General features: G+C 43.6%; 1 long non-coding RNA gene across 1 annotated transcript; it reads right to left on the reverse strand.

The window, feature by feature from the left end:
- Nucleotides 1-9,861: 9,861 nt before the first annotated feature.
- LOC148508622 (uncharacterized) lies at nt 9,862-43,993 on the reverse strand. Its single transcript, XR_015869557.1, has 4 exons — nt 43,859-43,993; nt 13,271-13,353; nt 12,951-13,174; nt 9,862-10,367 (listed from the first exon to the last, which is right to left on the reverse strand). It is a non-coding gene; the product is annotated as an uncharacterized LOC148508622 (long non-coding RNA).
- Between the last annotated feature and the right edge of the window lie 28,096 nt (nt 43,994-72,089).

Genomic DNA, 72,089 nt, shown 5'->3' on the forward strand with positions numbered 1-72,089 from the left:
TTTTTTCAGCTCCAGAACTTAGGCCCAGAGCACAGATTGATGACGACTGGAGTTGGGCAGCACTAGCTTGTGTTGCTGACTTGTTAGATCTTGTGTGGCTAAGCCTAACATGCACAGACACACAGACAATTAGTAGACAAAAAAAGACAATTTTTTTTTCATCTCCAGAACTTGGGCCCAGAGCACAGATAGATGACAACTGGAGGTGGGCAGCGCTAGGTTGTGTTGCCAACTTGCTAGATCTTGTGCGGCTAAGACTAACATGCACAGACAATTATTAGACAAAAAAAGACAATTTAAAAAAAAAAAAATTCAGCTCCACAAGTTGGGCCCGGAGCGTCGACTGATGATGACTGGAGTCGGGCAGCACTAGGTTGCAACTTACTGTATATTGTGCGGCTAAGCCTAACACGCACATACGCGCAGAAAATAAATTGACTATATATATATATATATATATATATATATAGATATATAGATATTTTGGATCCAGAACTTGGGCCCAGATGGACACAGCAGACAGCACAGCACCAGCCCAGATGGATCAGCAACAGCCCAGATGGACACAGCACAGCAAGAGCCCATAATGGATCAGCACCAGCCTAGGACACAGCACACAGCACAGCACCAGACAGCACCGCACCAGCCCAGATGGATCAACACCAGCCCAGATGGATGCAGCAGACAGCACAGCACTTATATATAGAGATGAAAGCTTGCGAGCTTCGAGATTTCGTCTCTATGGTTTTGCCTAGATCTGAGAGATCCGAGTCAGGCGGAAACCTCCGAGCCGACTTGGACCCGACTCAGATCTACAAAATTCGGGTGGGTTCGGATCTCTTAGATCCGTACACGCTCATCTCTATATTTAACTATGAATTAGGGATACGAAGGTCAGCTGATATCATGTTTGGGAGAAAATAGTCCCCTTTACTTACCTCATAATAAGACTTCAGCATACCAATAGTATGCCTAATAACAGAAAATATAATGTAATGGCAGCTGCAAAATTATTATAAAGGAGAGTGAGACAGAGACTGTATCATCCACACTGTCTAACCCACTGGATTTGTAGCCCCTGGAGATCAGGATAACCAATTTGTGAGGATAAATAGCCATCAGGAGAGCAAAACAATCATACATTCCCCTAATTCACTTCATTCCACTGAATATTTGGAATATTTGTCTTAAAGAGTTTGAAACTGCAGGTTAGGACAGTGAAATTGTGGATTTATGACCGGGGTCCCACTTAAGAGATTACAGTATAAATAACAATATATAGTCCATACATCACATATATAGTAAACTTGGTGTACTTTAGTAGTTGTGTCTATAGTATGTTTGTAGATTTAGTAAATTTAAGCTAAGGTATTATAAATGTCTAATTTCTTATATCGATTATTTAATGGTAAAAGAAGTACCAGATTAGTTAATTCAAGGGAGATTATTCCACTATAGTAGGAATTTAAATTATCACAAATTAAAGCAAATTAGCCCGATGTTGATAGTAAATAAATTAAGCTAGATAATACATTTAGTAAAAATTATACTTAATATATGTTACTATAAATTATAGGTGAATAATGAACTGTTATAATTAAACACCTGAATACCCCCCGCACACCTGCGAATCGCGTAGTTCCTTAAGGGCGGGGCCTAATAATGCAAGTTACCCGACACCCATCAGCAACCAGCTGGTGTGCAGAAGTGTAAGTAATAAGTATGTTTGTGTTTGTATGTGTTAGTGTGTATACAGTATATGTTTATGTATGTCTATGTGTTAGTGTGTATATATGTGTATGTACTGTATATGTCCGTGTTAGTGCGTATATACAGTATGTGTATGTACTGTATATGTCTGTGTTAGTGTGTATATATGGGTATGTATGTCTAGTGTGTTTTTATGCGTATGTATAAGTCTGTATGTTTTAGTGTGTATACATGTGTATGCATATATCTGTATGTGTTAGAGTGTTTATATGTGTATGTCTGTTAGTGTGTATATATGTGTATGTATGCAGGGCCGAAACTAGGATTTTTGTCACCAGGGGCAAGACAGTAATTTGGCGCCCCCCCCCCCCTGGTAATTCCCCCTGCAGCAGTGCCCCTATAGTAATGTCCCCTGAGGTAATGCCCCTGTAGTAGTGCCCATATGATAATGCCCCCATAGTAATGCCCCATAGCAATGCCCCTGTAGTAGTACCCATATTGTAATGCCCCCATAGTAATGCCCATATGTTAATACCCCATAGTAATGCCCCTATAGAGCCCATGCTCCCATATTAATGCCCCTGTGATAAAGCCCATGCTCCCATTATAATGCCCCTGTGATAAAGCCCATGCCCCATAATGCCCCTGTGGTAATGCCTCTGTAGTGCCCATGCCCCAATAGTAATGCCCCTGTAGTGCTCATGCTCCTGTAGTGCTCATGCCCCAATAGTAATGCTCCAGTAGTGCTCCTGTCCCTGTACTGCCCATGCCCCCATAGTAATGCCACTGTGGTAATGCCCATGCCCCCATAGTAATGCCCCTGTGGTAATTCCCATGCCCCCATAATAATGCCCCTGTAGTGCTCATGCCCCATTATTAATGCCCCTTATTGCCCATGCCCCCATAATGCCCCTGTGGTAATGCCCATGCCCCCATAATAATGCCCCTGTGGTAATGCACATGCCCCATAGTAATGCCCCTGTGGTAATACCCATGCCCCCATAGTAATGCCCCTGTGGTAATGCCCATCCCCCATAGTAATGCCCCTGTGATAATGCCCATGCCCCTGTAGTGCAGCTTATTAAAAAAAAATACTTACCTTGAACCCTGCTCCTGCATCCAGCGTCGCATCCGGTCCTCCGGCTGCTCCTTGGAACTATGGGGGAGACGTCATGACATCTCCCCCATAGTGCCCGTGGGGAGAGCCGGAAGCTGGAGTTCGGGAGAGAACTCCAGCCTCCGGCTACACCGCGTCGCTGCAGAGAAGCCGGGCGCGCGCTGGTAATAAATATTGCCAGCAGACGTCTGGCTTGGAGACCTCTGCAGCGTCGGGCTGGAGGTCACTGGCACCGGGTACAGTGGCACACCCAGTGCATGTGCACCTCCAGCACCCCCTAGTTGCGGCCCTGAAGTATTTTTAAGTGTGGATGTATGTGTATGTACGTATGTTAGCGTGGACATATGTGTAATATATAACATATACATGTGTGTTATATGCTGTATATATTATGTGTATGTGTGTGTTTAACAGAAAAAGGGGCGGATTGGGCCCGCCCAGTGGCGTGACTGCATCCCAGGTGCCCAGGGGGCAAACTAAAGTGTACCACCCCCCCAGCGTCTATGCCAGCCCCAGCTGCCGCCGCCCCCTTATGCAGTTCCTTTTATATAATGCACCCAGTAGTGGCCCCCCTATGCAGTGCCCGCCTATGTAGTGCTCCCCAGTAATGGTCCCCCTATGCAGTACCTCCCTGTAGTTGCCCCCAGTAGTGATCCCCTGTAGTTGCCCCCAGTAGTGAGGCCCCTGTAGTTGCCCCCAGTAGTGAGCCCCCTCCCGCACGCGTGCACACACACAACAAAAAAAACCACTTACCTTTATCCCCGCTCCAGTGCTGCTGCCGTCCGTCCCCGGCGTCCACTCCTCGGCACTATGGGAGTGACGTCATTACGTCACTCCCATAGTGCACTGTGGGACCCGGAAGACGGAGCTCACTCCTGAGCTCCGTCCCTGGCGTCCGCTCCTCGGCACTATGGGAGTGATGTTATGACGTCACTCCCATAGTACACTGCGGGACCTGGAAGACGGAGGGAGCTCAGTCCTCTGGCTGCCGCCGGGGGTATGAATAGGAGCCGGGCACCCGCTGGCAACATACTCAGCGGGTGCCTGGCAAATGGAGGGTGCAGGGGGTGCGACTGCACCCCCTGTAGTTACGCCAATGGAGGTGGAGCGCCGATCAGCAGCGCTCCTTCTCCATGCAGCTCCCGGGGACAATGGAGACAGGTTCCCCCTTCAGGGCTGTAGCCCGGCGGCAAATGACTCCTTTGTCTCCGGGAGTTCCACCACTGGGCCCGCCGGGAAACCAGGGTACCTGCTGGACCAGACATCTCTCTCATTAATAGCCCCTTCAGAGCCTTCACTGCTGTGGCCACGCATGTGAGAAGCGGCGGTGGAGAAAGCCGGAGGTGTCAGACGGCCTGGCCGTGCAGAGACAGCAAGGCTGGCAGTAACACGGCTGCCAGTAACACTGCCTTGCAGTTACCTCTCCCCACCACCAGGTGTCTCACTCCAGTGTGGCCTCCTCATTAGACAGCACAGCTTGAGCGTCGTCACTGGCTGAACTCCTGCTCTTCGATCGGAACGCGGTAGCAGAGACACGGAGGAGTGTCTCACTGGTGGTTCCTGAAAGTTCAAAAGGAAGCAGCCACCACTCCTCTTTCACCAAGGCCACGATGTGACTGTTGGAGCAGTGAGACCAGCATTGGAAAAAGACTGAGCCTCTGGGGGGGCTGAACACAGCTGCCAGCACACACTGATATGTGACATTGTTATTATATAGGGGAGAGGAAACACTAGTGATATATGAGGGTGAATTACACAGCTCCCAGAACACTGCTATGTGACATTGTTATTATATAGGGGAGAGGTAACAGTACAGTGATAAATGAGGAGAAATAACACAGCTCCCAGCACACAGATATGTGGTATTATATAGGGGAGAGCGGACCATAAAGTTATATATGATGAGATAACACAGCCCCCAGCACACACTGATATGTGGTATTATTATATAGGGGAGAGAGAACAGTACAGTGATATATGAGGGGAAATAACACAGCTCCCAGCACACTGCTATGTGACATTGTTATTATATAGGGGAGAGAGAACAGTACAGCAGGCTTGCCTACCCTCCCAATTTGGCCGGGAGCCCCCCGATTTTCGGGTGCCGCTCCCGGCCCCCCGGAAAGGCAGGCAAGCCTCCCGGAAGCTTGCGATCCTCCCGACCTACACCCGAAAAAAATGGAAACCCCCGCAGCAGGGGGCCCGGTGACGCGATTTGCGCAGAATCGCGTCATTGTGGCCCCGCCCCCTGCTTCACAATGCTGAAAATAACAGCATTGTGAAGAGGGGGCGGAGTCACGATGACGCGATCGTGTCCCTGCCCCCGTCCCCAGTGTGCCACCAAGTGGCCGCCCCCAACCCCGCCCCCTGCTATTAGCCGACAATCAGCTCCCTCCCGGAAGGCTGGAGCAGATTGTCGGCAAGTATGCAGTACAGTGATATATGAGGGGGAATAACACAGCTACCAGCACACTGCTATGTGACATTGTTATTATATAGGGGACAGGGAACAGTACAGTGACATATGAGGGGGAATAACACAGCTACCAGCACACTGCTATGTGACATTGCTATTATATAGGGGAGAGGGAACAGTACAGTGACATTAGGGGGAATAACACAGCCACAGCACACTGCTATGTGACATTGCTATTATATAGGGGAGAGGGAACAGTACAGTGACAGTTGAGGGGGAATAACACAGCCCCCAGCACACACTATGTGACATTGTTATTATATAGAGGAGAGGGAACAGTACAGTGACATATGAGGGCGAATAACACAGCCCCAGCACACTGCTATGTGACATTGCTATTATATAGGGGAGAGGGAACAGTACAGTGACAGATGAGGGGAAATAACAGCCTCCAGCACACACTGATATGAGGTATTATTATATAAAGGGGAGAGGACAGTACAGTGATATATGAGGGGGGAAAACACAGCTCCCAGCACACTATGTGGTGGTATTATATAGGGGGAAGGAGACTGTAAAGTTATATATTAGGAGGAATAATACAGCTCCTAGCACACTGATATAGGGCATTATTATTCTATAGATGAGATGGGACAGTACAGTGATATAGAAGGGGGAATAACACAGCCACTAGCACACACTGATATGTGGTACCTGTATTATTATTCTATTGGTGAGATGGGGCAGTACAGTGATATAGAAGGGGGAATAACACAGCTGCCAGCACACACTGATATGTGGTATTATTCTATAGGGGGGAGAGGACAGTACAGTGATATATGAGGGGGAATAGCACAGCTTCCAGCACACTGATATGTGTTAGTGTTATTATATAGAGATCATACAATGATATATGAGGAGGATTAACAAAGCTTCCAGCACACACTTATATATGTTATTATTCTTATATCTAGATGAAGACACTATACAGTGATATGAGGGGGAATAAAACAGCCCCCAGCACACACTGATATATGGCATCATTATTATTATATAGAGATGGGATTGTACATTGAGAAATGATGAAGAAAAAAACAGTTTTCATCTCTCTCTATCTCTCTCGTTTGTTTCTCTCCCTCCCCAATCTCTCTCTGACATTTCTTGCTGTCTCTCCTCCAATTGCCCCCTATATACCATTAGATCCTTTTAGATATGTCATCAGATCCTGCCCCCTTCACAGACTCCACCTCCTCCGATTTAGGGCTGCTGCAGAAATTTCCTTGGCTGGGTTTCCATCCCAATCTGCCCCTGAACAGAGGACACACACACATATATATATATTTTTTTTCTTTTTCTTTTTTATTATTAGAAACCCCCCCTCCCCCTCAGAAAATCCTGTGTATGCCCCTGCACTTTGTTTAATACATTTTTTTTCCTTTGCAGTCGGGGTGCATCACTTCACGCCACTGGAAGGGAGTGGTCAGATGAGCCGCGGTGCTTGAAGAGCAGTGCCAGCCAGCCAGCCCTGGAGGAGAAGAAGCCAAAAGGAAGAAGCACAAGGCAATAGGGTAAGTCATAATTAATTAGACTTAGCAGTAGCGGGAGGGGAGGCCCAGGGGCCCTGCCTATTTTGTCAGACCTGGGCCCCACAATTTCTGATGGCAGCTCTGGGTTTATGTATCAAGCAGTGAAAAGTGTAGACCAGTGGAGAAGTTGTCCATAACAACCAATCAGCTATGAAGTATCATTTATCAAGTACAGTCTATAAAATAATAGGTAGAAGCTGATTGGTTGCTATGGACAACTTCTCCACTGGTCCATTTCTATACGCTTTTCACTGTTTGTTACATAAACCCCTGTATTCCAATTGCTCAAGAAGGCTAACACACAAACACACTAAGGGCTCTATTTATTAACATTATTTTTGCTAAAATAAAGTGAAAAAGGGTGTTTTCAAACCCTTTTCACATTATTTTAGTTTCACCTACAGTTACTAAAGGGCAATTGGAGTAGAATTCGTAAAATTCTACTCCAACCCCTAATTATCACTTATTTTTAGTAAGCAGATCGCATTTCCCATAAATGTGATCCAACCAGAGTTACTAAGAATAAATTGCAAAAAAATACCGGGGAAAGCCCTGTGATAATAACGCCACCTTGAGGTGGCGTTATCCAGGGTCTCCCCCGGTTACTGGACTCCTGCGCTGCTCTAATGGGGAGAGCAGAGCCGGGAGTCGGCTCCAGTAATCAGCTGTGTGGTCTAAACAGACCATATGCTGATTCACTGTAAAAAAAAGAAAAAAAAAAAGTGGTCGGGGCTCTGGGTGATGTCCTCCCTCCGGTCAGCTGGTCTCCCATGCTGCACTGTGGCCCGGTCATCAGGTGATTGGGTCCCAGTGCAGTATGGGATATCACCTGACCGGAGGACATGGAAGACGTCACCGGAGCCCGGATCATGCAAGTAAGTGTAATTAATGGAGAGGGGTTGTCGCAGGGGGGTCTTCAATCGTGGGGGCGGGGCTTAATGAAGGGGGCGGGGCTTAGCACCAGGGGGGTAGCAGCGATGGTCAGTTGGTGCATTCGGTATTTTTTTGTGAAAATACCGTGACTAGTGTGCGGAGGGGATTCGCAGGGACAGAGCTTTCATGTGTATATTATGATGATTTGAAAAATTACTACTGTGTTAGCTGAGGAGGCTGAATGGTAAGGACAATCACATAGTAGCAGAAATGAAGCCAGACAGGAATGAGCTGAATGACACAACAGAAACAGGACAAAGGTAAGTGCATGTGCTATAGAGGTTGCAATATGAGCAGAACAGGCACTTGTACTGTATGCTGCTGAACGTCCCACCAGACTCAGAATTGCAGATTAGGGGATAAAAGCAAATCAGTTTCAAATGAATGAATGATTCATTTTTCAAGCCCCACTTCTGCAGATAAAAAGAGAGATAGAAAATAATAAATATAACCATATAAAGTCTTATGTTAAGTAGGAGTGGATAATTCATTTTATATAGGGCTTGTGAGTGGGTATTAGTTGTATTTAAGCTTTGAGGAGTTTAATAATAGAAATTTATTTTTAGGCATGCTGCCAGTAAATGTTTAGTGCATAGAATTTTGGCAAGTTTCCTGCTTATTTTAAAGTGAGAATCCATTATATGGCCGAAAGGATCCCTCTTCGCAAACTGGGACTCCTTCCCATAGGGAAAGAGCAGGTAATGGGAGCAAACGCCATCTGAAGAACTTGAACTTGCACCACAACCCCAAATTTGCATGTGAAATTGAAGCAAATCGGATTCACACGTGCTACAGTGGTATCACTATGGTGGTATATATATATATATATATATATAGGCCCACAAACCATCGACAACATGCGCATTTGTGGCATTAGCGTTAGTTGGAGTGTGCTCAGTGGTTGGAGAGGAGAGTTTTGGCCAGAGAGCTGTAAATCAATCACCATATTGGGCAGCCCGTATACACTGGACGATTCGGTGCCCGACCTCCCGATATGTCAGCTGCGCCGTATACCGCTGTATGAGGTTGTCAGCCATATCATCTGATTGGACTGTATGTATAAAAGATCAGACGATGCGACTGACGACCGGACAGGTGTGCACAATGCACAATATAGTGCATACACACGAACAGCCAAATCGTTAACAAAATCATCTAGTGTGTAGGGGCCTTAAGTTGTCTTGTGTTAGTTTTTAAAGTCTGTTTTTTTTGTCCTTTGTCATATTTGATTTTTTGTCTTGTCATTATTTCTGAGTGTCTGTGGTGTGTGTGTTTCAGAGGTGGTGTTTCTTTTATTTATCAGTGTTCAGTGTTTTATGTTGTGGGAGGAGGAGAGTGGTAGTAGGAGGGCAGGGAAGATAGAGTCTGACGTGGAGGAGGTTTCTGTGCAGCACCCTTTGCTGGGGTCAGACTTGGAGGAAGAGGATGAAGGTTAAGTGGTCAAGGGCAAAACCAAGAGTGACCAATGTGTGGTTTGCATATGAAGAGGATGTGGCTCTGGACAAAGGGGTCATAAGCATTATGACCACCTGTTTCAGTGATACTCCTCCCAAACAAGTGGTCGCAAGAAATCCCTGATGTGGCAGAATATATTGGAGGAGGTCAGCTGCTCCAGGATGCTGAAGCACACTGTAGATGTGTATTAAAAAGTGCTTTAGCTATATAAAGTGGCACGTGAAAAGCAAAATGGCCAGAGAGGCCAAACACCAGAGGCAGACTGGTGACGGCTCCCCCTTCCAGCAGGAGTGCCTTGTATATGAAGAACCATTGCGCTCCATCATCCTGCCAGAGGTGGTTCAGGCTGTGCATATCCATGACACAGATACCCAGCCCAAACAGAGTGAGTATTATCCTAATGATTACCTTTGTCATGTCATTTTAATGTGTTTACGGTGACATTTCTGTTCTTATCAATGAAATTTAAACCCATTCACCACAGTACTTAGCAAACATTGTCCATTGTTTTGTGCATACCTGTTTTTTTGAATTATTGATGCTAACTAATATATGTGACCACACAGCCATTTTATTTTGCTTACACATATTGTATGTTCTTTGGTAAAAAAACTCAATATATGAACTTCAGTAGTGAGTGACAAAGCAAAAGGCAGATTTATTTGTTTGGACATTTGTAAATTCATTACAACTATGTAGACGTGCAAAAGGTAAAACATTAGGCCAATGCTAAGCACAGTTGCTTGTCTGCTCTGCTAATGTTTTGTACAATGGTTTTCTTTTGTTGTTTGGTACAAATTTCCTTGCACATGTTATTTTTTTAAATGTTTTTCCATGAATGCAATTTGCTTTAATATCTCAATATTGCTTTACAGGAAAAACTGGCATTGTCAAGAAAAAAGTGTCCGACCACCCTTAAGGCAGGATTGCGAAAGGGCAGGTAAATACATTTTTCATATTGTGCCTTGGTAAATAATGAACACATTCTTGGCTTGAAATTTACACATGCTTCATTTCTTTAAGGTCCATCTTCAGCAGGACAATCTGCCAGACAGCCACGGTTGTAGTGAGAGTGGTTCCAGTGGTGCATGAGCTCTGGTGCCAAAATGGACAGAGGGCACCCATCCAGGGTTCCGGAATTCATGGGGCACTGCACAGTATGACAGCCACCTGTTAGTTTTATCTCGGTTTGTTTGCTCTATATCCTAAATAAGTTATGTATCTGAGATCTGTTTCTACATTTTATGCTCCTGAAGCTGCCCAGATTGTCTCCTCTCTGGCCCTCCCTCCTCTGTGATCATCTTCTGTCAGCTCCCCTTTCCTGTCAGATTGGTTATATTCACTTCTCACCTCTTTAATTCCCTCCACTCTCTACCCTGTGATCAGTTCTTTGCCCCTGTGCACTTCTTTTTTATTGGCTTCTGTCACCATGCCTCTCTGATCGACTCTTTGCCCCTCCCCTCTCCTTTCTTATTGAAATATGTCTCTACCTCTCTCTTCTCCTTTTCTTATTGGCTTCTGTCCCCACCCCTCTCTGATTGGCTCTTTGTCCCTTCCCTCTCCTTTTTTATTGGCTTCTGTCACTACCTCTCTCTGATTGGCTCTTTGTCCCTCCCCTCGCCTTTTCTTATTGGCTTCTGTCACTGGCCTTCTCTGATTGGCTTTGCCCTTCCCTTCTCCTTTCTTATTGGCCTCTGTCACCTCCCCTCTCTGATCAGTACTTTCCTCTCCTCTTTGAACCCCTCCCTCCTTCTCTCCTCATCAGGCCTGCCAAGAGCCACCCAGGTAACAGGGAGGCGTGGCCTAATTGCAGGAGGTGTTGTCACGCCCCCTTCCCAGGGGAAAAAAAAAGTTTGCAGTGCCGCATGCTGGGGAGGGGGGGGGCGCTCTGAGCCCCCTCAGCCCGGCGCAAAGCCAGGGTGGGCACAATCAGTGTGATCGCTCCCCCCCACAGGCATAGGAGACTGCTGTGGGTGCTGCTCAGCAGCCACGAGCAGTCTCTTGCTGCAGCTCGGCACATGCTGTGTGCTGGGCTGCTGTGAGGGAGGGGGGGTGGCGCTGGACCCGGGCCCCCGCCGGGCCCATCTGTACCCGCCCCGTCCCCCGTCCCCCCCCTCTCGGCACCCCTGCTCCTCATTCATTCATTCATTGTGCTTCAATGGACTTAATAGTTACACATCTGGGATAAAATCCTTAACTACAGTTATAAGGTATGAGTTTTAAAAGAGTCACTGCTTTGCTATTTAAAGTAATGGAGGTGTTCCCAGGCTTGACCATACAAAAGGTCTATTTGAAAAGAAAATATTAGGAGACCTGAAATAATAATAATGGTGGTAGACAGCACATGGTTAGTACTGTAGTACTCACATTAATATAGGTACAATGTAAATTTGCACATTAGGAGCAAACTTAAGAAGGGAGCTTCCCATAGGTGTTCGCACTCTGTGAAAGCTGCTTGGGGTTGTAACTGCAGTCATAAGCTATCACCCTGTGGAATTTCACTCTAGAACATGTACACTGTCAATTTATGTAAAGTGATCAGAATATATAATACAATCTTCTCTATTGACTAATAACAATGATTCAAAGGAGATAAAAGCTAGATCCTAGGTGCTATACATAAATAAAGCAGTGCCAAAGCCGCTACCACTTAATGCATCACCAAAGCATTCTATTCCCCCAAAATGACCTTAACGCCCAGCATGATACTGCCACTGTTTGCTGTTTTTGTCTTCACTTCAATAGTCCCCCACTGGCTGGCCATACCCCACTGGCACAGTTCAGTACAGGGAGAAAGGGGGGGAGGGCCCTATGACATGTTTCCATGCTACTCCACTGCAGACAGCCACCACCGCCACCGCTTTCTGTTGGCAGTGGGGAGACCCAACATTCCCAAAGTCCATCCACACCACAGATCCCTTCCTGTGCTCAGTCATTTGGTGAGTATCTATAATGAAAAAAGCCATGCATTATCATTGTGAATTTCAGGCTTATGACTTTGCAAACTGCGATCATTGCTGCGATTACGCATGCAGTCTCTCTGCAATGATATGCTAATCCTTAACGATCACTAGGCTGTCACAGCACTACATAGGGACGCCCACCTTACCTTACACACATCCGTAATGATTAGCAAGACTATGAAACCATCAGAAATATTGAGTGCCATTGCAGCCTCATGCACACTTGCACTAGCTCTGACCTTACTCAGGAATTGCTAACCTCATCGCATGTACTGAGCACTCGAGCTGCATAGGGTATCACAGTGGATAATTTATATATGCCCCTGCAACAGCGTTTGAATGCACTGGCACGTCTGCGTTTCACCAACCACCCCCCGTCACCACCCACAAACGGCACTTCCTGTCAATCACTCTGCGATGGGTCTGCGTAGTCACTGCAATCGCAGTCCTGATCGCAGTGGCTAGTTCGCACATGCGCACAGCGATGCATATACATTTGCAGAACGCAATCATCAGCCGATTGCGTGTGTAATCATAGTTGTGATCCGTAATGAATCAGGTCCTTAGGGTTTCATGTCAGGAATTGCTCTATAAAGTGGCGAAGCACCATAGTGGAGAACTTTTAACATAAGAAAATTTCTCCATGTACTGCAAAAAGTACAAATGTTTCATGAAAAAAGCTTGTGTACAGCTACATGTTCATTATGCTGTATTCCACAATAGATCATATTTTCGACTTTGTAAAAAGCATCATACAACAAACTCTTCACCTTTCAACCACTGTACGAAACATCTGCATATTGGAAAGACAAGCTTCTTTTTTTTAGGGTGCCCTTTCCTGTTTGGAAATCTTTTCTTTTTGGAGCCAAAGTCCACACTTAGTTATTCTATTTTGACTTGTTTGTCATCTATGCACTCATACTTGCATATTATTTTCCTTTAGATCCACACACTGAAGGTCCTTGGTCACCAACCTTACAGCCACTTGGTCATCCTGAGGAAACACAACCAGAAGAAATGGTTATGTTACATATATGTCCGGTGACACAGTAACAGACCCAAACACTAAGCCCACCCAGCCCTGACTTACAAAATCCAGCAACAAATACAGCTGCTGATGCTGCCTGCACATTCTTATCCTCTATGGCAGCATTCCATGACTGTCATGTGGCACTAATAAACAGAAAAATGGAAAACCTGTCACAAATTACCAGGCATTTGCATAAGCGTGACAAATGGCCTTCTACTACTGTATAAATGCAATTTTGTTGAGCCTAAATGAAAATGTCAGTAGGCATAACAAAAATGTAACTGGGATTTTAGAATTGTTGACCAGAATACTTGAGACACATACTAGTGCTTAACACTTGTTTTAATGAGATTTTTTTAACGCATGTTCCAAAGTCAAACTAATGGTCTAAGGGACATGAATCAAAACATTATAACTTTCCCTGAGGCTACAAGTAGCACCATTAACAATTAAAACCCCTCACCTGCACCAACACCACCTAGGCATGGTGGGGCCCACACCAGAGGTGGAGCGGCAGATGCAAGCCAATCATCACCCTCCCCTAGAAGGAGACATTCACAATAATGTCGTATTTGTATGCTGAAAAAATCCAAATATGTTGCACTTCTATTTCTATGCTGAAAACTAAAAGGTTTGTTATATTTGTATGTTAAAAAACAGCTCTTTATATTTATATTTGTTCCCTTATTGAGGCATTTTTATTTTTCTAACTAGCTGACTGTCACAAAAAGCCAGTAACATTATATGCAGGTGCTGACACTTGTTAAAACTTATTAATTAAAAACAGTTCATTGTTTTATTACTTTTTCTATTAGACTATAAAACCTATTATCATATACAGTACTAATTTGTATTGTGGATCTAACACACCTTAAAATGGAATGGGTATGAATCCTGGCAACTGAAAATCCCAACACCGGCAGCCTGAAGAGAGAAGATCCCGACAGGGAAGGTAAGTACCCTATCCCTACCCCTCTCCCCCCCTAATTCTCCCTTAGTGGTGACTAACCCTAACATCCTCCCCTAGTGCCTAACACTAACCTCCACCCGGGGGTGCCAAACTCTAACCACCCTTACCGCACCCTAAACCTAACCCTCCCGGAGGGGGGGTGCCTAACCTTAACCTCCCCCCAAAAAACCTAACCCTATTCATGCTACACTCCTAAAACCGAACCGCCCCCCCTCCCCGCGCTGCTTACGCTAATGCTGTGTTCCGGCATCGGGATTACGATAGGCGTCGGTATTTCAATGGCTATCTTAAGTACCCTGTTAGGATTCAGATGATGGTATTGAGACTGCAGGTCTCATAACTACATCCCCTTAAAATAATGGCTAAATGACTAGGAATACTTTTTATGAGTAAAATGTGTAAACACACATATATCTTAGTGAAAAAGTGTGTGAGCCAAATACAGTCACATACAGTACTTTATTGCAAAGTGACATTTTTAAAAATATCACTAATTAGCATGCCAATTATATGCTGCTGAAACAGAGACACCCTAATAGTGTGTTTTTCAGATGTTGATGTATGTTGATGTTTTATTGATATGTAAAGTGACAGACAGTAGTACCTTTTTATTTATCAAGGGACATTGACCCTACTTCATAATTGCTTTCCGTTTACAACTGTTAAAAATGCAGATGTTAATCACTCATTAAAAACTGGCAACATGATACATTACAGGAGTTGCTACAAGCTTTACACATGTACTTCCAAATTTCAATTTACAAGATATCACCTGATTTGAAACACCTTAGATAAGTAGTTTACCACAGGTGAGGTAATACATCAATTTAGAGGAAAAGCAAGACACATAATTTAACATTTGCTGCAATGGGTAAATTGTGTCTGATGTACATTAATTTATTGGATTTCTTAAAACACATTTGTTTTTAAGTTAAAAATAACAATGTTGTGTAATATACTTACACTGAAATAGTTGGCAATCAACGAAGCCCTAACTTGCATCTCACTTTTTGTGGTCATAGAGTAGCCAGATGAAACCAGTAGCCCTGACTGCTGACAGTGCATTGCATTATGTGGTGGGGGATGTTAATTAAGGCAAATATTATGCAACACACAGCAGCAGAGCACAATGTCAGAGATTTTATCAATGGAATACAACATAGCCTTTCAAATTTATCAAGAGTGCGGAACCTAGATTTTAATAGCCCAAATGTATGTTCTATCACAGATCTAGTGGATTTATGTGCTTTATTAAACATCCGTACCCCAAATCCCATGTGAAGCAGATAAATGTCATTGAACCTTTAACATGCCAAAATTTATAGGTGTATAGTGAGTAAGTAACCAGAGGAATGTGTACTTACCAATCAACCATCCATCTGGCATTTGGTCCGCCTCAAACTTAACACACAGGGATTAATGACTGAGAATAAAGGAATCATGATATGAGCCAGGATGGCAAACCACAACACCCATGATTCTTAGGTTTGCATCACAAACCACCATAATGTTGGTAGAATGGCTGTGGTGCCTGTTCAGATAAAAATGTGCATGCGCTTTAGATGGTCTCAGCTTAATGTGTGTGCAGCCTATAGCACTCAGGACATTGGGCATACCTATGAGCCTATAAAAAGTTAACCTGATATCTTGCCACTGTGACTTCTGGCTAGGGAAGCAGATATAGGTGTAGGGGAGGGTCTTGAATGTAGTAAGGACTTGGCCTGGGTAGCAGGAGAGGGTTGCTTGCGATATGTCTCCCTCCCTCCCCATCACTGACTGAAAGTAACCAGTAGCAAAGAAGTGCAGAACAGCCAGCAGTTTTTTTAGGCCTGATAAAGCTCATGACCATGCACTGTCCGAATCAGCTTTGACAAGGTCACACAGGTTCATTACATTATAGCGGTTGAGGCAAAACATCTGTATAACTTGCATTGAGGTTATAGACACTGCATTGAGGTTCAATTGCCCAGGGAAGAACCTAGGCCTATGTGCTCTGTGGCACCCTACCTGCTGGTTTCTCTGTTTTGTTTCTTGCCCTTTTAGTCAGCTGGTACAGAGTATATGAAATAAGCACCTGTGCAGACAGAACACAATATCCTGCCTCAGCTATGCTTGTGAGCAGAAAGAGAGTGCTGCAGCTGAAATTGTGAGCTTTTATAAGCATCCTGATTGTGTTGGGGCTAATTAAAATGATTTTCACATGTCAACACGATTTGTAAAACAAGTGCATTGATTTCTTGCATTGAGGTGTGATTTGGGTGTGAGTTTCATCGATATGGTAAACACGATTCTTAGTGAATTTGTGATTTACATTGGTACTGTACCAATGTTTCAGCATTTGACAATGTTTGCTTTGATGTTGAAATGACATGATTTTATTTGCGAAGTCATGTTTGACATGCGATATCCATGCGAACTGACCATTTGTAAATACCTGATTTGCAAAAATCTTGATTCTTAGTAAATTTCCCCCTATGTGTATGTTTATTATGATTTTTTAGCCACTATACTGTATTACATTTGGATCAAAAATGAAAGAATACGATTATGAGGGAGATTTATCAAAGTTTGAAAAGAGATAATTTGGAGAAAGATAAAGTACCAACCAAACAGCTTCTAACTGTCATTTTTTAAACACAGCATATAACATGACATTTACAGTAGGTGTTGAATGGGTGATACTTTATCTCTCCCCTCTTTATCTCTCTCCAGGCTTTAAATCCGAACCCCACATATTTTAAAATAGTGAAGGTGAGATTTGGGATATGTTTTATTCAATTAAACATTATTTTGCAACTGTGTCTGTGTCTTCTATTTACATATTTTATACTTTTGCCATAATAGGATCTTAGGGACTGTGGACCATTTTATTTGCAACTCCTATACACTCAACAGGCCTCCACTTACCAGGTTGGGTCTGGTTTTAATGATGACATGGAAATATCGTACTCTGGTTGGGTATGGATTGCCGGTGGTCAGGATGCCGCTGGTCAGAATCCCGACAGTGGCATCCCGACAGAATCCCGTCACCCATAGGTAAGTTTGCTAGCACTAACCCTCCCTCTCCTACCCTAACCCTCCCTCCCCAGTGCTTAAACCTAACCTCCCCCCTAGTGCCTAAACCTAAGCATCCCCTCTCCGCCCCCTAAACCTAACCCTCCCTCCCCGATGCCTAATCCTAACCCTCCCCCTATTGCCTAACCCTAACCCGCACCCTAACCCTTCCCTAACTGACAATACTTCCCTTCAAGATGCCGGAGGTCGGAATATGGGTACCGGGATGCCAATGCTGTCAGGATTTTGGCACAAGGTATTTAGACCGTCGGCATCCCGCACACTGGGATGCCGACTACATCCCATCGTACCCATCGTACTCATAGGTGTCCCTGTTTTGTGGAAATTAACACCCTACAGTCTAGCCAGAGACTTGTTTCCATAATAGTATTGGAATCCAACAATTGTGGTCTCCCTGTTTTAGTGGAAAAGAGTCGCAGACTGTATATTTCCGGGGCTGGTGTTATGGCACTCGCAAGAGCAGTTAGTCCATGTGACATCTAACCATACTAAAACTAAATGTTTCAGTAATAGTCTTCCATTTGGATTGTATTATTATTATTAACAGAACGTAAGCAACCAAGTGATAGGTGCCCTAGTGGGAGTGAGCAGATGAAATTAGAAGTAAGGAGAAGAACAAGAGGGTAGAGGGCCCTGCTCTTGAAAGCTTACATTCTAATGGGACACGTAGCTTGGGCTTACAAATTGGAGGTTCAGACTAACTGCAATTAGAGCTTTAAAATCATATCTTATGTACAGTAAGATTATTTAAAATACACATACAAAACAAAAATGCAGTAGATCCATTAATATTAGTGAGGGTTACTGTTATCTTACCCAACATGAATTATTTATATATGCATCAATATGAGTAATTGCAGATGAATTTCCATGAAAACATGCTTTTCTATTGGAGATTTTGCATGTGTGGAAAAGGTTTTAATGTGTATTTTTATCTAGTACCTTTTACAAGATGATTGCTATATTTCTAATGGACTACAATTGCAAATTTCTGGTTTATCACATATTAAAACACTGCATGTTTTATAGTTAGTACACTTTCAGTTATTTTCCTACTTGGGTTTTAAATGATGACACTTAATACAGCTGCCACAAAATGGATTTAATACTAACAGAATTGCTTAATCAGCAGCTTTGATCTTAAGATCAAGAAATAACTAATGCTGGGCATACACTATACAATTATCTGTCAGAGATCTGTCCAATCTGGCTGGTTGGAATGAAAATGTGGCTGTGTATGGGAGCAAACAGAAAACAGAAAAATGGAAAACCTGTCACAAATTACCAGGCATTTGCATAAGCGTGACAGCAGGCATTCTACTATAAATGCAATTTTGTTGAGCCTAAATGAAAATGTCAGTAGGCATAATAACAATTTAACCGGGATTTTAGAATTGTTGACCAGAATACTTGAGACACATACTAGTGCTTAACAATTGTTTTAATGAGAGTTTTTTAACGCATGTTCCAAAGTCAAACTAATGGTCTAAGGGACATGACTCAAAACATTATATTCAATATGAAACGTTAACTTCACTGTCGAAGTTAACGTTTCATATCGGAGTTTTTACCTGCGTTAAAGTATCGGGCGCGCTCCCGCTTATACCCGTATTCAATATAAAATTAACGAAAACGGGAAACTCCGAAGTTGGATTTGCGTAAAGTTACAAATTTTTCCTTAAAATAATTGTAAGACCCCCCTAAAGTAGTAAAAACATGGGGGAACACTATGGATACCTCCTTTTTAGCCTTTAATTGAAAGTCGGGGATTTAAATAGCCGCAGCAGGTGTTTTTTTCCCGACATTGAAGAAGTGATGCAGAAGAGCACATAGGTTATTTTTTTCGTTTTTTTAAAGTGGTCCCATCAAATTTGGGGTACATGAAAATGGGTACTAGCATATTTTTATGTCCCTAAAGTAAGTTTTTAAAAATTCTGCATTTGTGCACCTGCCGCTATAATTCTATTCTAGAAAACATCTGCCGCATACTTGCAGAATAGCCCTGAACCTATTTCCCTATTGTTAAACAATTTTTTCCCATTTTTGTTTTTCACCCCAATTTTTAAATTCATTTCTTGGGGTGTCCCTATTTTTTTTTTAAACTTTTTTTTACACAGTTCTTTTTTAAATGTCATTCCTTGGGTGCAGGCTATTTTTTTTAAGCCTGCACCCCTAAACCCCAATTCTGCACTTTTTTTTCGACACCTATTCAATGGTGAAAACTTATCCCCGTTTTTTATCAAAGACTTTTCAAAACTGCGATAAGTCTATGAAATTGAATACGGTGTAAAAGTAAAACCTGCGATAATGACGTCATACCTCCGATATTAACGCAAAAACGATGTTATCGCACCCATATTGAATATATAACTTTCCATGAGGCTACAAGTAGCACCATTAACAATTTAAACCCCTCACCTGCACCAACACCACCTAGGCATGGTGGGCTCACACCAGAGGTGGAGCGGCAGATCCAAGCCAATCATCACCCTCCCCAAGAAGGAGACATTCACAATAATGTCGTATTTGTATGCTGAAAAAATCCAAATATGTTGCACTTCTATTTCTATGCTGAAAACTACAAAGGTTTGTTATATTTGTATGTTCAAAAACAGCTCATTATATTTATATTTGTTCCCTTATTGAGGCATTTTTATTTTTCTAACTAGCTGACTGTCACAAAAAGCCAGTAACATTATATGCAGGTGCTGACACTTGTTAAAAATTAATTAAAAACAGTTAATTGTTTTATTACTTTTTCTATTATACTGTAAAACCTGTTATCATGTACAGTATTAATTTGTATTTTGGATCTAACACACCTTAAAATGGAATGGGTATGAAGTCCTGGTGACTGAAAATCCCAACACCGGCAGCCCGAAGAGAGAAGATCCCGACAGAGAAGGTAAGTACCCTATCTCTACCCATCTCCCCCCTATTTCTTCCTTAGTGATGACTAACCCTAACATCCTCCCCTAGTGCCTAACACTAACCTCCACCCAGGGCTGCCTAACCCTAACCACCCTTACTGCACCCTAAACCTAACCCTCCCGGAGGGGGGGTGCCTAACCCTAATCTCCCCCCCAGGGGTGCTTAACCCTAAACCTCCCCCCAAGGGGTTCCTAACCCTAACCTTCCCCCAAAAAACCTAACCCTAACCCCGCTACGCTCCCAAAACCTAACCCTCCCCCCCCCTGCTGCTAACGCTAACGGTGCCTCGGACTTACCTTATTTGGGCTGGTGTCCTTCGGTGTTTCGGCATTGGGATTATGATTGGCGTCAGTATTTCAATGGCTATCTTAAGTCCCCTGTTAGGATTCAAATGACGACATTGAGACCGCAGGTCTCATAACTACATCCCCTTAAAATAATGGCTAAATGACTAGGAATACTTTTGAGTACGAGTAAAATGTGTAAACACACAGACATCTGATTGAAAAAGTGTGTGAGCCAAATACAGTGACATACAGTACTTTATTGCAAAGTTACATTTTTAAAAATATAAGATATAGGTGTAGGGGAGGGTCTTGAATGTAGTAAGGACTTGGCTGAGTTAGCAGGAGAGGGTTGCTTGTGATATGCCTCCCTCCCCATCACTGACGGAAAGTAAGCCAGCAGTTTGTTTAGGCCTGATAAAGCTCATGACCATGCATTGTCCAACTCCGCTTTGACAAGGTTACACAGGTTCATTACATTGTTGCGGTTGAGGCAAAATATTGAGTGTATTAGTGTTCTGATATTGACAACACAATTAGAACATTTCTTCCCCCTCGCCAAATAAATAGCACATCATCTATGTAACACCAAAGTTTTAACCCCATCTCCGAAATTCATCTATAGAAAGGCTGCCAATGTTAGAAATAATTTAGTTGCGAGTGCCCTTCCTATGAATGGGACTAGACTATTACCCAAAAATAAAGGGCTCTATAGATGTGGAGAATGAAAAATGTGTAAGTCGTGTCCAGGTGAACGAAAAATTACAGAATTCCACATCAATGGACACACTATAAAGATTGCAGATTTTATTACCTGTCATACCAAGTACATCATTTATGCAATTGAATGTAACTGTTAGCTTGTTTATATTGGTAAAACCATTAGAGCAGCTAAAATTAGATGGCGGAACATGTAAGAAATGCTGTGAGGAGATTGGAGACGCATCCCTTCTCACAGCATTTCAAAGACAAACATAACTGTTCGATTACAGGCTTTAAGAGCTTTGTAGCCATATCATTAGTAAAGATTAATTGGAGACATAATGATAGAGATAAAAGATTGGCCCAAACAGAAATGAGGTATATCTACAATTTGAACACTAACAGACTTAAAGGCCTGAATGTTGACTTTTTAAGTTAAAAGGTATATTGATTAGTCCTTTATCTATGTATAAAATTTGTCCGGTTTATGTAGAGGTTTTTGATGTATTTTTATGCATTTCTCTGTGTAGAGTTTATATGTACTCTCCTCGTCTTTTTTATTTCTTTATTTTTGTTTATATGTATACTTACTCATTGTATAGAATTCATATGTTCGGCACCTGTTTAGATATAAAATCCGGGTGCTCTGTGCTATATGGTCATAATATCATAGGGTCACGTGATGGGAAGACGGACCATCTTTAACTATTTATTTGGATTTGTATTATCATAAAGTTTTGTTACCGAGAGGTAGCGGGCTATTTTAATTACTAACCTGGTTTAAATAACTGGGAAGTAATAGTATTTATTAATCCATTTTAAACTTAGGTTATCTTTAAATTTAACTTTTTTCTTTTAATGAAACTTTATTATATTCGAACATCTAGTCACATGAGTGCTGACTCCATTACTATATTTCTTTATGTAATACGGACAATATGGCGCTGCGGATACCAGTGCCGTTTGATCCTGTAACAGGGGTAAGTCAGCGTTACGATGTAGGTATGCTACTAAGATTTTCATAGGAGACATATTGTATTTATACTCATAGTCACTCCACTTGATAAAGACGCAAGCGAGCATTGAAACGCATTGTGAGTGACAATGAACATACATCCTGTGCCTGCAAAGCCTATTTCTTACCATTTCAATAGACCACCCGGGTTCTATACCATCTGGAAAAGTGTATAGATTAGGCTTGTTACAATCTGGTACGGATGTATTATTGCTTACATATACGTTTTAAACATTAAAAGCTGATTTTTATCTACATCCTGAGTTTTTCTTCGCTTTCATATATGTGACCAATGGGAAGCTGAGGAAAAATATATATGGAGAAAAGAAACCTTTATGAGTCTGCAATAGATCTTGTTGATGTAAGCTTATAGTAAAAATCATTTTATGCATCTTCAGCTATGTGCACTAAGGGTGTATACTACTATTGAGCACATCCTTGGGAATCGGTGGATTAACCCTTCAATAACTGTGTGCATCTTTAACAGTTATGTAATCTATTTTACTGTATTTTGTCTCTCATATTACGAAATCCCATGTTGGAGTTATGAGAAAATAAGACAGCTTTGTTGGAATATTACAGCTGCACATTTGGGATTTGTGTTTCCCTTTGGACTATTACCTTTATTTATGTATGTATATGAAGTGGTGTTTCATTATAAAACCAGAGCTGCTGTGAGGTGTTGCGCCCTATATTTTAGTGTGTTTTCCGTCAAATCGCTTTTTTCTGTTTTCCAGTGTTTTGTGAGCAAATGATGTATGTCATTTGCTACCATACATTACTAGATTTTCATTCCAACCAGCCAGATTGGACAGATATCTGACAGATAATTGTATAGTGTATGCCCAGCATAAGTGAGTGTTCCAAGATGAATTGTTGATGTAGCATAGTCACTAACCACAGAGCCAGAAGAAAACTGACAATGAAATAATGTAAGGAGTGGGAAAACTAAAGTAAACTAAACATAGATAAATTCTCAACAAAAAGCTACAATTTACATATGCAACAAAAAAGTAATCATGTTAATTTTAATTATAAACTATTGCATTTTAATAAATAAAACATTTTTATATCTGAAAATATCATTAAGGCTATATAATAAAACAATTATTATTTTTCTTGCAAGTCGAGATGGCAACAGTCAAGTAAATATTTTAACATTATTGCTCAGTTGCAAATCAATATGATGGTATGCTTTGAAAAAGAAACTTCTCAGACCACACAGGAAGTTAAATCAAACACGCTGTTATGTTCTGGGTTGTTTGTGGACCCGGGGTGGTAGCAGGAGTGATCACAGAAGCGGGTTTGAATATAAAACTAGTTTTTTTTAATACGTGCTTGAGTAGACATAAAATATGGCAGTAAATAAAAGTCCAGGTATATATAAACGTTCACTAGAGTTCTGTGGTGGGAGTAATGGGTTAATGTCCAAGTAGAAACAATTAGAACTGTCCAGGTGTGCAGGTAGTGAGACTGGAATAATCAACCAGGTATGCAGGTAGTGATGCAGGAAATAATAAGGCAGGTATGCAGGTAGTGAACTAAGGCAAATGAGCAGGATGTCAGCAGGCTCAGGCACTCAGGTATGGGCAAGGGTGGTGGAGGAAGTGGGGTAGTCCAGCGGAAGCTAGGAGCTTACAGGCAGACTGGCAGACAGCAATTCACAGGAACAGGATAAGCACAGAGAACTCCCTGTCAGCTAAGCTGAGATACATGTTGCACTGGCAAAGAAGGAAGGCACTTCCGCATCACATGGCCAGAAGGCAAAATGGCGGCACCCATGCCAAATGGAACAGAGACGCCGCCAGGCCTTACCAGCGCAGAGTGACAACAGGTCTGCACAACAATGCGCGCAGCCAAAGCCAGACACCAGCTCCACCACCAGCCACAATGACCTCACAGGTAACACCCGCCTAGCGCCATGCTGAAATACCCTGGCCGTGACAGTACCCCCCTTTTGGGGGTGGCGTCAGGACACTCACTAGGCTTCTCCGGATGGGCAGAATGAAATCTCCTGATGAGCGTGGGAGCGTGGACATGAGCATCGGTCCAGCAACGTTCCTCTGGACCATAACCTTTCCAGTTTAGCAAATACTGTAGATGACCTCTGCGTAGACGAGAGTCCAAGACCTGGGCACCTCAAACTCAACTCCTCTCTCAGTCTGGACTCGAGGAGAAGCAGGTAGAGCACTGTGGAACCTATTCAGAACTAGGGGCTTTAATAAGGAAACATGGAAGGAATTATGGATTTTTAGGTATGGGGGTAACTGTAGACGATAGGCCACTGGATTAATGACTTCTGTTATGGTGAAGGGACCAATGAAGCGTGGTGCAAATTTCATTGAAGGATCTCTCAGACGAAGATTCCGGGTGGACAACCAGACCTGGCTTCCAACTTGCATGCGTGGAACTATTCTACGCTTCCTATCGGCCTGGGTCTTATAGCGAGAGGATGCCTTCAGCAAATCAGACAATACTTGAGTCCAGATGGCAGCAAAATTCCGCACAGTGTCCTCCACGGCCGGAACATCAAAAACAGGCAGGCTTCGGAATTCGGGAACACGAGGATGAAGGCCATAAACAACCTGAAATGGCGTTTGTTTAGTTGACGAGTGGTAGGAAGCATTATATGCAAACTCGGCCAACGGCAGCAAGGCAGCCCAATTGTCCTGGGAAGATGTCATAAAAATTCTTAAGAAAGTCTCTAGATCTTGATTAACTCTCTCGGTGGAGCCGTTGCTTTGCGGAAGGTAGGCCGTGGAAAAGTTTAACTTCACTTGAAGAACAGAACACAAAGCCCTCCAGAATTTTGCAGTAAACTGCACACCACGGTCAGAGACAATTTCAGCAGGAAGGCCATGAAGACGAAATATGTGTTGGACGAACAACTGTGCCAGGTCAGGAGCAGAAGGTAACTTCTTCAAAGGTTTATAGTGGACCATCTTAGAGAATCGGTCTATTACAACCCAGATAGTATTGAAGCCTTGAGAGACTGGCAGGTCTGTAACGAAATCTATGGAGAGATGCGTCCATGGACGTGATGGAGTGAGTAGTGGAAGCAATTCCCCAGCTGGAGCTTGTCGTGATGATTTATGCTGGGCACAGGAAGAGCAGGAAGAGATAAAATCCATTATATCTGCCTTCATAGAAGGCCACCAATAGTGTCTTTTCAGGAACTCCAAAGTCTTCCGAGTGCCTGAGTGCTCTGCGAAGCGAGAGGAATGTGTCCAAATGAGAAGCCGTTTCCTTAATTCCGGGGCCACAAATGATTTTCCTGTAGGAGGCTGAAGTTGTAATGCGGCGAAAACTCTTGATTCCAAGACAGGGGTATTGCTTTGATTTTCAGATTGATCATCACAGAGGAGAGATCTCGATAGGGCATCAGCCTTCTGATTAAGTGCTCCAGACCGGAAGGTCAGGGTGAACTGAAACTTGGCAAAGAATATTGCCCAGCGGGCTAAACAAGGACTCACACATTGAAAGTTTTTGAGAAATAGGAGATTTCTATGATTCGTAAATACAGTAAATGGAAACTTAGCACATTCTAGTAAATATCTCCATTCCTTCAACGCCAACTTTACAGCTAGTAGTTCTTGCTCACCTATGGCGTAGTTCCTTTCGGCAGGTGAGAATGTTTTATAAAAGAACCCACAAGGATGGACTTGACTGTCCTCATAACGTTGAGACAGGACTGCTCCCACAGATTCAGATGATGCGTCTACTTCCAACAAAATAGGCCTGTCCAGATCTGGTTGTCGAAGAACTGGTGCTGAGGTAAAGGCCTGTTTTAGAAGATGAAAAGCAGACTCTGCCTCGGGTGACCATTGGGCAGGATTAGCACCTTTGCGGGTCAAGGCTGTAATGGGAGCCAGCAATGTAGAAAATCCCTTAATGAAGCGTCTATAATAATTGGTGGAGCCCAATAATCTCTGGATGGCTTTCAGTGTCTGAGGTCGGGTCCAATCCAGAATTGCTTGTACCTTCTTGGGGTCCATTTCCAAACTGGAGCCAGAAATAACGTAGCCGAGAAAAGGTACACTGGGCACTCCAAAGACACACTTCTCCAGTTTGCAATAAAGGTGGTTTTCTCTTAAACGGGTCAAAACTTCTTTAACATGTTCTTGATGTTTAGCCACAGAGGGTGAAAAAATCAATATGTCGTTCAGATAGACAACAACTGAAACATATAACAGATCCCGGAAAATCTAATTAACGAAACTCTGAAAGACAGCAGGGGCGTTGCACAATCCAAAAGGCATTACTAAATATTCAAAATGTCCATCTCTGGTATTAAAAGCGGTCTTCCATTCATCGCCAGCTCGAATACGAATGAGATTGTAAGCCCCTCTCAGATCTAATTTAGACAAAATGACAGAGCCATTGACCCTATCAAACAACTCAGTAATCAGGGGAAGAGGGTATCGATTCTTTACAGTAATGTCGTTAAGGCCTCGATAATCGATACATGGTCTTAGACCACCGTCCTTCTTGCCAACGAAGAAAAACCCAGCTCCAGCAGGTGAAGTAGAGGGGCGAATGAACTTCTTAGCCAGGTTGTCCCGAATGTACTCGATCATGTCTTGAGTCTCAGGCAAGGATATCGGATAGGTACGAACACGAGGTGGTATCTTATCAGGTATCAAATCAATTGGACAGTCTAATTCCCTATGAGGAGGTAAGATATTTGCTTGCTGCTCAGAGAACACGTCGGTGAACATTCTTCTGCCATCCCTTGGGAATGGCAGAAGAAACTAATGGAACTGTCTTTCTTACAGGTTGAATTTTTGGAAGACAGGATTTCTGACAGTCCATACCCCATGAAAGAATCTGCATAGAACTCCAATCAATCCTGGGATTATGTTGACGCAACCAGGGTAGACCAAGAATAATTTCTTGAGAGGCCTCTGATATCACCAGGAATTTTAAGGACTCAGAATGAAGTGCCCCAATTCGGACCAATACTGGTTGAGTCTCCTTGGTGACTATCCCGTTAGTTAGAGGACATCCGTCTATACAGTTCAGAGAGATGGCATGATTGAGAGACAAACAAGGAATCTGAAATTTATCTATGAAACTAGACGCTATGAAATTTCTGGCTGCTTCCGAGTCCATTAGAGCAGTAGCAAAGACAGGTTTGGGTTTAAGATCCAAAGCTAGGGTAATTGTGAAATCTTTAATTTTTGGAGACGGGCTCATAACTCCTAACTTGATGTCTCCAGGGTCAGTTAGAATTTGGCATTTCCCGGTTTATGGGGGCAGGAGATCAGCAGGTGACCGGACTCTCTGCAGTACAGACAGAGGTTCTTTTGCATTCTTCTGACGTTCTTCTTTGGAGAGGTGTGCATGATTCACCTGCATAGGCTCCTCTTTAGTAGGAGAAGGCATGGGACAGGTAGAAATGGAGGGGGCAAATGATCTTTGCCGGTCAGTTCTGTGTTTTTCAGCCTGATGTTCCCTGAAGCGTAGGTCAACTTTGATACACAACGAAATCATGTCGTTCAGATTAGTAGGAAGCTCTCGAGTGACTAGATCATCCTTTAGTCGGTCTGACAACCCATGCCAGAAGGCCGAGGTGAGGGCTTCTTCATTCCATTTGAGCTCTGATGCTAAATTCTGAAATTGCACGGCATATTGACTGACAGGACGGACCCCTTGGCTCAGTGTCATGATGTTTGATGATGCTGATACAGTACGCCCAGGTTCATCGAAAATCCTACTGAAGAATGACACAAAGCCTGTGTAATTATCCAGCAGCGGATCTGAGCGCTCCCAGAGTGGGGAAGCCTGGCCGGATAACAGAGAGACTATATAAGCCACTTTAGTTCTTGCAGTTAGAAAGTTGTCAGGCTGCAGGGTAAAATGTATGTCACACTGATTTAGGAATCCTCGGCAGAGTTTAGGGTTGCCGTCAAATTTACTTGGCAAAGGAAGATGTAAGCGGGGAGATGATCTGCCTCCTGTATTCCCAGACGCTGATGCGGATGTAGTTGCTGGTACTCCAGGGGTAGAAAAGGAAGTTTGCAAACTATCCTGTCGCTTAGACATCTCTTGCAAAAAATTGAGCCATCTGATGCTGCATGTTTTCTAGATTTTCTAAACGACCAGAAATGCACCGGAACAAATCCACTCCTGACTCCTGATACGTGGCCGGCTCCATGGGGCCAGTGCAAACTGTTATGTTCTGGGTTGTTTGTGGACCCGGGGTGGTAGCAGGAGCGATCACAGAAGCGGGTTTGAATATAAACCTAGGTTTTTTAATACGTGCTTGAGTAGACATAAAATATGGCAGTAAATAAAAGTCCAGGTATATATAAACGTGTACTAGAGTTCTGTGGTGGGAGTAATGGGTTAATGTCCAAGTAGAAACAATTAGAACTGTCCAGGTGTGCAGGTAGTGAGACTGGAATAATCAACCAGGTATGCAGGTAGTGATGCAGGAAATAATAAGCCAGGTATGCAGGTAGTGAACTAAGGCAAATGAGCGGAATTTCAGCAGGCTCAGGCACTCAGGTATGGGCAAGGGTGGTGGAGGAAGCGGGGTAGCCCAGTGGAAGCTAGGAGCTGACAGGCAGACTGGCAGACAGCAATTCACAGGAACAGGATAAGCACAGAGAACTCCCTCTCAGCTAGGATGAGATACACATTGCACTGGCAAAGGAAGGCACTGAACCTTCCTAAATACCCCATGCCATGCTGTTACTGGCCGGAGGGAACATGTGACTCACCAGGATTGGCCAGCCGCATCACATGGCCAGAAGGCAGAATGGTGGCGCCCATGCCAAACGGAACAGAGACGCCGCCAGGCCTTACCAGCACAGAGTGACAACAGGCCCGCACAACAATGCGCGCAGCCAAAGCCCCCCGCCAGACACCAGCTCCGCCACCAGACATCCCGCGCCACAACGACCTCACAGGTAACACCCGCCTAGCGCCATGCTGAAATACCCTGGCCGTGACACACGCACTGAGTTGTGGAACCTAATTCTGTAACAGGCAGCAATTCATGACCTGTTGCTTTCCACTGACAGGACCATTCCCGCATGCTCCCAATGCTCATCGCCCCGTGCACAAAAAAATGTATTAATTTATTTTTTTAAACTACACTTGGTGGTCTTGTTAGGTCACCGGCCACCAATGCACCCTGGAGAGAGGTCCGCAGCACCCCAGGAAGCCGTGGCGCACAGTTTGGCAACCACTGGATTTCACGCATTTGCTTTTAGATCACTTTCATACAATGTCAATTAGAAAACACTGGGCCTGATTCAGAGCAGCACACAATGCCAATGTTCATGGAGTTGGATGATTTTTTGCTACTGCTGTGCACGAAAATCCTTAAAAACTCCTACGGCACATGAGTTACACAGTGTGTATGCACAAAGGCTCTGTTGCGATTGACATATATATGGTATCAGATATGTCTTAGAAATCTGCTGGGCTTTCCTGGGTGGTGACTGGGAGGTGGTTAAACAGTCGCAGGAAATAGTCAATCTTATGGGCCTGTTAAGGGAGTGTCGTGGGCATATCGCTGAATTGTTTGTGTACACAAACGCTTGCTCATTCACTCTGGAGGCCATACTCAGACAGAAAATCTGCACCTGCCACTGGTGCAAGTTTCAGTGGTTGCAACCGATGTGGACTACTCAGTCCTGGCACATTCATATGCACGGATGTACATCAGGAAACGGCTCTGTAGTGACATTTGCATTAAGTTGTACACGGGCGACCGCTAAAATGCGCAGATACAAAAGTGCAGGGCTACCATTAGAACTTGTGGTGCCCCCAACCTTATTTTATTACTTACCTTCTTTTTCTGGTCTCTCCTCTGCAATGCAATTTTCACTCATTTGGAGTTCTAGGGAGTGGAATTCTGCTGCAGAGTTCCACCCCTATGTGACATCACGTGTCAGGACGTCACATATAGGTGAAGCTCCCTGGACCTGCAGGAATGATTCACAGCAGGCTGATGCGCAAGGAAGGCTTGTTTTTATGATGTGCATCAACCCGCTGTTGTTGTGCAGCCTGGTGCAGCTCTCTAGGTATCGGCGGTAGGAGCTTATTACTATTAGTGTTTTGTCCTGGCAGTCTCCTCCCATGATGGCAGCCCTGAAAAAGCACCTACATCCACCTCTGAATCAGGCCCACTGTGTCAAGAGGTTTAAACAAACTCATGGTGTTTTTTGGAAATTCATAGTTTTTGGGGAATAAACCACACACATTATAACTTGTTTCATTATTACCTTGTGGACATGGCTATTCTTAAAATCTAAAACACTTTATGGACACACAAGGGGGAGATGTACTAAGGAAAAGAGATATAGTGGAGAGAGATAAAGTACCAACCAATCAGCTCTTCATAACTGCCTTCTTACAGGCTGTGTTTAAAAAATGACAGGATTGGTTGGTTTTTTATCTCTCTCCACTTTATCTCTCTCCAAGGCACACCGAAAAAACGGGCATCATTATATACATATTTGCACATCAATGACCTTAAGAGGTATAGTACAAATTCCTATTCATAAGTGTCCTTCAACATATAAAATAAAGTTACTGGTGAAATCCTTTTTATCTTGATGATAGGAAGATGAAATTATTTCTCTTTAAGATCCTCATCAGAAAATATATCTCTAGTCAGGTGATCTAGGTGAGTTATTCAGAAGATATTCATCCAATATATAAGAAACATGAGGTAGATATAGAAATATATAGGTAGTATTTTGGACCCATCACTAGCTATTGTGCAGGATCTCACAACACTTTTCCTAGGTCTTGTAGAGTCACAACTTTGATCACAGTGGCAAGTAGTAAAGTTACCAGGTGTAAGATCCTTTTCTCCATTTCATGTATTGGGCAAGTTTGTAACTTTCAGATACAAGATGCCCCCTAAAACAATCTAATCTTTGTCAGTCAATCGAAAATCTTCAGTCAATCAATCATTTAGGAAACAGAGATTAACAGTTTTTAGTAGGGGTGTGCACCGGCCACTTTTCGTGTTTTGGTTTTTGATCTCGATCTTTCTTCGTGTTTTGGATCTGGATTGGTTTTGCCAAAACCACCCTTCCGTGTTTTGAGTTCTGGGTTTTTTATCTGTATTTTTTTGAAAAAAGCATACAAATAGCAAAAATCACAAAATTTGTGGGTTTTTCTGCTCCTATGATATTATTAACCTCAATAACCTTAATTTCCACTCATTTCCAGTCTATTCTGAACACCTCACAATAGTGTTTTTATGTCCATAAGGTTGCACCGAGGTAGCTGGATGACTATGCTAAGCGAAACGAGTGGGTGGCACAAACACGTGGCCCATCTAGGAGTGACACTGCAGTGGCAGACAGGATGGCAGTTTGAAGAACTAGGCCCCAAACAGTACATAATGCAAAGAAAAAAAAGAAGTGCAAGATGGAACTGTCCTTGGGCCCTCCCACCCACCCTTATGTTGTATAAACAGGAAATGTACACTTTAACAAACAAATCATTTCAGTGCCAGGGTCTGCCACACGACTGTGGCTGAAATGATTGGTTTGTTTGGGCCCCCACAAAACAAGCTGGCAATTAATCTGTCCCTGCACAAACTGGTTCTATGGAGGCAAGATGTCGTCCTCATCCACCGATTCCTCACCCTCTTCAGTGTTGTGTACATCCTCATCCTCACAGAGTATTAATTTGTCCCCGCTGGAATTCACCCCCACAGGTCCCTCTGTACGTTCTGGAGGCTGGTCTCCCTGGAAGAGTTGATAATTCATTTTTATGAACATCATCTTCTCCACATTTTGTGGAAGCAACCTCCTACACCTTTCGCTGACAAGGTTCCCGGCTGCACTAAACACTCTTTCAGAGTACACACTGGAGGGGGGGCAACTCAGGTAAAATAGAGCCAGTTTGTACAGGGGCCTCCAAATTGCCTCTTTTTCCTGCCAGTACAGGTACAGACTGTCTGACATGCCTACTTGGATGCTGTCACCGATGTAATCCTCCACCATTCTGTCAATGGTGACAGTATCATATGCAGTGACAGTAGACATGTCAGAAATTGTTGCCAGGTCCTTCAGTCCGGACCATATGTCCAAACTTGGTTTTGCCTGCCCTGTACCACCGCCAGCGGGTTGCTTAGGATACCTAAGTTGTTTCCTGGCAGCCCCAGTTGCGGAAGAAAATGAAGAAGGAGCTGTTGACATGTCACGTTCCGCTTCAGCTGACAGTGGTGTTTTTACTAGCAGGTCTTTGCACCTCTGCAGGCTTGTGTCGGCCGGAAAGAGAGACACCACATAGGCTTTAAACCTAGGATCGAGCACTGTGGCCAAAATGTAGTGGTTTGATTTCAACAGATTGACCACCCTGGAATACTGGCAAAGCGAATGAAGGGCTTCATCCACAAGTCCCACATGCCAAGCGAAATCGCTCCGTCTTAGCTCCTCCTTCACTTTCTCCAGCTGCTTCTGCAAAAGCCTGATGAGGGGACTGACCTGACTCAAGCTGGCAGTGTCTGAACTGACTTCACGTGTGGCAAGTTCAAAGGGCTGGAGAACCTTGCACAACACGGAAATCATTCTCCACTGCGCTTGAGTCAGGTGCATACCCCCTCCTTTGCCTATGTCATAGGTGGATGTATAGGCTTGAATGGCCTTTTGCTGCTCCTCCATCCTCTGAAGCATATAGAAGGTTGAGTTCCACCGCGTCACAACCTCTTGCTTCAGGTGATGGCGGGGCAGGTTCAAGAGTGTTTGCTGGAGCTCCAGTCTTCGGCACGCAGTCGCTGAATGGCGAAAGTGGGCAGAACATTTTCGGGCCACCGAAAGTGTCTCCTGCATGCCCTTGTCACTTTTCAGAAAATTCTGCAACACCAAATTTATTTTGTGAGCAAAACAAGGGATGTGCTGGAATTTGCCCAGATGTAATGCCCGCACAATATTGGTGGCATTGTCAGATATCACAAATCCCCAGGAGAGTCTAAGTGGGGTAAGCCACTGGGCGATGATTTCCCTCAGTTTCTCTAAGAGGTTGTCGGCGGTGTGCCTCTTACTGAAACCGGTGATACACAGCATAGCCTGCTTTGGAACGAGCTGGCGTTTCTGAGATGCTGCTACTGGTGACGCTGCTTTTGTTGCTGCGTAAGGTGATACATCTACCCAGTGGGCTGTCACAGTCATATAGTCCTTAGTCTTCCCTGTTCCACTTGTCCACAGGTCCGTGGTTAAGTGGACATTGGGTACAACTGCATTTTTCAGGACACTGAGGACACTTTTTCTGACGTTTCTGTACTGTCTCGGTATCGCCTGCCTAGTGAAGTGGAATCTAGATGGGATTTGGAACCAGGGACACATTACCTCAATCAATTGTCTAAATCCCACTGCACTAATGGCGGATACCGGATGCATGTCTAACACCAACATAGCAGTCAAGGCCTCGGTTATACATTTTGCTTCAGGATGACAGTTGTCGTACTTCATCCTCCTCGCTAAGGACTGTTGGAGGGTCAATTGTTTAGTAAAAGTAGTGGTGTTCCTACTTCCTCTCTGGGATGATGAATGACTCCCAGCAGCAGCAGTAGGCGTAGCAATGCAGAATCCTCCGGAGGAATCCCAGATAGGAGAGTCAGTCATGCCAGTGACATGGCCTGCAGGACTACTTCCGATTCTGACTAAGGAGAAAATTGACGAGGATGGAGTTGACGGTGTGGTTTGCAGGCGCTTGGATAAAACAGGACAAAGGGATTTAGGTGTCCCTGGACTGCTTACGGTCTTAGTCAAAGTTTCTGAACTTGACAGTAACTTTTTATGAACGCGCTGCAGGTGACTTATAAGGTAGGATGTTCCTAGGTGGTTAACGTCCCTACCCCTACTTATTTCACCTTTACATATGGTACATATGGCAAGACAGTTGTTGTCCGGATTTGGATAGAAATATTGCCAGACCAAAGAGGTGGAATGCTTGGTCTTCTGCCCAGGCATGACCATGATGGGCTTTTTCATCCCACGGACAACAACTGTCTCCCCCAGAGCCTGATTTAAACAAACCACATCACCATCAGATTCCTCCTCGCCAACTTCCTTCTCAGCGCCAGCTAAACCAGTATCCTCATCCTGTTGTACTTCAACAGTTACATCTTCAATTTGCATATCAGCAAGTGGACTGTGGGTGCTCTTTTCAGCACTTGCAGAGGACGTGCAAATGGTGGAAAGAGCCACCTCTTCCCGTCCAGTGCTGAAAAGGTCAGGCATCGCAACCGCCACCACACTTGGACTCTCCTTGGGGATTTGTGATATCTTCTTAGAACGCATAGAACGCACAGTTCTTCGCTGTGCTTTTGCCAGCTTAATTAGTTTAATTTTTGTAGCGGGAGGTGGGCTTCCATCGTCATGTGAAGCTGAACCACTAGTCATGAACATAGGGAAAGACCTTAGCTGTTCCTTGCCACTCCATGTCGTAAATGGCATTTTGGCAAGTTTACGTTTCTCCTCAGATGATTTAAATGTTTTTTTTTAAGGTCATTTTCCTGAACTTTGTCATTTGGGATTGTATATGCCCTCTACTATGATATTGGGCATCGACCTTGGCAGATGACGTTGATGGCATTTTATCGTCTATGTCATGACTAATGGCAGCAGCTTCAGCACTAGGAGGAAGTGGTTCTTGATCTTTCCCCATTTTATTTTTAGGGGACAGAGTGCTCGCTCTGAATCAGGGCCGGGTTTTTTTTTTTTTGGAGCTGCCTCTTGGCCGCTCGCATAGCTGTGGGTGACCACCCACAGCTATAGCGAGCGGCCATGATGATGGTCGCGATGGTCAAGACCATCTGGCTTGCGGCGAGACCCTTGTGGTAGGGTCTCGTTCATCGCAATCCCCAGAGAGCTTTTGGCTCTAACAGAGCCGGAAGCACTCTATTGACATCACTTGTGATGTCAGTGGGGCCACCCCCAAACGGCAGGCATTCTCATGGGAACGCCTCCATTTGGGCAGCCACCCTCCCGGCCCACCCACAAAACGGAGCAAGCTGTCACTCAACATCGACAGCTCGCCCCCTTTGGTGCGAGACCCAGAGCAACGGAGTGCCCATTGCTAGCCAGGTCTCGCGCATGCGCTCAACGGAGCCGGCTCCGTCATGCGCATGCGCTGTGGGCCACCATCGACCCGGTTGCGAGCACTCAGCGCTTGCGACCAGGTCTGAATCAGGCCCAAAGTTTGGTCCTCCATTTAAGTTATATTGATTGATATATATGTGTGGCTAAGGTGCACAAAAACACAGAAAAGAAGAATTTAAAAGTTTTTTTGGAGTGCACTTTGGGGGTTACAGCACCCTTTAACGGTCAAGCCAGCTGGCCCTTGATTTATGACACAGGCGCACGCTTGGCGCTGCTCCTTTGTTGATGGACGTGCGGCTACAGCGCAAACAATTCACAACACAGAAAAGAATAATTAAAAATATTTATTGGAGTGCACTTTAGGGGTTACACCACCCTTTAACAGACTTATGGGATACAGGCGCACACTTGGCGCTGCTCCTTTGTTGATGCACATGCAACCACAGTGCACACAATTCACAAACACAGAAAATATTTTTTTATTTTTGTTGGAGTGCACTTTGGGGGTTACAGCACCCTTCAACTGGCAAGCCAGCCGGCCCTTGATTTATGACACAGGCGCACACTTGGCACTACATTATTGATGCACATGTGGCTACTGCGCACACAATTCACAAACACAGAACCATTTTTTATGTTATTTTTTTTGGAGTGCACTTTGGGGGAGCACCCCTAATGGACAGACCACCCCCTGGACAACACTACAGCACCCCTTTAGGACTACAGCCTTTATGGGACACTGCACAACACAGCCCAGCCAGCCCCTATGACAGCAGCACAACACAGCCCAGCCTGCCCATATGGACAACAGCAGCACAACACAGCCCAGTCAGCCCCTATGGACTGAGTGGACACAGCCCCTATGGACAACAGCAGCACAACACAGCCCAGCCAGCCCTAGCTCCCACCCTCCCTTTTCACTGTCCACAGCCGGAGTGAGAAATGGCAGCCTTTGCTGCATGTGTTTACAAATAAATATACTTAATTTTATTTCATGCACTGTTACCATTATTTTCAATAACCAGACCTGTAGTCACCCTCATACTTACACACACGGAAGTACGAGTCAGCAACCAGGGAGAACCAGCGGAAGCCGTCAGGTAAGTTCAATCCAACTTACCTAACACCTGCATTTATAGTGCCCAAATCACCCTGATATTGCACTCATTATTTCGAGGTACCCGTGATGATGTTAAAGAGAGGAGTATGTACAGCAGATGCATTTAAAAAACAAGAGATATGGTAAGAACTTACCTTTGTTATCTCTGTTTCTACGAAGTCCATAGGGTCCACAGGGTTGACCTTGGGGTATAGGTTGGGAACCAAATCCGGGCACCACGCAGTTAAAGCTTTTAGCTCCCAGGATGCACTTGGGTCCACTCTCCCTATAACCCCACCCCCAGCCAGAGGCACCTCAGTTTGTAAGTAGCCAAAGGCCGGAGGAGGAGAGAAAAAGAGAGAAAACTGGAACACTCGATAACCATACTCACAGAAATGGGAGACGGAAAACCGGTGACCAGTCACACAGCCTATTTGAAGCCAGGTGCGTCAGGGCGGGCGCCCTGTGGACCCTATGGACTTCGTAGAAACAGAGATAACAAAGGTAAGTTCTTACCATATCTCTTGTTTTCTACTTCAGGGTCCATAGGGGGTCCACAGGGTTGACCTTGGGGATGTCCCAAAGCAGTTCAACCAAGGGAGGGGACGCTCCTGTGCTGAGAGGAGAATCCGCCGCCAAAAAGGAAGCATCCTGAGAGGCAAAGGAAAACAATGCCTAGAACCTTAAAAAGGTGTGGACAGAAGACCACGTGGCCACCTAGCAAGGCAAAACAGCCAAGGCGCCACAGCGAGCCACCCACTAGGGTTACATGGCCCAAGAAAAACAAGCAGCAACAACAGAAAGGCCTACCCATGGGTAGGCCCCTGAAGAAGACATACGAGGCCGTCCAGCCAACATATGGCCATAGGCCGGCCATCCTTTCCTGTTAAAACCAGAAATCTCAGACCACCAATAAGGAGTCCGATTTCCGTCAGGAACTTGAATGGATCACATAAATCCACAGAGGCCGGACCACAGTCAATGAGGCCACACCAGCCGAGAGGACTGGGGACTGAATGGCCGCACCATAAGTTCCAGAATAATATGGAACCTGATAATCACTAAGAAGAAACACAGGGTGAGAGCAACTCACACCCTGACAAGATGCCATCCAGAAGAGGAAGCCACATGAGAACGCTCCCAATTCCGACACTCACCTGGTTGATATAAACTCCCTGATAGAAAGAAAGAAAGCCAAAGCAATAGACCATGTAATGGCTATCACAACCAGCAGTTCCATTAACTTTCCCCGGAGTTAACGAAGAACCACTCCTAACTCCCAAGGAGTCCCTAGGGAGGACAAATGGAGGCATAATCCAGAAAACACTCCAAAGGATGAACTGGATATCAGAGCGGAGCAATTCCATAACCTAATCATACTGACAGTGTAGAGATCTGCACTGTCAGGAAGGCCAGCCAGCCGGAAGGAATGCCAGAATATCTGGAAATCCTGGACACCAGAGGATCGTATCGATAGGTATAATACCATAAGAATTATGGCTGCCAGTTTGTGGTAGGTCCCAGCAAAAGCTGATCCATGTGCTCCAATCATTCCAACGATGACAAAGCCATGGAAGCCGTAAGACCACTGTAGGGACGTAGTCAAAGACAAACGACCCAGGTCCAAGGCAAACCCCAGGGCCCTGAGACAACAGGTCTGGGTAGTGAAGCATCAGGAATGGAGTATCGATGGAGAGACTCCGAAAAACCAAGTACCCCTGACATCTGGGGCAATCAGGAGCCACCAGCAGGAAAGCATCTCTGTCTCGATTGAAACACTTCCCTCGAGGAAGAATGGAGACTGCAAATTGGAAGAACCCCTTCACCGACAAAGAGTCACTGAAGGTTGCTTCAGAATCCCCAGAGTTGGACTGTAACACCATAGTGTGATAGAGTCAGAAGGCCATGAGTGTCACCTCAGGAGGGCCCCCCCCCCTGCTCACCAGGAGATGAAACCTCTCTTGGGGAAGAGACTAGTCCCCGGGATGCACGTCGTAACGGCTGAGGACTCCCGCTTCCCAATGGAGAGCACCTGAAATGAACACTGTCGAGATGGTCGGGAGGAGACCCTCAGACAATGTCCGAATGTATGACATACCTGACATTGCCACCCAACGAACAGTATTGCTAAAAAGGAAGCTACTGTTCTGACCCTGTCGGACTGAACTTTTTCAGGTTCACCGGGAAACAAGGGCTATGCCAGAGTGAAGGCCCAAGACAGGCTAAAGTTCCAACAAGTTAATTGACAGGGTGGAATCGACAGACATCCAATTGCACTGAAATTGATGCAAACCAGACACTTTCCTTAGCAAAGAATACCCTGGACGAGATGGTCATAGTCACCCGAAAAGGGACAGACTTGCCTCCGGGGAGAGCAGCATCATTTGAACAGTGATCACACAGAAAAAAACTTGTTCCATCTGGAGATAAGCCAATTATGGAAAGGCCTGGAATGGAACTAAGCCCATTCCACCCTTCCAAAGGCAGACACTGAATAGTGGACCATGCATCCCAGAGTGCAAAGACATATGTCGACTGCGCAGACATCCATGTACTCCTAATGGAAGAGTGGAGATGCCGTCTTACGCCAGAAGAATTCTCAGATTCTGAGAATCCAGCAGGGCTCCTAGGTGAAGAATACCCAGAGAGGGATGCAGGGAGGACTTTTTCCCCATTGATTAAACTTCTGCACGGCTGTAAAGTACCCCGGTGATCCTGCTAAGAGCAGGAGGCCATCCAGGTACAGGAGCATTGGGATATACTGAACAGAAGAACTGCCAGAAAATCCAAAACGCTGGTAAACCCCTGTGGGGCTGAGAACAGTCCCAACAGGCAGAGCCCGAAAACCGTAAGTGCTGTGATACAGCAAACCTCAATCCATGCTGAGGCAAGGTCTCTGTAAGTGCCCGTAGGCACGCGTCCTGTATATCCAGTAATACCATAAGGTCCCCAGGTTCCAAACATAGTATGATGGAGCATAGGGATTGCCTCCTGAGCCCAGGTAGCTTTAGGAACTGGTTCAGGGAATTGAGACAGAGAATAGGCCAAAGAGGACCATTCAGCCACCGCACCAGAAAGAAAGCAGAACAACCAGTCCCTCGCTGAGAAAGTGGGGATGGCCCAATTAGCTCCGCTTACCCCAACAACTGTATAGCTTTCTGGATTCGTAAGGCCCTGTTCGGGTCCGAATAAGGGCCTGCGTACCATCACATGGAAATAGGCCGCCTGAGCAAAGAGAGGGCGTACCCTCCTACCCACGTAGCCGCGGCAACTAGACACTAGTACCGGGCGAACTGAGAAAATCGCCATCTCCCAGTGGTAGGCCTGTCTCGTCATGCTGACGATATATCCGTAGGTTCAGAAGCAGGATCAGCTGGCAGTCCAGGCCTGCTCGGTTGAAGAAACAGACCTTTAGGCTGACCCAGAGGACAAAAAGACTTAATAGACTTAGTCTGAGGCCCTGTAGTGGGCATAGCTGAAGGCGCGAAATTTGTACTGCCACTGTCAAGGTCAGGACCCAACAAGATCTACCCTATAGATGGTATCTGCACCTCTGCATTCCCAGAGCGCAGCCATAGGGTATTACGGAGGATACCGTCGCAGCCGGAACTCTGAAAGTTAGGAGACTGGTATCCAATATAGGCATGTCCACCTATGACAACTGCATATATTACATGAGCGACCAAATACATTTGAACCCCAGACGTGTTGGTGGGGAAAAAACATTACAAATGCATCAGCTCAGTATGCAATAGTATTAACCAACCATGCTATAGCCATGGTAGGATGGGTAACAACCCCTGAAAGCGAGTATACTGATTTCAGGCAGAGTTACCACCTACGGATCAGAAGAATCCGACCACGCAGGAATGGGATGCATAGTAACGTCTGTAATCTGACGAGTAACACGCCCATCCACCCCATGAGGGGCTCGTGATGACCCTCAGGGAATTTGGGACAGGAGGCCAAACACTGTTGTAATACCTCATAACTGACAACAGCCAGAGTCCCGCCATGCGATCCCCCCGCTAGTCAGCAACAGGGAACCAGAAGGCACGCAATACTGAGGGTGTATGATACAGGTGCAGGTCAACATTCACTCTAACCAGAATGGACCTGCCACCAGCCCAAAGCAGGGATAATAATACTTGAAATAGGCTTCCCCCCGTGTAAGAGGGAAAGAGCCCAAAACAGTATCCAGTTCACGTAGAGCCAACTGGGAAGTAACCACAGGGCGTCAACCACGCCAATTTGCGTTTCGTAGAAAACGACATCCACCCAGGGTGGCCGTGGGAATCCCTGCAAGGGGAATGACAGACTATGGTGGCACCAGGGGGATTTCATATACTGCGAAAACCCCCTGCAGGGAGCAGTAGTCTGTGTCACAGGGGAAGAGTGCAAGAAACTGCGAGATACCCTGAAATGAAAAGGGCATTATGGTGAAGTAACCCCCAGGTGAGGTACAACAATGGGGCCCACCCGGCGATCCGCAATTGAGAGGATCCCGAGAAAACAAACCTCCCAAGGGGGTCGTGAAAGGGGCCGGCACCAGATGACGCCACACACAGAACCCTTTATGAAACAAATCCTCCGCACTAACACCTGCAGCACATGACTTGCAGGATAGCAAAAATGGGTGCAGTATAACGCTCTATCTCCTGGTCAGACATATCTGACCAATCTTGGCGGAAATATCAAGCAGTGCTATACTGGTCCTGACTGATGCTAAAATTAGCCGCAGGGACCCATTTTCGGCGTATGCAACACACAGTTCCAACGAAAATGTGGCAACGTGCAGCACGCAAAAGTATGTGACAAACCTCACAAATATCAACGAGTATATAAATGTGAGGTCTCAGAACCACCCTAAGTACAGCTGTATTAGGGCAGATAAGGAAAAGGGATAGATATACACTGACAGGTGAGAGAATTAAATACAGACAGTCAGCACTAGCATAAGTCACATACCATGCAGATATATACATATATACATAAACATGTCATATAATATACTGCACTATTACACTGCATTCAACTTACCCAGATTCAGTGTCTGGGAAGGCTACAGCGCTGTGTACACTGACCTGATGGTGAGGTACGCAGGGGGACTGGACTCACTGCCATCTCCGGAGCTCTGCTGCTGCACCACAAGAAAATGGCCGCTGGAGACCTCAGAAGAAGCGTGGCCCGCGGAGGAAGCAGCTCAGCGACGCCAGACTATACATACTGAAAGGCGCGCTGAGCTGAGGGGAGGAGCCGCTGTAACAGGGAAAGCTTCCTCCCCTGGCCGGCTATTAACCTCCCGGGACGCCGGCTCCCAGCGCCGATCAGTAAGTCCCTGGTGGTCTAGTGGACACACGGGGTATGGGGGGCCCGCCGCCACTGCCGGCGCCTCCGGTCTGTCCCCGGAGACCGGAGGCACAGGACTGCATATTAAATGCGCGGATCACCGCAAGCGGTGATCCGTGACCTTACCTGCTCCCCGTAGATCCGGCAGCAGTCCTGGGCGCCCGCAGAGTCCGGCTAGTACAGACTCTGGGGTCCCGCTGAGATCCCCAGATCTGTACTGGCGTCTCAGCGCCGGCGGGGTGACGGAGCGGCAGCTTAGACGTCCTATGGACAGTCCGACGCTGCCGCTCTGAAAGTCCAAAGTAAAAATATAAAAAAAAAAAACTCTGTACTTAGAAAAAATAAAGCTTAGGGGCTGCTAATCAGCTCCCCACTGCACTAAACGGTGACCCGACTCCGGCCGGGCACAACTTAAACTGAGGTGCCTCTGGCTGGGGGTGGGGTTATAGGGAGAGTGGACCCAAGTGCATCCTGGGAGCTAAAAGCTTTAACTGCGTGGTGCCCTGATTTGGTTCCCAACCTATACCCAAGGGCAACCCTGTGGACCCCCTATGGACCCTGAAGTAGAAAAACTGAATAACTGGAGTACAATTTACCATTAAGACATAAAACCATGCACTTTTGGTTTAAATACTGAATATACGGCCTAAAGTTTTTGTCCACCAGATGACAAGACTGAATTGAGATAACATTTAACCGAAACTTTTCAAACAATAGAACACTCCGCCTACAGATATTGCCTACCAGTCAGATCAGACTTATCAAGCAATTGTTTCTGATACCTAATGCCACCCACAGTGGTGTTGATATTCTCACCACATAGATTATATAGACAACACAGATCCCTAGTTCTAGATATATAGGTAAGGGGTAATACACACATGCCCATACCACACAGTCACACCATAGAGCTCTCAACTCCCTCTAATTTTTTCCCCACATCTTGATTATCTATAGGAGGTTGGAACACCTGCTTAGAGCGAGCAGCTAGTGGTACAGTTAGAGGGTCATTCTGAGAGCGCATACCATTCATTCACTGTCTACGGTATTATTAACCTCAATAACAGTAATTTCCACTTATTTCCAGTCAATTTTGACCACCTCACAACTCACAATATTGTTTTCATTCAGTTTAAGACCAAAATTTGCACCAAGCTAGCTGTCAAGCCCTGGTGTTTAAGAAAAACAATGGATAGGCGATCAGCGCTCGCAAATAGAGATAACTAGTAACAACACTAGCAGCTACCTCAGGAGTGTCCCAACTTCCTCAAAATGGTACAGGGATATAGATTAAAACTAAGATTAATCTAGAAAGGAGCGCTCTGTGGTATTAAAATGTAGGGAAAGGCTTATGTGTGGTCTGGAGTTCATATGATATTTGAATATAGTCAAATGAGTGAAGTCGGTGATGTTATCAATAATTATTGAGAAATTCAAAAGATGAGTCTTGGTATATAACAGTCTATAGTATATAAGTCTTAAATTGATGAGAAATCCAGGTGTGCAAAAACTTGAGGCTGGGCTTTGGTAATAAATGTTTTAACTTTATAGTAGATGAATAAGAAATACAGGTGGGCAAAAACTTGAGGCTGGGTGTTGGTAATAAATGTTTAAACTATGCAGATGACACAGATGGTGTACAGATGATAAGCAGTACAGGTAGGCAAAAACTGTAGGCTGAGTGTTCACAATAAAGTCCAAACAGGAGACACAATGGAATCTGATTAATATAGTATCTTAGAACCCAAAGGGGGAAATGAGGTCCCAAATGTAAACCACACAGCTTGGCAAAAACTTTTGACAGGATGTTGTGGAAAATACTGCAGTCCCTTCTTTACAAGGAAATGAAATAACCACATCTGTCTTGGCTCCCGTCACCAAAGCGTGGTGACTGCTGTTCCATCTCCTTACTGCAACCTTCTCTAACGTGTGTGCGAGTGTGGGGCCCAGATAGTGAGAGAACTCACTGAGACTTGTGGTTAAAATATCAGACCATTTAATTGTCAAAAGTAATTACAAAATTACAAGTAAAGAGGCAATATAGAACATAACAAATTGGCAAGAATTGAGCATAAATATGTCAGTGGACCCAACGCATTTCGTCCCTTATTGGGACTTTTTCAAGGGCAAATGGTAGTGTGCATTACCTTGCCGTCTTATATAGTTTGTCTCCATGCCAGAAATCCCGTTTGTGCGGTAAAAACGCCAGACTTTCAGGTTCCATGTGCCACGCATACACGTTGATGTCCTGAGGTCCGGGAGTCACATAGTGGACAGGTGTATGCTCGGGTAATCTCATGTGTTTCCCTGTAGTCTGCCTATAGTATCTATAACTGATAATTGAAGCTGTCTGGAGAAAAAGAGTCTCCACTCGCGGTGGCGGCCATTTTTGATGGGTCATAGTCAATAGGGAAATGGCTGTAATCCAAACGCTATGTGTGATCATATGTTGTAATGAAGGGGGCCATCTTTGGTTGGCCCAAACGATTCAGTTTCTACTTAGAGCATCTGTATTTGTTGATGATGTTATTATGATTCATTAAACATAATACAGATATAACATATCTTGGTGTTTAGGTTGTTATTTATGTGTGTCAAATGCTCCAACCTGTTGACAGTATTTTTATGAGGGTGTGGGGTATACAATAGTATAGAGTGTCTATTAACCCCAAAATAGACAAATACACTAATGTTAGATTGTTAACAATATAATTTGTATTAGGTTAGGGGGTGTATCTTAAAGACTGATGTAGATTATATATTAACCCCAGAAAAAGAAAAAGACTGACATACTCACTTATCTAGCTAGGTATATGGAATATCCGCACAGGAACTAATATTTCTATAAATCTATTCCCCTAATAAATTCCACATTCTTCAATTGTTTGGGGAGGTGCACCTAAGAATAGACATATCATAATCCAGGTCAAAAACAAGAAAAAGTATTCTTATAATGGGCACACACAGATTAAATTTTACTTACATGTGCATAGTACAATGAGGAGCTGGTAATTAAATTAAAACATAACTTTTATTAATGAAATATAAAAGGCGAAATATGTAAGAAAATTGTGTACAAGAAAATAAAGTGATTAAAATTATGACAAAAACCTATTTTGTGTATAAATAAATAAATAAAGATAATTATCCTCTTTGTTTGTCCTTTTATTGTCCGCATAATCCACTGAAAGGTAAATAGAATTATTTTCAGCCTTATTATTGGCTTCTTGATGGAAAGTAATTGTCAGAAAGAGAATATCTTAATATAACTATTATGTTAATTCCAGAAATCCTGGGACAATATTAAATATAATGTCTCCTCATACAAGGATTGTATAAGTGGAATTCATCATCTCTTAATACTCAAATAACTTTCTCACATGTCAATTGTATTGAACACTCTTCAATATCTATCTTGTAATATATGCGTGGTGATGCCGCTTGTGTAAAGCCTATCAGAAACATGTGTCCAAATTAGGGATGTGCAGGCTCGGATAGGTTCGAGTTTGCACGTGGAGTTCGGATTTTTCCCTCCAAAAAAACGGAACTCAGAACGAGGCAAAACGTCATCTTACATGGACGAACATCATCATTCCTGGACAAAAGACCAGGAATGATGATGTTCGTCCATGTAAGATGACGTTTTGCCTCGTTCTGAGTTCCGTTTTTTTGGAGGGAAAAATCCGAACTCCACGTGCAAACTCGAACCTATCCGAGCCTGCACATCCCTAGTCCAAATACTAGTAACATTGGACCTCAAATAAATAGCCATGTACGTTTATGACATAATGGGGTAGATGTATTATAACGGCACTTACCGTGCCGCTATAACGCTTCCCGCTTCGCCTCTTTAACTCCCCCCTCCGGCGCTACCCGCTAGAGACAGCAGCACATCAGCCTAGTGTTGATGCGCTGTGTCTCTGTCCTGGCCGGCTCCACTGAGCATGCGCGGGATCTCGCAAGTATCACGAGATCCCCGCATGGAGCCTGGAGCCGGTAGCCGCCGCAGCAGGGACAGCGCTGTCCCTGCTGTGGGGATAGGCTAGCGCCAGGCTGTAGCTGTCGATAACGACAGCTACAGCCAGCCGAACGGTCAGACGATCTGACCGTTCGTACATAGCCCAGGCTATCGGCGCTGCTATCTTGTAGATAGCAGCGCCGATAATGACACGGGCGCATAGCACCCCTGTCATTTACCGCCCAGACCTCCGATCATACATCGGGGAGAAGTGGTATCAGCACACATAACGTGCGCTGATACCGCTTCTGGGCTTCGTACATCTACCCCAATGTCATTAACAGATAAATTTATGTAATATGTTCAGTAACACGTGTCAATTATTGGTGCAGTTTTTTATAAAGTGGTGTATCGTTCTATAACCATCATATTGCTCTTGCAGTTTGTCGTTTCTGATAATTGTATCATATTGCAAGAGGTCTCAAAAGTATATCATCATAAAATTGGATACATAGTATCATCTCTGCACACAGAATGGAGTTGAAGTTTAAATATTCATGTTGTTTTATGGTATCCAGTCTAAATCACCATATTGTACTACATCAATCACTCATTTCGTTAAGGAGCAAGACTTCAATCTTAACTCACAATTAATCTGTATTGTAATGAGATTTATATTCCCCAATTAAATAAGAAATGTTGTATTGTATCCACAGTTAATTCAATATAGTGCAGTTCGAGATAGCTGAATTCAGTCAAACCTCCATGTATAATTTATAACTCATAAATAGTTGTTACTAACTGGGATCTTGTTCCATAATTTACAATTCTGATGGTATATACCCCCAAAGGCACCATGTAATAGTTAGTGGTTCACGTGTGTTTGAAACTGCAGTATCGGGCAGTGGAAAACGATGTCATATGTACATTAGCCTTTTAATACAACATAAATTGTGGCATGTATGATCAATAGCATCACAATAAAATAAATGATTTCCGTAAATTTGGAACTGCAAAATCAAGCAGTGGTAAGCGGTGTCACTTATAAATTCAGCCTTCAATATAGCATATATTTTTAATAAGTTATTATGGCATGTATAACCAGTATCACTATATAATGATAAGTGATTCACGTGTATTCAGAACAGTGCTTTTAGGCAGTGGTGAGCAACACAAACTCAGTTTTCAGCATAGCATAAATTATTCCATAATTATTATGACGTGTATGATCAGCGGCACTACACAATAGTAAATGAGTCACATGTGTATTGAGCAGTAACTTAGAACGGTGGTGAGCAGCATAGACTCAGCTTTCAACACGGCATAAATTGTTCCATAGTTAGTATGATATATGGAGTTAGCGGCACCGCACATTAGTAAATGATACACGTGTGTTCATAACAGTGACATGAACAGTGGTAAGCGGTGTCACATAAAGTATAAACTTTCATCACAACATATGGTATTGTCTCTTAAAACTGGGGAGACGCCAAGCGTGTCCTCACTACCCTGACGTGCATTTCGCCAGTGGCTTAGTCATAGGGGCCAACCCGTGCTGCAAGCTGCCTCTCCTTTTAAATGTATGTATAACCAATCATCTTCCATCCTACGTGATTGATGGCTCATTCCTCCAATCAGATTAAATTAGATGTATGGCTCTATCCTCAAATCCAGATAAGGATAGTATCTAATAACATTATTCTTAATATTCTATTTGTTTAACCAACCTAATGATAGGTATCCAAATGGGAGCTATTAATATAATCTTTTATCACAATCTTAAAATTAATATTGCTGTCACATCTAATATATATAATGTATCTATATGGTAAGTAAAGTGGCATCAGATATACTATTTAATATCTTAATGTGGGATTTATAAAGTGTATAACACAGTGCTTAAACAGGGTAAGGAGCCACTACAATGTGATTCAAATAAATAATATATATTACTAGGTGAATAAATATAATTACCGTTTATTGTGCAACTCAACTTATAACTTATCTATAATGTGAAATAACCAAAGACATCACATAGTAATAAATGATTGAGAAATGATTAAGAACTGCAACTCAAGCAGTGATAAATACTATCACCTATAATCTAAATTTACAACATAAAATATAATAAGTAAAATTTAAATAACATCAGATGTTATAAATAGACATCTTAGTGTGGGATTTATAAAATGTGTATCTAGGTGTATTTAGCAGGATAAGACCCACTATGTTGTAGTGTAAAAACATATAAATATCATGTATAATAAAGTGACATTAATTGTGTAATTCTACCTATAATTAAAATGTGAGATGAATACTGCCAAATTGTGTCCATAAATTCTCCTGATACTGCGTTCCCTGTTTCCGAGGTCACGAGAAGCTGAGACGGAGGTAAATATTCCATCCCTCATGAAGGAAAGACTGCAGGATAACTAAACAACACTCTGCCTAAAGTTTTTGCTGAGCTGATACGTGGTTACATGGGATCTATCCCCCCACTCCGTTGGGATTAATATACTTTATCTTTTGGTGATTATCCATTAACTTTACTGCAGTAATTGTGGTTTTAACACTAACACTAAGACTCAGCCTCAAGTTTTTGCCCACCTGAACTATTTACTGATATAAACAATGTTTATTATTGGTCCTTTGATACAACATTAGAGTATTAACTACAAGATTCAGCCTCAAGTTATTGCTTACCTGAAATATTTTCCTCTGGTGGATATACATAGAGACAGAACAATACTTTAGAACCTATAAACCTATATGGCAGCATTTCCCCACTTCCCCTTATTGTACACATTCAGTGGGACTGACATATATTTTAGGAATAGTTAGATACCGCAGAGCGCTTCCTCTAAGATTAACTACTTTAATCTAATTTGTTTGATATTCCTGAGGGAGTTGGGACACTCCCTGAGGCAGCTGCTAGTGGCATCTTTTCATTTCTACCTTCTCACCTACTTTGCGAGCGCTGATCGCATATATCTTTCTCTTAATGATAGCCAGTACTTGATATGAGATTTTGATTAGCGATGGTAAGCTGCACTCGATATGAAACACTGAATAATGATGATAGCCAGTACTTGATGTGAGACACTGAGTAGCAGTAATAACCAGCACTTGATGTGAGACGCTGAGTAGCAGTAATAACCAGCACTTGATGTGAGACACTGAGTAGCAGTAATAACCAGCACTTGATGTGAGACACTGAGTAGCAGTAATAACCAGCACTTGATGTGAGACACTGAGTAGCAGTAATAACCAGCACTTGATGTGAGACGCTGAGTAGTGGTAATAACCAGCACTTGACGTGAGACGCTGAGTAGCGGTAATAACCAGCCCTTGATATGAAAGGTGGAGTAGCGTTGAATACCAGCACTTGATTCAGACGCTGAGTAACGATGATGACAGCATACACAAGAGACTACACAGGAAAGATACACTACGGAGCCTGAGACACAGTAGAAAACAACCATAGGAGCAAAGTTGTACAGGTAACTTCCTGCTGTGGAAAGTGCCCTAATATTCTCCTTAGTAACTGGTCATTGGCCAGAGACAGCAGCTGACCGTCTGCAGAACTACCATAGGAGAATACTGATCTGATGACACGAACCAGCATGGCAGCAACCAGAACCGCAACGCAGCAACCAGGACACACAACAGACGGCTCTAGCAGACCCTGGGCAGAATATTCAGCAATCACTGTCTCTATGGCTGATGTTTGGACTCTTTAGGAGCCCAAAGATGCCATTGCAGATATGAGTAATGTCCGATCCCAGGCTGCAACTTGATGCTAGCTGGCTGACTAAGCTAAGCGGTAGCAGTGAGCAGCGCTAACAGTTCAACTTACAACATGGCACATAAGGAAACATATGTTTTAGTTAATCAAGAGGCCTGAGGGAGATGGAGTATATATGTAGTTGAAGGCAGGGACAGGGTTGATTGGTAGTACATTTAATTTCATTGTTTGATTCCAAAGCAAATTTATGAGGGATGAGGGGAGAGCATGGCTGAACACTATGTCCCATGTTCTGCCCATAAAATCAACATGGTGGTTCAGAATATTTTTTTTTTAAATTAAAAGGGCATGCAGGAGATGCTGTCTGTGACCTTAAACATTTCTGGACATTTTTGTCATTCAGCAACCACATGTCAAAGATTGCAGCAGCGGTGGCATTTCACCTTCCAAAATTGCACATCAGGAAACAAATGTTTTTATTATTCAAGAGGCCTAAGGAAGTTGGAGAATGTTTGTAGTTGAAGGCAGGGGAAGGACGATTTGATTAGTAGTAAATTTCATTTCATTTTTTGATTCCGAAGCAAATTTATGAAGGAGGAGAGAGGCATTTACAAAAAATATTTAAATTATTCACATCAGTCTTTGTTCCAGAAGAATCCTTGAACGCTATGCCTGCTGCTGCTGGGAGTGGATTCTCATCCCAGATGGGGACCAGGAAGACTACTGGTATTACTTTAAAAAAACAATCGACTGTTAAACAATCTGTTGCAAGTGGGAGCAAGTATGACAGCATTCACACATTTGAATAGCAGATCACTGACGCCATAACATCTATACTGGTCCCTTAGTTAGTTAATTGAGGTTTTGTGTCCCTGCTACCAAATCCCATCAAGATTCCACTTCACTATAAAAGTAATTCCCAACCTGTACAGGGACATTAAAAAAAACTTAATTAGGGGCATCCAAAATGCCATTGTACCCACTGTCCATATGTGGTCAAGCTGTACAGAGCATACGCAAGATTTAAGATATAAGGTTTAAGTCATACGTTGTGTCTTTCTTCCCAAAGGACACAGATTTGAAGAGATGCAAAGAACTGTTAGTAATTAATTTGTCAGCTCAAGTGGCACAAGATGCAGTGATGGCTTCTCCTTCAGTTTCTCCAGCAAGTGCATCTGCCAAGAAAAAACTAAACTTTCCCAAAAGACCCACTGGTGATGCAGATGATTCAACACAATGCACAAAAATGTTTTGGATGGATGCTCTGCAGATGAATTAACAGGGGGAGAGATTCCTAGATGGTTAAGGTTCCTACCTCTACGTAATCTGGCTTTACAAAGGGTACAGATCACTTGACAATTGTTATCCATTTGGGCAGAAATAATTTCACACATAAGAAGTGGATTTTTTGTTGACAATGGGCTTTTCCTTATCATGGGCAATAACTGTTTCTTCCACTGGTGCCTGATTTACACAAACAGCATCCTCATCAACAACATCCTTATTAGCACCAGCTACACAAATATCCTGTTCACCTGGTGCACTTCCACAGAAGCATCCTTGATTTCTATGTCAACATGTTCACTTGTGCTTCCATCATCAAAAAAGGGCAGAACCACCAGTCATAAATAAAATAATAAAACACATAAAAAATTGCACACTGTGCTACCACTTATGGCTATAATCAATTAATTGCGATAAGGCGTTTTCTGCAAGAAAGTTTTGCCGGTGACGTAATTTCACTAGGTGAGAACTTATCTCCATATTCAATTCCGAAGACTTTTTGCCGGTCCCCCAAGTATCCTCCAGGTTTTTTTTTTATTGCAGTTGTTTGCTGAAGTTGCGTTTTTTAAAATCTCACTTTAGCAATTTTTAACCATGCTTGCACCCATTTTCACGTACCCCAAATTTGCTGGGCCTACTTATTTTTGCAAAAACCTGCTAAATGCTATTCTTCACCACTTGTGCTAAGATGCTAAATAGCAGCTATTGAGAGCATTTAAGCACAACAAATGCCTTCAGCTGGGCTATTCGGGGATATACATAGGGATCATCCATGTCAGTACATCTTTTGGAGGGTGTCAGGCTGATTTCCCCAAATCTGACAGCACTTTTCGCCTGTTTGAGTTCGCCGGGACGCATTTACGCATCCTTTGGAATTGAATAGGGCAAAAAGCGGCTGCGCGCACGAAAAGTGTTTTCTCCAAAAACACGTGATGTAGGCGGAAGGTCCGGCAGGCGAAAAGGATGGGACTTTTTGCGGCTAATTGAATACGGCCCTTAGTGTCACTAGATTTTTTATGAATAAGAAAAGAATAACACACTGCACTACCACTTAGTGTCACAAGATTATTTATGAATAAGAATAACATTGCGATACCACTTACATTGTCACAAGATTTTTTTATGAATAAGAAAAGAATAACACACTGCACTACCACTTAGTGTCACAAGATTATTTATGAATAAGAAAAGAATAACACTTTGCATAGGCAAATGCAGGGAGGGTTTCCGTCTCCCTGGAAACCCCCCTCCCCAATCCACACCATGACCGCAATAGAAATACAGTAGCAATGTAATAGAATTTTACTAGTGATGCATGTTCCTCTCAGTATCACAAATTAAATAATAAGCACCACCTTTTAACATGTATCAGCCAGTAATAAATAACCTGTGCACCAACTAGGAGATCTGGAAAACATTCACTGTTAGGGATGTGCTGCTATAGAGTCCAATATGTACAAATATGTCCAGGGCAGTGCTAGGTTATTCTGCTGCTCCCCCAGACTCCCGGACTTGCTCTAATACTCTGGAATGGTGCCCTCATCTATAATAAAAACATTCAGCTCAGGCAGGATGGCCCTACTGCCGCATATAATGGCTTACTGTGATCGATGGTCCTGTATATGCTGGAATTATGACACACAATACCCTCTGTATGATGCATATTAAAGCTGGTTAGGTGCTAATTATGCCCTCTTCATGGACTGGCCACAATCACTATAAAATCAAGCATTTGGAAACCCCCCTCTGGAAATCCTGCGTTTGCCACTGACACTGTGCTGCCACTTACAGTGATGTCATTATGTTTTATCTATAACAAGTGTGATACCCCAAAACTGGACATCACTTCATCATTTATATTTATGTTTTTTTTAATATAAACTTCTTTCTTGAAGGAACAGGGGAGTTACATACCAGACTAACCCATCCCCCCACACATATACAGACACATGATGCAGCTGTGGGGGAGGAGCCTCAAGACTGCCATAAGAGAGAGAGGAAATGGAGGGAACTACCTAAGGCTTAAGCAAAGCCCTGAGAGGTGACAGCCAGAGAGCCCTGAACTGACAGAGGATGGAGATTCCCAGGAGTGAGAGATTTAGGAGGATCAGGTCTGTGATGATAATACTGCCCTGCACCCCTCACATAGAGTAACAGAGATTCAGGATGCCACTTGTGACAGAGGATACATATGCAGCCCTGGCAATTACCACAGACATCATCTGAGAGAAGTTGTTTAATCTTAATAAAATAAGTACTTCTGTGACAGCACTGAGGACAGACAGTAATGGCTGACAGGCTATGCACTCATACAGGCAGCACATACAGCTCTAACAGTAACACCAGGAATACGCCTCACCTGACAACTACAGTCACCTAATACAGAATTATTACCTACTGTAATGAGTTTACTGGATGCTACTATTCAATCAACTCCATAGTAATGAATAAGTGCACCATGTTAGCATGGCCATACGCATAGAGAGACTCATAATGGGTAATTAGAATGTGTGAGAAGGTAAATGAAAATTGTTGCTTCATGTAAGTTGCAATGTCCTATACTCCTGTTTAGGGCCGTGTAGTGTGAGCCATTAGGAGAGGCTTTTGGTGATAGTAATAATGAGAATACATATAGAAGTATTTACTGCTTAACTTTGTGATATTGAATTATATTTACTGTAATTTTGTGTGCATAGTTTGGTATAATCTGGAATGTGTGTTTTAATGTTTAACAAACCTATTACATTGATACTGGATTAGCTGTATTTAATGCAAACAGGTTTTATTACTTGGGAAGCGATCCAGTCAAATAAAACAGAATTTTCCTTTATTAACCTGTGTGATTCTTGGGTCTGGGGTCAGGTTACCCTCACCTCTCTGCCAAGGAAGAAAGAACCTGTTACGTTTGAAGGAACCTACCCGAAATACTGGATAGCGAAGGTGGGTGTCACACGTGTTATTTAGCAATTGTTGTGGTCTTGTAGTTGGTGTGTAGACTAATCATTTATTCACGATTGAGGAAAGAAGTAAAAAGTTGAATATTAGACTGCCCTGCCACTTACAGTGACACAATATTTTTTATGAATAAGAGTAACACACTGCGCTATGACATAGTGTCACAATACATGGACAATAAACTGCAGTCTGGCCGGCAGTGTCACCAAACAATAATAGCGCATCTAAGTTGCTAACTACACACACAAAAAAAGCACTTTTATTTTTTTGACACTTGGGAAGAGCACCCCTGAATGAGGCAGCAGCCCCTTGATAAACAACACAGACATCACCCCTCCTTTATGGACAACAAAGCACCCCTGCTGAGTGCAGACAGACCATCTGCAGAGTCACAAATACGTGGGTGATTATCTGCGGCAGTGTCAAGTTGCTAACGAACACACACAAAAAAAAGAAAAAAGGACATATATTTTTTACACTGGGGAAAAGCACCCCTAATTGACAGAGCACCCCTCCCCTGGACAACACAGCACTCCTTTATGGACTGCAGGCCTAGCCTGATGGACAGGACAACAACACAGCAGCAGCCAAAGTTAATTGACAGGACAAGTGAAGTTGCACAGCAGCTGCAGCACCCACTGAATGAAGCCCCCCTTTATATACTGCAGCCTAAGCCCCTTTATGGACAACACAGCAGCAGCCTTCAGCCCAAGACCCCGACTGGACACACACTGAGTGACTGACAGTAACTGATTACACATCTGCTAGCTTCTTTCTACACAGCCGAAGTGAAAATGGCACCGATAGCGGGGACATTTATATAATCAAAAACCCTTGAGAATCTGACAGCGGGAGGATGACATTTTGTCTAATTTTGAGATCCGAGTCATGTGGGAAACCTCGAGCCGCATTCCGTTCTCGGTCCGGGTCTCAAATTTCGGGTGGGTCCGGTTCTCCGAGAACCAGACCCGTTCACCTCTAATGAATATTGTGCTGGACCCACTATTAAGACTAACGGGATTATTTATTAAAGTAGATTCCTCCGAAAGTCATGAGATACTACTTACAGCCATAGCCAAAAGTTCTGAGAATGACACAAGTATTGGTTTTCACAAAGTCTGCTGCTTCAGTTTTTATGATGGCAATTTGCATATACTCCAGAATGTCATGAAGAGTGATCAGATGAATGGCAATTAATTGCAAAGTCCATCTTTGTCATGACAATGAAATTAGGAGTTGATTCGGACCCAGATGCTAAGAAGCGTTCGCTAATAGCTGCCGATGGTTTGCATTGTGTGCATGCATATGCATCGCAGTGCACATGCGCGAACCACTGCAAAAGATCAAGATGCATTCGCTCGCCGAGCATAGACAGTCCAGTAGAGTGAGTGACAGGAGAAGCCAAATTTGGGTGGTAACAGGGGCTGGCCACTAGAAATGGGGGAGTGCAGATGTGAAAGCAGGCATGCCTGACCAAAATAGCGCCATTTTAGAGGCGTGCATAATTAAGATGCAGTGTCATAGTACACGTCACCTGGTAGTATTTCACACTGAAGTGATCGCAGTCCTTGAGGTAGGGTATAGTCTACTCAAGCACTGTGTTTGCTTCCGATTGTACCCGATGCACCGATGCTTGCATACACTTCCTGGAGATGATGTGCATTAGAGGGCATCTTAAGACAGACTGGTGGGCATCTTCATACACAAAGTGATTGCACACCAAGACATAGTGGGTGTGCTTATGCCTTGCCATACGATCATCTGCCGTGCCATCACTTAGCCAAATTTGCATTTGCTGGGAGCAAAAGAACACATCTAGCGAGCGGGTCTGAATGAGCTCCTTACTCCCAAAAACAAAATTTCCACTGCATTTCAGCCCTGCCACAAAAGGACTAGCTGACATCATGTCAGTGATTCTCTCGTTAACACAGGTGAGAGTGTTGACAAGAACAAGACTGGGGATCACTCTGTCATGCTGATTGAGTTAGAATAACAGACTGGAAGCTTTAAAAGGAGGGTGGAGCTTGAAATCATTGTTCTTCCTCTGTTAACCATGGTTACTTGGAAAGATGTGCAGTCATTATTGATTTGCACAAAAAGGGCCTCATAGGCAATGATATTACTGCTAGTAAGATTACACTTAAATCAACCATTTATTGGATCATCAAGAAATTCAAGGAGAGAGGTATAATAGTTGTGAAGAAGGCTTCAGGGCACCCAAGAACATCCAACAACATCCAGGAACGTTGTCTAAAGTTAATTCAGCTGCGGGATCAGGGCACCACCAGTGCAGAGCTTGCCCAGGAATGGAAGCAGGCATCTTATCGCATAGTGAGCTGGAGACTTTTGGAGGATGGCCTTGTGTCAAGAAGGGCAGTAAAGTAGCCACTTTTCTCCAGGAAAAACATCAGGGAAAGACTGATATTCTGCAAAAGGTACAGGGATTGGATTGCTAAGGATTGGGGTAAAGTTATTTTCTCTGATGAATCCCCTTTTCAGATTGTTTGGGCCATCTGGAAAAACGCTTGTCTGGAAAAAGAAAGCTGTGTCATGCCAACAGTAAAGCATCCTGAGACAATTCATGTGTAGGGTTGCTTCTCAAGGTAGTGGGATCACTCACAATTTTGCCTAAGAACACAGCCATGAATAAGAATGGTACCAAAACATCCTCCAAGAGCAACTCCTCCCAACTATCCAAGAACAGTTTGGTGACAACAATGCCTTTTCCAGCATGATGGAGCACCTTTCCATAAGGCAAAAGTAGCTACACTTTTCTCATCCTCCTACTGTACTACCTCTCCTCTTGATCCTATACCCCCACAAATCAGTAAAGCTCTGTCTCCTGTGCTCATTCCACACTTAACTAAAATCTGTAATCTCTCTATCTCTACTGGTATCTTTCCATCACTGTTCAAGCATGCAGTGATCACTCCCATTTTGAAAAAACAAAATTCAGACCCTAACTGTCTCTCAAATTACCGTCCTATCTCCCAGCTACCTTGCCCCTCCAAGCTACTGGAGAGACTAGCCTACACTCATCTCACACACTTTCTTAACACCCACAACTTATTGAATCTACTTCAGTCAGGCTTTTGTTCCCAACACTCCACTTAGACAGCACTGACTAAGGTAGTAAATGATCTGGTCACTTCCAAGGCTAAAGGCCATTATTCACTTCTAATTCTTCTACATCTCTCTGCTGCCTTTGACACTGTTGACCACTCTCTTCTCATACAAACACTACAATCCCTAGGTCCTCAAGACAAAGCCCTTTCTTGGTTCTCATCCTACCTATCTAGTCGCTCTTTCACTGTTCGCTTTTCTGATTTTACCTTCACTTTGCTACCTCTATCAGTTGGAGCACCACAAGGTTCAGTATTAGGTCCTCTGCTTTTCTCAATATATACCACCTCTCCTGGCAAAATAATCAGCTCTTTTGGTTTTCAGTATCATCTGTATGTGAACAATACTCAAATTTACCTATCCTCCCCAGATTTGTCACCATCTGTGCTGGTCCGTGCCACTGAGTGCCTCTCTGACATTTTGATCTTGGATGTCATCTCACCACCTCAAACTTAATATGTCCAAAACAGAATTAATTATATTTCCACCAGCCAATAGTAGTTACCAACCTGATATCTCTAATACTGTTGACAACTCGACAATTAACCCCATCCCACAAGCTCGCTGCCTAGGTGTCATCCTTGACTCTGAACTGTCTTTTGTTCTCCACATTCAATCTGTCTCTAAATCCTGTTACATACATCTAAAAAACATAGCAAAATTCGACCATATCTTACGCAAGACACTGCAAAAACTCTAATACACGCACTCATAATTTCCCGCATTGACTATTGCAATAGTCTCCTTACTGGTCTTCCCAAAAACAGGCTCTCCCCACTACAATCCACTTTGAATGCAGCTGCGAGGTTGATCTTTCTCACCAAACGTTCAGTGTCTGCTGATCCACTCTGTCAGTTCCTCCATTGGCTGCCGGTCTTCTACCGCATTCAATTTAAAATACTTATACTCCCACATAAAGCTATTCACCAAACCACACCAACATACATCTCTTCACTTATCTCAAAATATCTTGCAACCCGACATCTCCACTTGACTGATGGTTCTAATGATAATTTAAGCCCCTCTGCTTGTAGGAGAGGTACAAAAAAAATTGATAAGATGAGTAAGACACTGGAACCAACTGTGTGCTCTGAACTATCACAAATCCCCGAGGAGAGTCCAAGTGTGTCCGCTGTTGCCATGTGTGAGCCTAACCTTTCTAGTAATACTGTACTTGAACATGATCCTCCTTCCACCATTTGTGTGCCTTCTGACGTAGAAATTGAGGATGCTTCTGTGGAATTGCACAAGGAGGATGAGGAGGATGTTTATCTAGTTGGCGATAACAACAAGGATGATGAGGATGTTGATGATGATGAGGATGTTGATGGCGAGGATGTTTTTATGTAAAAACTGTTGTTGCCCATGGTGGGAAAAATCACATTGTTGCCATGCCTGGGCAAAGGACCAAAAAATCCACTTCTCCTGTGTGGATTCATTTCCACCCAAAACCGGACAACTTCTGCAAAGCCATTTGTGACAGTTGCCAAGTAACAGTGAGTAGAGGTAAGGACCTTAACCATCTTGGAACCTCCTCCCTGTTACGTCGCTTTCAGCGCATTCATCAAATCGGAAAGAATAAATGAGATTGTATACTGCGCTCGGCTCTATTGGTTCTAAACTTAGAATCTGTTCCTGAAATTGGCTAATAAAAATAATGAGTGAAGTGACTGTATTAGTAAATAAGGAAAAATCCTTACATAGTTACATAGACAAATATATAAAACAAAAGAAAGTTACATAAACAAATAAAAGACTTAATGACAAGATGGAAAAATGTCAAAAAAATGGTATATAAATAAATAGATAAAGGGGAGACCAATAGTAAAAACTTCTGATTGTAGAAGTGAAACAAAAGTCCTGTGATGACTTGACTGGTAGGTTAGAGGTCAAAATAGGAGAAGTCAGAAAAAATGCTCTTGGTGAATGGAGCTTGTGGGATAAAGTTTTGTGATATTTGGTGGTGAAGGTAACAAGGCTACACCAACTATCAATTCTTCAGCCAGGGGCTGCACCAATTATCAATTCTTCAGCCAGGGACTGTACCAATTATCAATTCTTCAGCCAGGGGCTGCATCAATTATTCAGCCAGGGGCTGCACCAATTATCAATTCTTCAGTCAGGGACTGCACCAACAATCAATTCTTCAGCCAGGGGCTGCACAACTATCAATTCTTCAGCCAGGGGCTGCATAAAATTATAAATTCTTCAGCCTGGGGCTGCACCAATTATCAATTCTTCAGCCAGGGGCTGCGCCAATTATCAATTCTTCAGCCAGGGGCTGCACCAATGATCAATTCTTCAGCCAGGGGCTGCACCAATGATCAATTCTTCAGTCAGGGACTGCACCAACTATAAATTCTTCAGCCAGGGGCTGCATAAATTAATTGATCAATTCTTCAGCCAGGGGCTGCACCAATTATCAATTCTTCAGCCAGGGGCTGCACCAACTATCAATTCTTCAGTCAGGGGCTGCACCAATTAATTTATCAATTCTTTAGCCAGGGGCTGCACCAATTATCAATTCTTCAGCCAGGGGTTGCACCAATTATGAAGTATCAACTTTTCTTACTTCAGCCAGTGGCTGCGCCAACTATCAACTATCAATTCTTCAGCAAGTGGCTGCACCAATTATCAAGTATCAACTATTCTTACTTCAGCCAGTGGCTGCGCCAACTATCAACTATCAATTCTTACTTCAGCCAGTGATTGTATCAATTATCAACTATCAATTTTTCAATGCTCAAGGGGTACCCCAATCATCATCTTTGCACAGTACTCAACTCTATTTATCACTCAGTTTTGAGCCAGCTAGCTGGATGCAACCTTTTGGCCCTTAACTAGATGAAAATCAATATTGTGACCTGTGAGGTGGTAAAAATTGTCTGGAAACAAGTGGAAATAAATGTTATTGAGGTTAATAATACTGTAGGAACAAAAAAGGCCCATTTTATGTGATTTTAGCTATTTTTATGATTTTTTAAGAAAAAATCCAGATCCAAAACCAAAAACGAAAAACAAAACACGGAGGTGAGGTTTTGGCAAAACCTATCCAGATCCAAAACCAGGGGAGATCCAGATCCAACACCAAAACCAAAACACGGGGGTCAGTGCACATCTCTAGTTATCTTTAGATGGTATCAGCTTTCATAGCCCACCTCCCCTTTTATTTTGCTGAGTACTCTCTCTCTCTCTGTTAGAGTATGCTTTCACATGCACATGTTTCAGGAACTTCTGAGACTGAGGAAAATATTTGGTTACGGGAGAGGTTTTGATAAATAGGACAGTAATAGCAGCAATATGCAAAGAGATTGAATGCTAATTATCGAGGGCCAAAAGCAAATATTATTACATAGGCCATTGTGACCTGTAAGGTTAGTGTTTGATTTATGGGGATGCAGTTGACCATGGTGGACGGAATGCCGGCTGTCGGAATCCTGGCCCCCGGGAAATAGCCAATGCTGATATCCCGTAGGGGGATCAGGATACCGGTGTCAACCTGCCGGACTGCCAAATGTCTAGGGCTGGGTAAGTATGAGCTGCTCCCCAGGGAAGGGGGGGTTAGGTTTAGGCACCCCTGGGGGGAAATTAGGGTTATGCATTCCCCCCTCAGGAGGGTTAGGGTGCGGGGAGGGGGTTAGGGTTAGGCACACCACCAGGGAGGTTAGGGATAGGCACCACAAAGGGAGGGTTAGGGGGGGGGAGAGGGATAGGGGACTTATCTGTCCGCATCGGGATCCTGAGCTGTCGGGCTTCGAGTGTTGGGATCTTCACCCACCAGTATTTCATACCCATTCTGATTTATGTGTCTCTTGCGAGTGGCCTGGAGGCAGATTCTTTCTAAAAAAAAATCCACTCTGATTCAGAGCGAGCGCTCGCAAATAGCGAGCGCCTCTGAATCAGGCCCAAAGTTCCTTATTTTCAGGCGCTCATGTATTGAAACCAATTTAAATTAGCAGCAGTCACCTGTGAAGTCTGTGGAGACTTACTAATGGAGAACAAACTATTAAAAAAAAAATTTGGTACTGGGCTTAGAAAAAGATTCCACCATGATAGAAATTACAGACACCAAGACACAGGTATGTGACCTGGCAATCCAACACAGGTAACCTGCAGGGTTTAACATGGGAATGACCCATGAAACCCTACAGTGTAAACGGCGCAATCTGGGTCAATATGACCTGGAGCCCACCGCATGCTGGCCGATTGGCAGGCTTCAGTGGCGCTTGGAGATGACGTCATCTCCAAGTGTCCACTTCCACGCCGGAAGACCTGGGTCACTGCAGACTTGGCTCCGGTGTGAACAGCACCGACTCGGGAATATCCTGGGTCGGCACCGGCTAAATTCCGGGTCTGATCCAGTTTGGTACCCTGGGCCTGATTCAGACCCGTCAGCAGCCAAAGTATGCAAATCCCGCGATCGCAAGCAAGATATTAGCATGCTCACTATGTTTTGCAGTGCGATCGTGATATGAAATTAGACGCCCACCAGCCTGGCACAAGAGGCCCACTTTCCCTTAGTAACATACGTCATCTCCAGGAAGTGTATTAAACAATTGGTAACATCAGACCCATATGCACCACTTGTGGCTGACCATACCCTACTGCAAACACTGCGAGTGCTGCTGTGTGTAATTCAGCCATGTGATGTTTATGCTGACAATGCGTCTTAATTATGCATGCCCCTGAAATGGCGTTCCAACGCACAAACACGCCTGCATTCGCACCACCACACCCCTGTTACCATCGACCACCGCCTGTCACAGCCCACATCCTTTCAATCATGCTTGTGAAGCATCTGTGTACTGAGTGCGATCGCGAAGCGGACTGGTTTGCGCATGCGCACTGCATCTTTTACACATGTGCAGATTGCAAACATCGGCAGGCTACATGCGAACGCAGCCTAGCGACTGGGTCTGAATCAGGCCCCCTGTTCCAACATCCAGGTCAGACCCGGAATTTAGGTTTAAAAGCAGTATTACATAGCATATCAATGTGAATTTTAGTGGCGGAAACGGTACTGCATGTAAAAAAAGGAAACTGATCAGTCAATCCTCAGCAACATGCATAACATTATCTGCAGTTAGTATCTTTACAAATTAAATTGTTATAATGGTGACTGCATTCGGTTAATAACATTTTTATTTCATTTAAGTAGTCTACCCAGGCTGCAGCTAATTAGTGATATCACATTTTCATGTATTTACGGAGTCTAAAGTAGCTCCATATACTCTGAGAAAGAGGGAATTCTACCGTATGATCATCTCTGATTGTGAATTACCTTCCTTCCTCACTCCTTGCATGTACATTTTGCTATGTTTATTAACATGCTATTCAGCATTAATGTATACCAACTATTAATCAATGATTGACTGCTATAAAGTGCATTCCAGAAATGGTTCTGTGATTGCATATTCCAAATTACCATCTGTATAACAGTGGAGTGTTTATTGCCTCTGACGTAACATCAATTATTTCTGGGCAAGACATGACATTTGTGCTGCTTCTATTTTATCACTAACAGCTGCTGCTAAATGCTGGTCTCAAGTTATCAGTATTATTCTGATTATAGTAGTATGTTATATTGTTTCTTTTATCATTTCAACTGTCGGTCTCTTATCTACGACACACACAAACACACACGTCGCACACACACACTTCTTAACTCTGGAACAAAAGGAAATTGTTTTACTTCAGTTAATTGGCACTGCCAGTGACTCCTCTCACTGTTCCTATTAAGGCCCCCATACATCAGAGATTGATTGCAGCAATCGTGCAATTTGCAATTGATTGTGTATAAAAATCTTTCCCTTTTTCAATCGATTGTGGCAATTCTGCAATCTGCAATCGATTGAAAAAGGGAAAGATTTTTATACACAATCGATTGCAGATTGCACGATTGCTGCAATCAATCTCTGATGTATGGGAGCCTTAACCCTCACTCCCAATGATGGAAGTAAAATTACTTGACACCTCTATTGAGTTCCAAACTGCACCTTCGGGCATGCAAATCAGAGCACTACATAAGTTGAAACAGTAGCGTAAGATCATCCAAGTCTCCTGGAGGCAATTTAGAATTGTGTGCCCCCCCCGCGCAAAAAAAGGAAAATAAATATGGTGTATATATATATCCATCTATATATACACACAGACTCGCATAGCAGTGATAAGAAATTATAATTATCAGGACTAGGACCTGATAATTAATAGATATGGATCTCTCCCAGTGTCCCCCCTGTCGCACGGGTCATGAGATGCATGCGCAGAGGTACTTCTAAGTCATAAACCCTGAAGTCCCTCTATCGCAAAGTACATCTCTTTTCGGGAGAGCAGTCCTTTCCGATTTTAGCCGCAAATGTTCAAGCATATGGCATTACTAAACACTGCTATGATTGCGATGAGTGTCATGCACATTAAGGGTCATCATGATACCTATTTGCAGACAAAGGCCCCCATTTAGTAATGATCGCAATTGCAATGCGATCTGGGCATGACAGTTCCTACCATGATCGCATTGCAAAATACGATTATAGCGCCGGGAAGTACAGTACCATCCAGCATATGGAGGGACAGGGGCTCTGAATGAAGCCTATCCCTGCGATGTGCCTGGAAAGCTGCCAGGGCTGCTGCGCATGTGCAGTCCTGCTGACTGCACATGCACGGATGCTATTGCGGGGGAAGGGTTCCAGAGGAACCCACTCCCGGCTAATTATGTGATCTGTAGCCCATATGGGATGGAGGGATCTGGGGGAAAACTAAATATTTACATTTAACCCCCGAAAACACCTGTTTAGCCGTAAATATAGAATGATAAATGGGCCCCCAAAAACAGTGCTTTGATGTGATTGATAAAATTTAGACACTAATACATTCACACATGACAATAATGACAGTTCTCTCCCGCCTCACACATATACAGCTCTCCAGCCACCCAGATACCCCTCACACAGATTTCCCCCCTCATACAGTCACTCTCCCCACTCAGATCCCCCCAGACAGCTCTTTACTGCTCTCGCTCAGCTTCCCCCTCACACACACAAAGCAATTATCCCAAACATAGATTCCCCCCCACTAACACATATCACCTTCCATGTCTACACAAATGTCCCCTCCAGTCCTCACTATCATAGATCTCACCTAGCCATGGGAGGATTATCTGCTGAGCCTCAAAACACATTGAGAGATCACCAGTGCCTCCATACTGGAAGCTTGATGTGGGCGTGGCAGCAGCCGCAAGTGCCGCTCCACCCTCACCATGCACTGATCTTTATGTGTTTCAGGCTCCGCTGGTGATCCACCCTGAGCCCCCTCCCCTAACAACTACCATCAGACAGGTTATTAGTGTATGTGCTGGCAAATTTGTGGTCAGCACATAACTTCGGCAATTGAGCAATAGAAGAGGTGCCCGGCGGCAGGCGCCTCCATTGTCTCCCATAGTTCCGCCACTGAGGTGATACTCTCCTATCCTGTGATTCCTGCAGCTAACAGTACTTTAACACTGGGTGTGCACGTCAATATGCTCCCAGCCTTGATTGAAACACCTCTAAAATCCTGTATTGAGGATCTAATGCTAGTTACATACTACACAATGTGTGTACCCAGCAACAGAATGATAGAATGGAGTGATACATCGCACCGTCCATACACACTGCACGATGCAGCGGAGGACGGCATGATGTGTCATTTGTTGCTGCATTTAACAGCATGAAGTCATTCATTGCATCGTCCCATCTGCTGTGCACCACAGAAAATGGGACAATGAAATGAACAACCCGTTTGCACATGCAATCTGGAGTACACACTATGTAATCCACATGATATACAGTATATCGTTCCAATCAATGTCAGAACGATATATCAGGCAATGGAACACTTAGTGTATACCCAGCTTCACTGTCACTCTTCTTACTTGCAGAAAGTGGGGACCTGTTCAAACCCTTTCTCTGTTTACCACCGCTGTCGACCCATTACTACAACTCCAAATAAATCTTATGCGTATGTCTTCTGCAACCAAAATGTGTCAAAACATCTTTTTCTTGGCAAATGGGATCATCCCATAGATGTAATTCCTAGAAAGATACCTCCACAGGAATGAGTTTTCTCACTCTTTCTGCCAGAATCTTAATGCATTTTAGAGTTTATTTAGGAACATTTTGGCCAATGTTTATCTGTGAATCATATTCATCAACCAGAGCTGGATTATTCTTGTTTTATAGAAAACTCAGACAAGATTCTCAGGTCCTGTATTGATTACCAGGGGCTAAACATAATTACCATCAAGGCAAGTCATCTGCTAACACTCATACTGTACTTGAGCTCTATGGTAAGCTAAACAGGCCTCTCTGCCTTTACGAAGTTAGGATAAGACACTGGGACAATTGGAAACCCACTTTTAATACCAGTCACAGTCATTTTTATGAATATTTTGTAATGCCATTCAACTCTGCAGTGCCCAAATTGCATATACATTACAAACTACAAGGATCTGCTCCATCAGTTCATAGTTATCTACCTGGATGATATTGTAATTTTTTCAAAAGCTTTATAAAGCTACAGAGGACGTGTTACAGAATACATATTACATCTCCATTCTAATCAATTATACTGCAAAATAGAGAAAAGCTTTTTGAGCAAAGGGCCTGATTTAGAGATGGACGGAATTGCAGAACAACACACAAGCAGTTGTGCAATTCCATCCCTATATAATGCAAATGCAGTAAGAGGTGTCAGATACCTCCTTGCTGCATTTGTGATCCCAGCGCTGCGATCAAGGTTGCAGCCTGGGATCAACATCCCAATCAGGTTCCTCCTTTGTTCAGGCTGCAGGAGCTGATGCTTCCCACAGCCTGGCCAGGTCCTGGGCACTTGAGAGCCAGGAATCTGCGTCCGCAGACACTGACCCTGGCCTCGTCACTCCCGGAAAATGGGAACAACACCCCTCCATTTCCTGGGAACGGTGACCAGCCGTACTCCTGCTCCACTCCCCAAATGCATCAGCATGTCAATCATGCTGCGGCTTGGGGGGTCTACGAGTGTGATCGCTGGACCCATTTTGCATATATACAGAATGGGTCCTGCACATGCGCAGACCTGGAAACATCGGAGATGTACACTAACCACCGGGTTAGTGTACATCTCTGAATCAGGACCAAAGCCAATTGCTCTTTTTGGTGTATATAGTTTCTGGATCTGAGCTACAAATGGACCAAGAGAAACTGGAAGCCATTGCTAACTGGCAGCAACAATATGGGATCAAAGCCACTCAGCAATGTCTCCGGTTCACAAATTACTATTTGCAATTTATTAAGAACTACTTCCTCATTGTTGCACCCATCACACATATATTTTGAAACCAATTCTTGGTTTGCAGAAGCAGCACAAGTTTTTAATTTACTCAAACAGACCTTTATGATGTTACCTCACCTTTCTCACTTGAGGTTGAAGCAGTACCATTGGCATGGGAGTCGTTTTTTTAAGAAAAAAGATGCTACTGGGAGATTGTGCCCCTTCAGATTCTTATCCCACAAATTTCAACTTGCAGAGAAGAAAACCAAGAGCTTTTACCCATCAAGATGGTGGAGGAAGAGTGGTGCTATTTACATAAAAGGGCAGTAAACTTTGTGACCATATTCATGGATCATAAAAACCTGTTATATTTGCAATTTGTACAGTGCCTTAATCTATGTCTAGAAAGATGGTACTGTGGGTCTGATTCAGACCCGCTCGCTAGATGCGGCCGCTTTCTCCCAGCGTATGGAAATTCATCTAAGTGATGTCAAGGCAGGCGCTTTGTGTTTACAGATGCCCACCAGCCTGTCTTTAGCTGCCCACTAGCAAACGTCATCTCCAGGAAGTATATACAACCACCGGTACAACCGGTTCCATCAGATTTGACCACAGCGCTTGCGGTTGACTGTACCCTACCGCAAGCACTGCGAGCACTTCAGTGTAAAATTCAACCAAGTGACGTGTACTATAACGCTGCCTGTTAATTATGTATGCCTCTGAAATGGTGTTGAAACACTCAGGCACACCTGCGTCTGCAACTCCACTCCCACGTTACTACTGCCCTGCCCCTGTTACCACCCACAAACAGCCTCTCCTGTCACTCATTCCTCTGGGCTGTCTTTGCATGGCAAGCGAGCGCATCCCGGTTGCTCGTACTAGTTTTTGCGCACGCACTGCGAACTATACGCATGCACACATTAGCGAACATTGCCAGCAACGAGCAAGCACTTGCTAGAGAACAGGTCTGAATCAGGTCCTGTATATTTTCTTCAACCATTTTAAGTCATCTGTTTCTCTGGAGATGGACGCAAAACTGCTCCATTGGACCCAGTACTCATTCACAAGCTGGAATACCGAAGGCTTTGGCTCTATTTTCCCATTGTAGTCTGCTCAGTTTGTGTAAGACATACTGTATAGTATCTGAACAAGCGGGTTGGGTCCCTTATTACCTTTGTCTACTCCTACCCAGCCTTGGTCACACAACTCCATGGATATAATAACTGATCTGCCCCATTGCCATGCTTTTAATAACATTTTGGTAGTAGTGGATCAATTTTCCAAATCTGCACATTTTGCTTTCTCTAAGGGCTTCTTTTGGCACCTAAGCTTGCTCTTTACATTATCAAATGCAATTTGTTTCTAAATACTGGTGTGCTCTCTGTAAAACTATGAATATCAAGTTAAGTCTTTTATCAGCCTATGATACTGAATCAAAAAGACAGATTGAGCACATAAATTAAGACCTGCAAACTTTTCTCATAATTCTTGCTCTCTATAAATTTCTCAATATCAATTTAAGTTTTTCATCAGCCTATCACCGCCAATCAAACAAACAGACTGAGCGAATAAATCAGTACCTCGAAATCTTTCTCAGAATTCATGTTTCAGAAAATAAGGATGATTGGGTAGACTTTCTTCCATGGGACGAGTTTGCCCATAATAACCACTATCATGAGTCTACTTAATTTTTATTCTTCTATGACTTTTCTGGTAGCCAACCTATTCTTCCTGAATCTTCATCTTGTCCCTCTGACCCAGTTTTTGCTGTAGTACCTGTATTCTGAAACTTTTCAGAAGTTTGGTGCCAAGTGAGCAAAAATCTTCTGCCAACTTGAAAACCTTTAAAGAACTTTACTGATAGGAAAAAATGGAGTGTTCCAAAATTATTTCTTGGAGACAAGATCAGGCCATTTATCATCTAAGTCTAAGAGTTTCCTGCATAAAGCTTGGTCCCTGTTTGAAAAACTTCAAGTAATCAGTCCAGTGGCATACAAAATAAAGTTCCATTCTAAGAGTTCCCAATATATTCCACATTTCTCTGCTCAAGCCTTTCACCGTTACTAATTTTACTTCAGTGGAGAGTCTGCATTCTGCATTTATGGTCAACCACCAAAAATAATTCTAAATTAGCAACTCCTGGATTCAAGTAAAGTTCACAGTGTTAGAGACTGTGGACCTGATTCAGATCCGATTGCTAAGGAGCTATTGCTCACTCCCAGGTAATTGTTGCACAGTGGGCATGCCTATAAGTCGCAATGCACGTGCGCAAGCCAGTCACTGTGATGGGGATCGTGTGCTCATAGCACTTTGAGTGACAGATAGTGCCGCTTGTGGGTGGTAACAGGGGAAGGTTCTTGTGAATGGGGGAGTGGTGCTGCAAACGCAGGCGTGTCTGCGTGTCAAAACTGAGTTTTATGGGTGTGCATAATTACCATGGTCATTGTACACGTCACTTTGTTGAATTTTAGCCAGCACTGACCACAGTGCTTGCGGCGGGGTAGGGTCTACCTCAAGGGCTGCGAGCAGCTCCAATGGCTCTCGATGTTACCAATTATTCATACACTTCCTGGGGATGACATGTGCTGCGAGGGGAAAGGGGGTGTCATTATACACCAGCGAGCGCTGACTGCCGTAGCTCTCTAAGACATAGAGGGCATCCTTACACTACACAGTGCGATCGAGGAATTGGCAGTGAGCGATTGCGCCTTAGTGACCGGGTCTGAATGAGCTCCTTTGTTTGTGGTGGACTCGGGGTGGTAATAGGAGTAGACACCAGAACAGGTTTAAACTGAAAGGTGGGTTGTTTAATGTGAATGTTGGTAGACATGAACAATGAGATAAACTAAAGTCCAGTAATAAACAAACTAATATATTTGGCGGAAGGGAACTGTAGTGAGTGGGAATAAATGAATGTCCAGATCAGTGACAGAGATGAATGAGGTGAATCCAGATAGACTGTAAGAGTGAAATGGATATCCTGGTATGTTGAATAGTGGCTGAGAGGGATATCCAGAAATTCTGTGATGATGGCTGAAAGGGAAATCTGGTAATGCTGTGATGATGGCTGCGCAGGAATGGGTTAACTGAGGAGCCAGGTTCAGGCAGGAGTGAGTCTGGTGGAAGATGCAGGACTGATTTCCAGCAGAGTGCAAGGCAAGGCAGAGCGGTGCAAGCTATGCAGGGAGCCGGAGGCTGACAAGTAGCTAGGGCAAGCACCGGAGCACAAGTCTAAGGTTCAGTAGCGCAGAGAAATCTCTCTCACAGCTGACGCTGTGAACATGTTGCACTGGCAACTACAGGGCGCTCCAAACACCCTTAAGTACCCAATAATAGAACGTGAAAGGCCAGAGAGAGCAGGTGACCCACAGACGATTGGCCTGCTATGTCACATGGCCAAAGACAACTTTGTGGTGCCCAGACAGCCATGATGCGGAGACGCCACTAGACTTACCCTTGCCAGGATGGCCCAACTCAGGCAGACCTCTGCATACATGCAATGCCAGTCTCCACACGCCAGCTCCCCCACTAGAAGGACCGTGCCACAGAGCCCTCACCGATAAGGACCGCAAACCTCCATGCCGTGAAATCCAGGTCGTGACACACAGTTCTTGTCAACTGAAATGGCTTTAGTCCAAATTAGTGTTGTTGTGTAAATGTTTCAAAAATGAATGCCCATCTTTTATGATTTTTCCCAAGAAACTCTCCAAAGGCTAGTCCACCCTAAGAAGGGAGGTAATATCATTAATTGCCGCATGTGACCCATATTGTATATTTGCCAGGACCATCACAGCTGTTTCCCTGGCTTTGTCTGCTATCCCCCATACTTTTCACTAATGCTAGTGCCTGCAATGTACTCTTCTTCCTATAGAGATCATGTGACTAGTGGTCATGTGAATAGTAATGTCACCGGTCTTGTAAATTCAAATAGGATCTATTTAAGCCTCATTTTGGCTGCTGCCAGTCAGAGTATCATGCTTGTAACCTAGCACCAGCAGTTTGTTTTCCTTATTCTATAGCTCCCCAGTGTATTGCCCATTTTGACTCCAGACTTATCTTCATCTTCTTCCCTGTGGCACATTGTTGACTTCTCTTATCAGACCTTTTCTCATTTTTTGACTATTATTCATCTATTCCTGTGGCTTACCAGTTAACCCTCAATGTGCCAGTTCTTGTCTAGTAGACTATTATCCTTTCATACCAACTCAAAACTATTATGCTAGGAACCAGGAAGGGGCATACTCCATTCCTAAATTTCTCCAAAAGTCTCATAAAGGCATGAGATCTGCATATTTACCAGTTCCATATAGTCCAGGAAAGGGGTGAGTAGCTTCATGAAAGGTTAATAATATCCTGAGTCCATGCAGTCCCTTGAAGTGAGTAGACTATAACCCACTGTTAGCTGAACAGGGCTGGCAAGAATTTGTTCTTTCTAATAATGTTAGTAGTAAAACACGCAATGCTTTTTACCCAGTAAATGGCACTGGAAGGAGATTTCAATGTAAAACAGTTTTGGTGATGCATTTCCCTGTCTCCAGACAGCTTTTTCAAAGCCAGTGAAGTTCAACTCCATGTGAGTGCATTTATATACCCCTACTAGCTAATACAATTAGTAACACCTGCATTAGGTAATGTGGATAATTAACTTGCATGTTTTATACTTACGTGAATTCACATGGTTCCAAGTTCTATTGATACAGTGGAGATAAAACAAACAATAAATAAAGAATCTATTTTGTTTCAAAAGAAGTACATTGTAACAGTACTTTATTTTGCAGCTGTTATAGCTGTTATAGCGATCACATGATCGTCTCGGTCAAATGTTCAACTAGTTTACAATAGTAACCATAGTGATGTATTTGAAAAATATGTGCGTCATAATATCCTGCAGCCTGTACAGTCCCTTGATGTGAGTAGACAATATGTTAGCTGAACAGAGCTGACATGGATTTGCACCTTCCAATAATGTTAGTAGTAAAACATGCAGTGCTTGATCCCAGTAATGGAGATAGAAGGAGATTTCAATCTAAAACAGCGTTGGAGAATGCAAATAAATAGCCTGACGCGTTTCCCTGTCTCCAGACAGCTTTTTCAAAGGCAGTGAAGTTCAACTCCTTGTGGGTACATTTATGTATCCCTACTAGCTAATACAATTAGTAACACACTGCATTAGGTAATGTGGATAATTAACTTGCATGTTTTATACTTCACACGGTTCCAAGTTCTACTGATACAATGGAGATGAAACAAACAATAAAGAAAGAAAGAATCTATTTGGTTTCAAAAGAGATACATTGTAACAGTACTTTATTATGCAGCTGTTATAGCAATCACATGATCGCCTCCATCAGACGTTCAACTAGTTTATAGTAGTAACCATAGTGATGCATTTGAATCAGACAGGTGTCATAGTCACGTGATATGCACCTATCACGTGACCTCCATCCGCGGCATGCCATCTAAGAGGAATATTCCTTTCTATGTATAAGACATCACTGTCATGAGGTAACTGCAAATCACGTGACATGGAACTCCTTCCACAGCTAGGTCTTTGCTGCTAACATAGATGTAATACTAACTATGATGACTATACCTCCCCGTACACTCCCCCACTAATTATATAGTAAGTGAGATACAGTCGTATCCCCCTATCTTATAGATAGTTTACATCTAACTATGACACCTATATAGGGTCCATGTGCAATTTGATCACCATATGAAATTATATTAGCCGTTAAAATGGTGGGATGTATGGCAGCTCAAATGTAGATTATGCAACCAGGCAGTCGCTAAAATCTCCACAGAGATGTAATACATGTCACAAAAATGAATTAATTCTATTGCCTCATTCAAACCTTTTGGTGTATGGAGTTCACTTGATACCAGGGTGAGTCAAAAATTATCCACACTCTGGCTGTGGAATTTATTTTAATCAACTTTCAGAAAAGGCAAATACATTATTTTTCAACATAATCTCCCTGTTTTTCAAACACTTTGTCCAACTGTCAACAAGTTTTCGTATTCCCTC

This window comes from Taudactylus pleione, unplaced genomic scaffold (assembly GCF_031769625.1).
Source record: "Taudactylus pleione unplaced genomic scaffold, aTauple2 ptg000352l, whole genome shotgun sequence".
NCBI classification, from domain to species: domain Eukaryota; kingdom Metazoa; phylum Chordata; class Amphibia; order Anura; family Myobatrachidae; genus Taudactylus; species Taudactylus pleione.